Source organism: Hippopotamus amphibius, chromosome 3 (genome assembly GCF_030028045.1).
Source record: "Hippopotamus amphibius kiboko isolate mHipAmp2 chromosome 3, mHipAmp2.hap2, whole genome shotgun sequence".
In the NCBI taxonomy this organism is placed as follows: domain Eukaryota; kingdom Metazoa; phylum Chordata; class Mammalia; order Artiodactyla; family Hippopotamidae; genus Hippopotamus; species Hippopotamus amphibius.
This window is the reverse complement of record NC_080188.1, coordinates 108,940,743-109,010,717: the sequence shown is the minus strand read 5'-3', so window position 1 is coordinate 109,010,717 and position 69,975 is coordinate 108,940,743. Positions and strand designations below refer to the sequence as shown.

At 35.6% G+C, this 69,975-nt stretch overlaps 2 protein-coding genes and 4 pseudogenes across 2 annotated transcripts; all 6 read right to left on the bottom strand.

Annotated features, from left to right (window-relative positions):
• Positions 1-10,726: 10,726 nt before the first annotated feature.
• Positions 10,727-11,653, bottom strand: LOC130848604 (olfactory receptor 4C12-like). The gene has a single exon (XM_057727047.1). The coding sequence runs from the start codon at positions 11,651-11,653 to the stop codon at positions 10,727-10,729; it is 927 nt and encodes a 308-aa protein (XP_057583030.1).
• A 19,796-nt stretch (positions 11,654-31,449) lies between these two features.
• Positions 31,450-32,372, bottom strand: LOC130847977 (olfactory receptor 140-like; annotated as a pseudogene).
• Positions 32,373-38,322: 5,950 nt separating this feature from the next.
• On the bottom strand, positions 38,323-40,052 carry LOC130848603 (olfactory receptor 4C46-like; annotated as a pseudogene).
• Positions 40,053-51,920: 11,868 nt separating this feature from the next.
• Positions 51,921-52,874, bottom strand: LOC130848006 (putative olfactory receptor 4A4; annotated as a pseudogene).
• A 10,176-nt stretch (positions 52,875-63,050) lies between these two features.
• LOC130848602 (olfactory receptor 4C13-like) lies at positions 63,051-63,752 on the bottom strand. The gene has a single exon (XM_057727046.1). The coding sequence runs from the start codon at positions 63,750-63,752 to the stop codon at positions 63,051-63,053; it is 702 nt and encodes a 233-aa protein (XP_057583029.1).
• A 5,319-nt stretch (positions 63,753-69,071) lies between these two features.
• Positions 69,072-69,975, bottom strand: part of LOC130848601 (olfactory receptor 4A47-like) — a 4,478-nt pseudogene continuing 3,574 nt past the window's right edge.

The following is a 69,975-nucleotide window of genomic DNA, read 5'->3' as shown; positions in this document are numbered from 1 at the left end:
TCATCTGTCACCCATTGTAACTTATGCTCACATAAAAAATGTTTAATAATAAAACATTGTATACTCAGCTCCCATAACTCTCTGGCCCACTGTAGACATAGAGCAGTATTTTGGGGGTAAACTAAATAAGTCAAAATTTCCTAAATTGAATGTATTCTGGAGCCAATTTTTCCAGTAATAAATGTTAACACTAAAGGACAACAATGGGAAAAGTGCTATGGAAATAGCATCTATTTAGCTTTTCAAGGTGCTACCTCCAGCCCAAGCAGAGTATCAATTTCCTCAATAATTGAATTACTCTATTTTCCTCTAAATATCTCTTTCACCCAAGTGTTACTTCCTGTGAAATTTGACCATTTGAATTTCATTTCTTGAGCCTATTACATCCCGCTTTTCATAATGCTCATGAAGGGTACTATATCTGCAGAAAAGAGATCATTGTATGACAGTTCTTTGACACAAGAAGAATCAAGGGAGTGTAAGTAACCTGTGAAAGAGAGGACAACAAAGAGATGAAGGGAAGAAAATGCCCCCCCTAAAAAAAAAGTGGAGAACGCCTCAGTGACAACTTCACAATGTGGCCAATGATCAGATCTGTGTTTTGCTATTTTCACATCATGACAACAAGGAGTATTATGAAGTGGGAAAGAGTACAGAAAGTTGACGCTAAAAGACTTCCTGGTCTTGCTTAACTTTATTGTCTCATTTTATTTTTGTATAACATGGAGAAAAAAAAATGTATCTACTAATACTTGATCCTACAATAAGAGAGTTAAAGTATGTCAAGAATCCATCAAAATGTATGCCTCCTAGTTGGCTTCTACTATGGTGAGCTCACTTCCCTCAATTAATGCCTAATATTTTCAGCAAAGTAAAATTGGAGATTAAACTGAAGTATCCTCATACAACAGATCCAAACATTCTATCTCATTGATTTTTAGGAGAAATACACTTACTACAAATATATACATTTTAATCAATCAAATATAGGCACAATGCAGTTGGTCCTCAGGAGAGATTCTTGATGATGAGTGCAAAGGAGCATCTAGAGGAGCTTTAAACTTGCTCACAAACCAGCAAGACTCTATCCACTGAGGGTGCCATGCAGCCTATGCTTCCTCATTTAGTTCTCACACCTTCCAAGTTTTCTGTTGACAATTCCTAATTCGTGCCTCATTAGACTTCTCACCCCTCCACTGAACCCCTGGTACAGCCCCTAAGACACAATCACTGGCCTTAGATTCCCTCTTCAAATCCTCTCTTTGGTCTTCCAGTAGAAAACTCATTTACTCAAGACTTTACCCATCTGTACCCCTGGATTCCACTCATCTCCTCTCTAACAATCATGAGACAAAATGACCACATATCATTTAGTTTAGATTGTGTTGAAAGGTTTAATTCTCATCAACAATTTCAAATGACCATTTAAATAGAGTAAGTGCCAATTGTATAATCTTCTAGGCCTAGACTTTACACGTAAAAGTTCTGTTTTTAATTAATTAGAGACAGCCATGCACAACTTAGTAAACACAGTCATCCCAATACCATGCCCAGAAGTTACTGAATGTTCAAATTATGGACAAAATAGCTGCAGATGATCATGCAGTTTGAGAAAGTGACATCTGTGAAAAGTAATATATGCTTTGGAGTGCTGCAGTCAGGGAAGCTTAGACTTATGAAGAGTTATTAATAAAGTAGAATGACCTGGGATTTTTCATATGCATAGAGGAGCATTGCAAGTATCCCCCACTTTCTGAAAGTTTTCCTTAGCCACTCCTCTTTTATTACATTCAACATTAGTACTTGTTTTCACTAATGGGAAGAAATCCAAAGAGGATTTTTGTTTTCACAATAGAAAACAAACAAAAAACCTAAAAAACAAAAAGCAAAATCTATTATCATACAAATGTTAGTGAGTTTTAAAATATTTTTCCATTTTTTATTGATATACAGTTAATTCACAATACTGTGTTAGTTTCAAGTGTACAGCAAAGAGATTTAGTTACCCATATATATGTATACATATACATATATATGCTCCTTTCAGATTCTTTTCCATTATTGGTTACCTTTACCATACTCATGTAGCTCTTTTGTAAAAGTTAAGAGGCATAACTTGAACTTTCAAACAAGGAACAAACTTGTACCTCTGAATCCTATCGTGCTACATGTGAGGCAAGTCTAAAAATATTTGACATCATCTTCTTGAAGGAAAAATGAAATCATGAAGAATGCAGATAATTTTCTTATCTATAGACCTGAACATACCACAGGCAACCATGTCTCATTTGAAAGGAAGTAATACTGCATGTTCAAGGCCTGGATTGGACGTTTCTAGGTGAAACTTTTGAAAGGAAGTTGCATTCCAGTGGAATAGTTCCCAATGCACTTTATGGGGTAAACAAGTATGATGTGAGTTCAGAAAATTAGTAAACCTCATTTGGCTTCAAATTGCTTCTCTGGAAATTAGGATACTAATAATACAAATACCAGTTTAGTATGTGGAAAAATGAACTGAAGTGAATATGCCTGATAGAGAATAAAGTGTTACTTTAATGTAAATATATGTGTCACACCTACAGAGGGATAGCGTTGGAACCTAACCATTGGCCTTTTTTGCTGAGATTTCTAAAGGATGCTTACCCTTGTTTCAAATGGTTCCTCAAGTCTTGGTTTAAAAAATGAAAACATTTCTGATTATTCAACAAAAAATGTGAGCCATAGGAATATTTAAGAAAATAGAGCAAATTAAAAGTAATTTCAAAATTTCTCCTTTATTTTTTGTTTCACGGAAATAATTAGACATAAATTGGGAATTAATCTACCCTCCTTTTTGTGAGTGTCACTGGTTTTGCTTTTGGCAAAGTCATTGTGCAGAAAAAAAAATCAGCTGTTATTCCTTCACTCAACTGTCCTTCCCCAACTTATCTACCTAAGCATTTCTATCCCTTATTTGTTTTACCACAGGCTAAACAAAATTAGAACAATTTCTAAGATCAAGGTCCAGTGGAAAAGCCAGTTTCATCCAACACAGGACACCACCAGCAGCATAACACACACCCTTTGTCTCATGATAACCAAATAATGCAAGGGTTTACCAACAGAAGGGCAATCTCTGATTCACCAAAAGTTCCCTGTAAAGAGCAGGTCATGCAAAATTCACAAGATATGATATTTTGCCCAAAGATCAAGTCTGAAATCAATCTGGGGAAAACAGAAGAGGAGTAAATTAGATTATTAGCTAACAAGAAAAAAAAGTATATTGGCAAGTTCAAGGGCTTACAGTTATACTCATGACAATGAGCATGTTGCCCACTAGGGTGAAAATATTGAAAAGCAAGAACACAACAAAAATAATTTTCTGCCCCTTTGGATTCTGTGTGAGGCACAAGAGGATGAATTATGTTACATTTTTCCTTGGCTCCATCTAGCTGGACAGGAGCTGAGTTGACATTAGAAGCAGTTTACCTACAAAATGATGGGGGGAAATTTTAAATGCATTATGAGTAAATCTTTTTCTTTATTCATTCAATTGAAACAATGTGTATGGGATATCAGTTTGTGTCCAATAAGGCACAGACACAAACTATGAACAGACGGTCACTGGCATGGATTGTCTCAGAACTCAGTGAGACTTCTTTCTGAGGGTCTTTATTTGGATGCTCTCCTTTCCTGGCCTGAAAATTCTGACATCATTCAATGCTGTGTCTTCAGACCTGAACTCTACTCTTATTTTCTAATTCTTGTATGTAGTCTCTCCAGTTTTGGACATCTGCAGTTGGATATCAATTTAGTATATAAAACACAACATTTATAATTTTCCACAAAACAAAAGGTGTTCCCCATCTTATTAAATGATACCACCTTCAACGTCATTGCTCATACAATAACTCTCACAGTGTTCTTCACAGCCTTACTGATCTCTTATGACTTGTACATACCTTTAGCAAATCCTGTTGTCTCTATTTTCAAAACACATCACAAATTTGATCCTTCTATACCCTATTTTCTTCCTGGCCACTGCAGCAGCCCCCTGCTGTGTATGCCACTTCTATTCTGGCCTTTAATAGCCAGTTCTCCTGAAGCGGCCCAAGTGTTTCTCTTTCAATCTTGTTCTGATTATATCTGTCTACTGCTGAAAACTCCCACAGTGGATTTCAGTCATGCATTCACAGTTTAATGAATCAATTTTAACAATTACAGTTACAAGAATGGAAATCCCCATTTTTTATTTGAAAGAACTAAAGCTCAGAACATCTCATTAGCTTACCTAAGGTCACACATTTTTAAATGATAAAGCTAGAATTGGAGTCTAAGTTTGACTTCTTTTAAAATAATTTATTTGGAAGTCCATGCCACAGCAATCAACGAAAAAAAAGAAATGAAAGGATTCCAAATTGGAAAAGAAGTAAAATTGTCACTGTTTGCAGATGACATGACACTATACGTAGAAAATCCTAAAGATGCCACCAGAAAACTACTTGAGCTAATCAATGAATTTGGTAAAGTTTCAGGATACAAAATTAACACACAAAAATCTCTTGCATTTCTCTATATGCTAACAATGAAAGATCAGAGAGAGAAATTAAGGAAACAATCCCATTTACCACTGCAACAAAAAGAATAAAATACCTAGGAATAAACCTAACTAAGGAGGTAAAAGACCTGTACTCAGAAAACTATAAGACACTAAGGAAATAAATCAAAGATGATACATACAGATGGAGAGATATATCATGTTCTTGGATTGAAAGATCAACATTGTGAAAATGACTATACTACCCAAAGCTGAGTAATATTCCATTGTATATATGTACCCCATCTTCTTCATGCATTCATCTGTCGATGGGCATTTAGGCTGCTTCCATGACCTGGCTATTGTAAATAGTGCTGCAATGAACAGTGGGGTGCATGTGTCTTTTTGAATTATAGTTTTCTCTGAGTATATGCCCAGTAGCAGGATTGCTGGGTCATGTATTAATTTCATTTTTAGTTTTTCAAGGAACTTCCATACTGTTTTCCATAGTGGCTGTATCAATTTACATTCCCACCAACAATGCAAGGGGGTTCCCTTTTCTCCACACCCTCTCCAGCATTTACTGTTTGTGGATTTTTTGATGATGCCCATTCTAACTGGTATGAGGTGATACCTCGTTGTAGTTTTGATTGGCTTTTCTCTAATAATTAGCGATTTTGAGCAGCTTTTCATGTACCTCTTGGCCATCTCTATGTCTTCTTCGGAGAAATGCCTATTTAGGTCTTCTGCCCATTTTTGGATTGGGTTGTTTGTTTGTTTGTTTGTTTGTTTTTTAATTTTGACCTGCATGAGCTGTTTATATACTCTGGAGATTAATCCTTTGTCTGCTGATTCTTTTGCAAATATTTTCTCCCATTATGGGGGTTGTCTTTTCAACTTGCTTATAGTTTCCTTTGCTGTCCAAAAGCATTTCAGTTTCATTAGGTCCCATTTGTTTATTTTTGTTTTTATTTCCATTACTCTAGGAGGTGAGTCAAAAAAGATCCTGCTATGGGAAAAGCTTTCAACCTTTCAATGTTGAGTATGATGTGATCTGTGGGTCTGTCATCTATGGCCTTAACTATGTTGAGGTAAGTTACTTCTTCTGCCAATTTGATGAGAGTTTATTTTTTATTGTTATTTTTTACCATTAATGGATGTTGAATTTCTACTCTATGAATGAACAGCACAAAGATGAAATTAAGAAAGCAATTTCATTTACAACAGCATTGATAAGAATAAAATGCTTGAGTAAATTTAAGCAAGGATGCAAAAGGCTTGTGCACTGAATACTCCAAAATGTAGAAAGATATTAGAGAAGACACACAAGCAGGACATTCATGAGCTAAAATATTTCATATTATGCAGATGTCAAGGCTACCTAAAGTGATCTACAGATTCAATACAATCTCAATGAAAATTCCAAAAAAAATTTTTTTTCAGAGATAGAAAAATCCATCCAAAAATTCATATGAAATTTCAAGTGATTCCAAACAGCAAAAACAATCACTCTTCTTGATTCTAAAACATACTATTAAGTTATGGTAATCCAAAGCATGTGGTATTCGTATAAAGACAAACACACATGGTGAAGTGGCCATGATTGTGGAGTAGAAAGTCCCTGAAGTGTCCTCCCATGGAAACACTAAAATTAAGACTCTTTGTGAAGCCACTGTTGATGAGAACAACCTGAAAACTAGCAGATTCTCTATTAGTAAAAACATATTGCAGGAAACACACAAAGATAGATAGGAATGGGGTATACAATGTAGAGTTAAGTCTCATATGTCACATTGGCAGCACACCTGGGGGAGGGTAATCCAGTTGCAGAGATTCTCCCAAAGGAGAATGTGGGTCTGAGCCCTGCATAGTGCTCCTCAGCTCAGAGTTTCTATATTTGTAAAGTAAACCCTCCTAAATTATAGAACTTTGAAATACAATGGGGATTCTTTCTTAGTGAGCCAAGGGGCTGTGGAAAATAGAGACTCCTTATAGTTCACACATAAAATCACACACAAAGAAGAAATAGAAATCTGAAAGGAGCCTGAGTCAGACAAGTTAATGATACTGTACAGAGCCTCCAGAGAGGTAGGAGTAAACTGGGACTCCCTTGGGGACATAGATACTTGTAGTAAACATTTTGGTTACCCATCCCATGACAAGGACATGGTCCTGGCAAGCACCGTACTGGAATCCTCTCTCTAGCATTTCAGTGGTGGGACTCAGCCCCACTCACCAGCTAGATGGCACCAATCTTGAGAAATCCCAGGCCCAGCAGCTAGCTGAGCAAGGACATACCCCACCCACAGGACATCAGCCTGGCTACCTTTGGACACCTTGAGCCCATAACAGACCTTGGATCCACCCACCAGATGGCTAGCACTAGCCCCGAACTAACCTCCTTTCCAGTTTTTCAGGGGTGACTTATTTTGCCCCTAATCTTGTGCTATTTACATATTTCAAGGTGATTATTACCACTGTGTCACATCTAGCCTCAGGAAAATTGACATTTTAAAGGATTTTAAAATGTTCCTCAGCCAAAAACTTAAGAACTAGATTATTTCTCACTGAATAACAATTAGTATTCCCCAAAGAGTTGTTTTCAGTTTAGAAATATTTGAAGATATAACCGTCACTGTTTTTCTACTCTGGAAAGTTTACTGATAATGAAGAGCCTCTCAAACTTACTGAATATGGTCCTCACAGGTGATGGTCCTACCTCTGTGTTTAGATGACCTTTACTAACATTCTAAAGTTACTCCATGGTCTTACCTAATGGTTTAGACATAAGTTAGGACAGTATTCCTCAATCTTTTATTTCATTATGGCCCCTTAAAGATTCTTTCTTAGACATTCTGTCCCTTAGTCACCTTCCCCTCTAAAATGGTAATACAACAAATATACTACCTATTTGTGTGCTTTATGTATATCTGTGCATTATATATATTAAAAAATAAGAAATGTTCATTCCCTAAGAAATTACTTTTACTTAGTGGTAAGAGATATTGCCCCCTTTCCATATACACATTTTTAAATAAACTAATTTTATATTAAAAAAGGGGGGGGGCATAATGTGGTTGTTTAAACTCAGACCAAACTGAAAGTCTAGCTGTGCTGCAGACAACTACACAAATCTGTATCCAATTCTTCTTACCTGTATCACACTCTTAAAAAATGATTTTCATCTTACCCATTACTAACAATATTATTTTTTTCATTTATTTCTTTACATGCTTACGATCCATACATTCCCCACTGGAATCTTAGTTCCACATAAAAACAACCCCTTTTTTTCTTTACTATTCCACTTTGTATCCCCAGCTCCTATAACTCCCTGGCTCACTGCAGACACAGAATAGTAATTTGGGGATGTTAGTCAAAATTTCCTAAAGCAAATTGATCATGGAGCCATTTTTTTCCAATATAAATGTTAGCACTATGGCACCACAATGTGAAAAGCCCTTTGGACATAGTAACCTATTAACTCTTCAAGGAGCTATGCTCATGAGTAGAGGAATCCGACTCCAAAAGACTCCATGTTCTTGCTCAACTTTATCGAGTTTCATTTTCCTCTTTAGTAAATGAAGAAAAAATTTATTTACTAATACATCAGCCTAACATAAGAGAGTATAAGTATGTAAAGAATCTGTTAAACTGTATCATTCATAGTTGGCCTTCAACAATAGTGAGCTCAATTCCCTCACTTAATGCCTAATATTTTAACTGAATTAAAAGTTTCAATTAAACCTAAATATCCTTATACAACAAATCCAAACATTATATCTCATTGATTGTTAGGAGATACATACTTATGCCCTATATGTTTTTTGGTTTGTTTTGTTTGTTTGTTTTTGCTTTGTTTGTTTATTTTGTTTTGCATTTTATGAATCAAAATAGTCATATGGCAGTTGGTTCTCAGGAGAGATTCTTGATGGTGACTGCAAAGGAGAATCTAAAGGAGCTTTAAACATGCAATCTATCAAAACTTTATCGACTGAGAATGTCATACAGCCTACCCTTACATCTTCAATTCTAACACTTTCCAAGCTTCCTGTTGACAGCTTATAATTTGTGTCTCATTAATATTCTCACCCCTCCACTGAGCCCCTGGTATAGCACCTAAATCACAGCCGTTGGCCTAAGTTTCCCTCTTCAAATCCTAGGCTTGGTCTTAGAGTAGAAACCACATTTACTTAAGACTTTTCCCATCCCTACCCCTGGATTACACTCATCTCCTCTCTAACAGATTTCGTTGAAAGGTTTAATTCCTTCCAGCAGTTTCAAACTTCACCGTTTAAATAGATTAAGTGCTGATTATATCATCTTCAAGGCTTAGAATTTGTGTTAAAATGTTCTGTTTCCAATGAACTGAGATAGCCATGCACAACTTAGTAAACATAGTCTCCCCAGCACCATCTTCAGACATTACAGTAGGTTCAAATTATGGAAGAAAGAGCTCCAGTTCATCATTGAGTTTGAGAAAGTGACATTTGTGAGAAATAACATGAATTGGAGAGTTGTACTCAGAGAAGCTTATATTTAGGAAAAGTTATTAATAATGTAGGATGATGTGGTATTTTTCACATGCATAGAGGAGCATTGGAGGTATCCCCTACTTTCTGAAAGTTCACCTTGGCCACTTGGCTTTTTGAAGACCAACATTAGTACTTGTTTTCACTAATGAAAAAAAAATCCAAAATGAATATTTATTTTAATAGAAAAAATCCATTATCATACTAATATTAGTGAGTTTTATTTAATTTTTTAATTGAAGTACAGTTAATTTACAATGCTGTGTTAGTTTCAAGTATACAGCAAATTGTTTCAGTTATACATATATATGTGTGTATATATATGTATATGTATATTCTATTTGAAATTCTTTTCCATTATAGGTTACCATTACAATACTACTGCTGTTCTTCTGTAAAAGTGAAGTGGCATAACCTGAATGTTCAAAAAATTCATAAACTTGTGCTGCTGAAATATAATGCTACATGTGAGACAAAGCTACAACAAGTTTGACACCATCTACTCCAAGGACAAAGTGAATCATTAAGACTACAGATAATTTTATTATCTATGCACCGAAACATGCCACAGACAGTCATGTTTCATTTGAAAGAAAGAGTGAAGTTTAATGACCTAGGTTAGAGGTTTGTAGCTAAAACTTTTGAAAGGGAGCTGCATTCCAGTGTAATAATTCCTGCCACATTTATGGGGGAAGCATGTGTGATGTGAGTCAAGTAAATTAGTAAACCTCTCTTGGCTTCGATTTGCTTCTCTGTAAAATGTGGATAAAGATAATGGAACCACTAGTTTAGTACATGGATAAGTCAACTGAGGTGAATATGCCTGATAGGTAATGAACTATTAATTTGATGTAAATACATGTAGTAGACCTCCAGAGCAATAGATTTGGAACCTAACCATATGCTTCCTGTTGAGATTTGCAAAAGATGCTTACACTAGTTTCAAATTGTTCCTTAAGACTTGGCATGGAAAACAAAAAGATTTCCTTTACATTTAAGAAAAAATGTAAGCCTTAGAGATAATTAAGACAAAAGAGCTAATTAAGATTAATTTCAAAATTTCTGCTTTATTTTTCTCTGTTAGGAATAGAATTAGAGATAGATTGTGAAATATGTTTTCCTCCTTTTGTGGGTGTCCCTCATTTTGCTTTTCATAAATTTATAGTCCAAAAAAAATTCAGCTGTTATTCCCTCACTCAACTGTCCCTTCCCCATGCATCTACCTAAGGATTTCTATCCCTCATTTGCTTTAACACAGGCTAAGCAAAAAAAAAAAAAAAAAAAGCCTGAGATCAAGGTCCTATAGTAAAGCCAATTTCTTCCAAGTAACATATATGAAGAATTTGGTAAAGTAGAAGTAAGACTATGGAGAAAAATTTGTTCTACAATTATCAAACTGGGATTAATACATGTTCTTTCCATTGCTTATTCTGAATCTATGAACATGAACATTGAAACCTTGGCAAAGTACATTATACTTATCAAAATGCCTAAAAAAGTGCCTAGCCAAGATAAAATAACCAACACATATTAGTTTGTGGGTTTTCTTTTTGTTTGTTTTTTTGTTTTTGTTTTTCATCAATGCTGTACAAAATTTCCTAGGTTTCTTTTTCTCTTTACAACAATTATAATCCTCCCTATGTATATAAATAATCACTGTCTTGGCACAGTGAACAGCCTAAGTTAGTCTCTTCTTCAGTAAACTCCTCATGGCTTTTTTCACCTCTGTGTTTCTCACTGTGTAAATGATAGGATTTAACATGGGAGTGAGGACTGTAAAGACCACAGCCACTAAACTATCCATGGGGTAAATGATCACAGGACGTGTGTAGCTGAATATACAGGGACCAAAAAACAGTACCACTACTATAAAGTGGGAGCCACATGTAGGGAGGGCTTTGCATTGTCCTTCAGAACCATGGGATTTCAGGGAGCTCAGGATGACTATGTAGGAGATGAGAAGCATGAAAAAAATGAGCAAGCACATGCCCCCACTGTTAGCTGCCACCACCATTGCAAGCCTGTAGGTGTCGCTGCAGACAAGTTGCAACAATGAGAAGAAATCACACATGAAGTGGTCAATGACATTGGGACCACAGAAGGTCAAGTCCATCATGAAAAGAATCTGTATAGTGCCATGTAGGATTCCCCCAATCCAGGCCGCCACCACCAGGAGCTGGCAGAGCCCCTGTCGCATGATGGTTGTGTAGTGCAGAGGCTTGCAGATGGCCACATAGCAGTCATAGGCCATGACAGTGAGGAGGATGATCTCAGATCCTCCCAGGAAGTGCTCCAAAAAGAGCTGAGCCAGACAGTCACCCCAGGAGATGGTCCTCTTGTTGTACAGCAGGTCAATGTTCAATTTGGAGGTGGTGATAGAGCTCAAGGAGGCATCTATTAAGGACAACTGAGTGAGAAAGAAGTACATGGGAGCAGAAAGTGTGGGGCTGAGGGAGATGGTAATGACAATGAGCAGATTGGCCAGCATGGTAAATAAGTAAATGAACAAAAAGACAACAAAAAGTATTTTCTGCAAGTGTGGGTTCTGTGTGAGTCCCAAGAGAACAAATTCAGTCACATTGTTGGAATATTTGAGGAGCTCCATTTAGGAACTTACACCTTCCTGAGGCCTCAATTATGTACAAATATTTAAAGAATGATACCAATTAATCACGAAAGGATGGCAGTCTAAATTTCTTAGAAAATAATAGTTCAGTCACTGTAATTGTGGAGCATGTCCTTGGCATTTTTGCCACAGTATTTGTTTCCATTCTTTCTTATTTTCTCCATGATGTTTTTCATCTCTTCAAACACCTAGTACCTGTAACACGTAAAACATCTATAGGGCTATATTTGATGTGTAACTTACTGAGAAAACACTGGGCTGTGTACTTCAGGTTTGGATTCTCATTTTGGCTCCAATTCCATGTTACTCTTCAAAGTCATCTCTGCGTCCGATGCCTCAGAGCCCTCCTCTTTGTATGTGAGGTTACAAATTATAATTCTGAGATGTATCTTGTAAGTTTAGACTTGCCTCAAAGAGGTCAGAATTATTCCCTCTTCCATGAAAGTTTAGATTTTAACTGTCAGCTCTAACTGTGGAAAGAAAGACATCATCAACACGCATGTATCACAAGCAGAGAGTTTAAGGGAATGTATGTTTCACTGATGACACACTCTACCTGGCTCCAACCAGAACACATAAGCTATTCAGCTGTGTCCTCACTTACCATGGAACCTGGCCTGGTGTCTGCAGTGTCTGTAATCTCTTAGGTAATGAGTAAATGCTTTGTGAATTGCCATTTGCCATAGGGAAGAATGTGTCTGCTTCCCCAGACCATAAACCTAGGAGGGATCCAAGTGCTCTTTTTCTCCTGCTGTGTTTATCATTATTCTCTACTCCATGAAAAACATAAATAAATATTTGGAAGGAAGCTGCACTCCACTTTAATAGTTTTTGACACACTATATGAGGTAAGTATGAATATATTTAATTGCCTCTAGGAAATAGTATGTTCTGGGTCATTTTATTTTCAAGATAATTAGTGTGTTCATTATTTGATTTCTTTTTAATTTTTTTCAAAATTCTGTTCCACATACAATTTAACATAATCATATTCAGTAAATTTATAGCATCTGTAGATAGAAAAGCTCTTGCATGTGTGTTCAGTACACAAGCATTGTTCAAGCAAAGGAAATCCTTATTTTCAAAGTTCAAAAAATAAAAGTTTTATTAGTAGAAAAGAAAGAAAAAGATTGCTAGGTAAAATAGAGAGATAACGTATTGCACATATATACATGTATACAAAAACACCAACACATAAACTATTTTACTTATGGTAAGTACCTACTACATGTTCACTCATTCTGTAAACATTTACTAGACACTTACTGTGTACATTAATATATATATTTTTCACACAATGTCATGAAGAGTTTCCCTGTTACACACACTTAATGCATGAAATTTCATTACCAAAGAGCAGCAGGGCATCCATCCATAATAGGAATGACCTTCCCACTCCTTGTGTTTCTGAAACATGCATTCTTATGGCTTCTTCTCCCATCTTCCCACAGCAGCCATCATCCATCATTCCTGGTTATAGGATACCACATTAGTAATAGAATGAGAAATTTGGCAAACATAAATTTCCCAAAGAAAAGACAAGAGAAAACATAAATATAATAAAATGTATTGTACAAATGTCTTTTCAATGATAAATGGGTAAAGAGTTTTATTTTTTTAATTAACCAAGATTAAAATGTTTTACTTGTGGAAACAAAGTGCTGCAGCTGCATTTCATTTCCTTATTCTGCAGTGGGATCCCCCAGCAGATCAGAAAAGGGTGTAGTGTACATGAAGTAAGAGTTAGATGTCATTAATAAGTGTTTTAGAAGTAACTGTGAAGAAATAGAAATTACTTTTTCATTTTTCTTTGACTTAACAATACTCTTTCCAGGAATATACACAATTGGAAAATATTTTTAAAGAAGAAAAAATAATATTCACAATTATCTTTTGTACAATTATTAAGAGCTGTGGATAATTTAGAAATGACATGGAATGTTCAACAGTGGAGAAATGGATAATTAAAATATAGTGCATCTCTTCGATTAATGTGTATTTTTTACAGACATATTTTTTAAAAATTATGTAATATCATTTGAACATTCTTAAGTTGTAATATAAAGTGCAGAAAATTTTGGATGCAAATTTGAACTGTATAATTATTCTAATTTAATTATAATTTATTATCACTCTAATTTAAATATACATCAATAAGAAAGATCCAAAATATTTTTACTTCTATATTAATACTATTGTATTTGAGTTATCTTTCTTGATGTTTTGTATGCTGAAAAAGGAATTTTTAAATGTCAGATAGGTGTTGATGAGGGGTGAGTATATGATTTGTAATATCCATTTAAACCTGAGTGTCTCAGATTATGTGATTTCCTTGGGAAATAAAAAATAAAAAACTTACCTATGAACTTGACAGAAATCCATGGTCAGGCTACAGGCAGGAGTTAGTTCACCAAGAAAGAAGTATAGTTGTAAGATTGGAAAATGCCAACTAGCTCAGCCACAAAAAGTGTCTTTATTGATTTATAAACAGTACCTTTTTATAAATGGTACCTTTGGACAAGCTGTAAAAGTACTACCACATGCCCTGTTTGCAGACGAATTTTGTAAACTTTCTTAGCTGAGGCTAATACAACCTCAGGGGTATTTCAGCATCATTAGCAGACCTTGCCAACAATCCAATTAGTTCACGTAAGTTAACTGAAAAATCGAGGAGATTTTTTAATAGTATTCATCTTTAATTTTAAACTCTTCTTTGAGTCTACATAAAGACAAAAATTATGAGAAGAAGAAAAAATCTGGTTGCTTATGAATTTAGGTATTTGATAGCATTTGAATTTATTATGAAGTCAATATTTACTCTTAACACTAATTTTAATTATGAAATCTTAACTGTGTAAACATTTTGGTGAGCAAATATCTGATTTTAAAATTTTTGTTATAATACTTTGTCATTTTAATTGACCTAACATTTACACAAGTCATAACTTTTAAATATTGTCTTCAAATAGTTTAATTGATAATTATGTAGCCTATTATAGTATTGGCACTTTAGACCAGGTAACGTCTATATTGCTTATTAAAAATAGTTTTTTTCTTGTGTGAATTCTGGAATTAGATTAACATGATAATAATGAAAATAATTTTATTACTCAATTATACTTAAAGATGGTAAAATGCACTTATTTCATTCATTTAAACTTAAATGTACAATATCCATAGAGAATAGAAAAAAATAGTCAATGATAGTCAAAATTTATAACAGGGAAATATAAGACAGGGAATTAAAACAGCATTTGCCAAGGGAAAATAAGAAACCAAACCACTAAATCCTAGACCAGGATACTTAAATTATTGTTTTACAACTAAAGTGTCATGACATGTTTTTGCTGCCACCAACTGTAAAGACCATTACACTTATATATGAAAAGAAATAAATACCAGTATTTGAAATTATTTTGTAAATAAATTTAAATCAATTCAACTCAGAAATATTCCTATATAGATCAACACTCACTCAACATGTTCAAATATGCTTGCCTTAATAAGAAGAAAAATAAATTGTATGTAACTCTTGATTAGCTCCAGAGAATGTGGTCACTGTGAGGAGCATGTTTCATGAAGGAAAAGAGTTTAAGAAAACTGAAAACACATGACCAAAACTACTTTGACTGGACACTCCAATATTATAGTGCAGTAATGATATGTGTGATGGCAGATGCCAAAGATGTCTGACTGAGGATTTGAAACTATCTAAAGAACTGTAAGGGATATGGATTTTCCTGAAGTGTTAACATGAAAATATCTTGAACTTGCCTTTCAACTTTAGAATGAAAGGCAGATTCAGATCAGAGAATTAGCACATACTGACAAAGTCATCATTCCCAGCATCATAAAAGATTGAAATCCACTCAGAATAAACCATTAAGTGGCCACCCAGCCTCTACTTAAATAGCTACAATTATGGGTAGAGAGATTGCTTTAGAACTCCTACACCTGTCTAGTCAAATTCCAAAGCTCTAGAGAAGCATAAAAGGGAAAGGGAGTGGAGTTAGGTCTAAATCAGTGAAGGCTTCTGTGAAAATAATTTTTCAAAGAGGAGTTCTTGAAACTATACCAGGAAAGTCTGTTTCTAGAATACAAATCTAAGGACAGAGTTGTTTAAAACCTTAGAGAGATAGCCACACAGGTTCTCAAACTTGAAGGTAAAGCAGAATGAAAACAGGAAAAATTATATAAACATCATATCATAGTTGATCAGTAACTTGTTGAAGGATAATTTGAACTTTGATAGATTCAGGGACTAATTCCATGAAACCATATACCTGCCAAAATGTTCTTATGGGCAGCTCCATGCATTTCAATAGGTAGAGAACCATGTTCTCAGAATAACAAAGCACTCAAGAGCAGAGCTCATATTGTCTTAGTCCAATCCAAGGAATCTTTCATCCTAGAAAGACATCTCCCAAGTTGTTTACCAGGAATGGAAAAATTTGGGGAGGTGGGCTGTCACCTCATAATTCCTCTGATTTTATTCCTAATCAAAGTAGAAGCAAACACAACAATATTTATCACAATAAACATATTGGCTTGGGTAGAATCACATGACTTGGAAACACCTTCCAGTTTACTTAAGTAAAGTACTTGTAGCTATAGGAAAGCCCTGTTTAAGGTTATAGAAGAAGATGATGTCATAGTGTGAAATAATATTTGGCTCCTGATCCTGAAGCTAGTGTTGTTTTCCATCATATTTTCATAACAATATGTTTGCTAAATATTTCTACATCAGAGTCCATTAATTTCTCCAATAAAACATATGTTAGCCATGAAGTGGGAGGCTGGAACTTTCTATCAAAATAGGAAATTATAAACACATCTATGACATATATACACACTTGTATTTTGGTAGCAGACTTCATTTATAAAAAGAGCCAAAATTAATTCACAATAAAGTCTCATAAGTTAGGCATTTGTTTAGCTGAGAAATACTTTCTTTGCTTAACTGTGGATAATGATCCCGATTATGTGTATGTATATATATATATATATATATATATATATATATATATATATATATCTATCTATGTGTGTGTGTGTGTGTATTATATATATATATATATATATATATATGTATATATATATATATGTATGTGTGTGTGTGTGTATGTGTGTGTGTGTGTGTATATATATATCCACATATATCCATATAAATAATCCCCTAAAGCATTTCTCAAAGAGGGTCCCAGATTCAAGAAACTAAGTGTAAAGCCACCTTTCTAACAGTGAAATTGTTTAATGAATTTATTTTACTGTGTACTTTTGAAAAACAACTGAATTTAATTGCTATTAATAACTATTATCCTGATAAAGTATATGGCATATAATCAAAAAACATTTTCATACACCAAACCATAATGAAATACTAGTCCCAAGGAATTCTGGATAATGTAAAAATCACAGTATGTGGAGTAAAAGTATCTGGGCACAAAGCTGACTTAAGGTGTTCTGTAATCTAATTATTTAATCTTTCAGATGCTTCATTTACTCTGTAAAATAGGAATACCAAATTTTAATTTTATAATGTTATTTTGAGCATGTGAGAACACTTTAAAATTTTCACATCAGGTTAAATACAGTACAATTATTTTTTTCTAATCTCGGCAATGTTTACCTGATATATCAAGAAATACAATATAATTTTAAATATTAGGTATATCAGATGTGTGCCAAGAGCATACTGGTAAACATCTCCTTTCTATATTATATGCCACACCATCCTAGATACCAGGAGGGCATACAGTTTTCTGAGAACCAACTGCTTATGTACACATACACATTATACAAGTGTGTACTTAGAAAGGAAAATTTAAAATTAGTACAATAAAAGAGAGGTTCTGATGAAATGTCTTTTCTCTGATATCCTTTCAAATAGTTGGGTGAGCATCAAACTGGGATTTAGAAGAATGCAGATCTGAATACTAGCTCTGTCTCTGATATTGGGCAGATTGTTGAACTTCTTTGAACTTCATTTTTCTTCATCTGTGAAACCCATTTCATAATACCTACCTTGAAGAGGTGCTGTTAGTGTCAACTGAGAGGTATGGGAAGGGCTTTACAGTAATAAAATATGAAAATGTAAAGATCTTGATAGAAATAAAAACTTTATATTGTGTGATTTTTTTTTATCTGCAACAACATTCCTGCTTAATGACATTCTAATGGCATTTTTGCCCTCTGTGTTCCTTACTGTGTAGGTACAACAGGGTTTAACATGGGAGTGACAAGAGTATGATGCCAAAATCTTAGCTCCTTATGCACTGATGCTGAATAGAAACACAGAGATGAGTTTTGGAGGAAAAAGAAATAGAAGAGCTTTATTCTTTGCCAGGCAAAGAGGGAACACAGCTGGCTAGCACCTCAAGAACTGTGCCCCCTGCCCCGGTGAAGGAGAACTGGTCTTACAGGTGGAGTTTCCAGTCTGGGGAAGGTGATAAGGATCAAAGTAGTGAAGGCCTTGCATTTTTTTTTCTTTTGATTTATTGCAAAATAGCCACAGCTGGCATCAAGCAGCCTGGTAATCAAGCCCAATTATTGTGTCAGTTCCTCTCTGGGTTTTTGGACCACAACCTTCTTTCTGAAAAGCAGAACACTATAATGGGTGACTTGCTACAAAGGAGTACAGGGAGTGTAAACACCAGGTGCAGGATGCAATTCACATAGTGTCAGAGAGTGTTAGAGTTTGGCTTTGTGAAGGACTAATCTACAGACTATAGATTAGTGACAGTTTAAAGTAAAACTAGGATTGATTAACTCTAAGGCCAGTTTATGTTTCTACTCTGGCCTGTTCACTGTTCCCTTTAGTTTCCTTGTTATCAAGGAAGAAAAAAAAAAAAAACAACTAATTTCTATTTTTGTTGCAAGAAATATAGAATATTACTATGGCTTTGTCCATGGGAACAGTAGCTCCTGGTCTCAGATACATGACAATACAGGGAACTAAGAACAAGACAACACCTGTGATGGGGGAGCTACAGGTAGGCAGGGCTTTCATCCTCCCTACAGAGCTGTGAGTCCTCTAGGAGCCCAGGGGGACCACACAGGCTACAACATTACAAAAGTGATCACAGGGATTCCCCCACCATCAGCAGCAACTAAGAGACCAGCAAGGAAAGTGTCAGTGCAGGCAAGTTGTATCAGAGGGACAATGTCACACATGAAGTGATCCATGATGTTGGGACTATGGAACTGGAACCAGAAAGTGACTAGAATCTGTTTAATCAAGTGGAGAAAACTCACTGCCTCACACACCCCCACTGGGAGGGTCCGGAAGCCGGAGCTAGGGAACTGGAGAGCTGGTTCAGGGTGAGAAACATTGTTGCCATTAAGGTGACGGACCGAGAGGAGTGGAGGGAAGAGGTCTGCGGTCAGGAGTGCCCGTCCCTGAGAGCTGCCTGGCCATGATGGCGGCTGGAGGCTGCAGGCTCACGGGCGGTGGGGAGGAGCCGCACGCATAGCCTCTCTCTCTCTTTCTGAGCCTCTGCAAAAGGCAGTGGAGAGAGGTCTATGGGCCACCTAAGGCACTCAGGGATAACAAGCACCCTCAGGCACTTGGGCAGGGCTAGATTAAAATCCCTTGGAAGGCCGGCAGCAGGGAGGCTGCTGAGAAAAAACGGCAACAACAACAACAACAACAAAAAACCTGAGAGAGAGGCCCAACTCTAAGACTTTCTGTTTATGCCTGAGCCACCAGCGTCCCTCTGCAACAGGCACCTCCAAGCCCAACTGAAACAACAGTGTGCCACTGCTCACTCACTCCCAGGAGAAGGAGCCACTATTGTACCCTCTCCCTCCCCACACACCGATGCTTACAGATGAACAATAAAGGAACCTCTGCTGCTCAAAGAATAATGCAAAAAAACCCAAGGTGAGGAGATGGACACTTACAGATGAGATGCTAATGAAACAGAAATATTAGTATCGATTCCTATTGAACTGGTCCATTCTGGGATCAGTTCTGGATTTTTTTTCTTTTTTTTTTTCTTTTTCTCTCTCTCTTTTTTTTTTTATTAAATACAATCTTAGCCCCAAGGGATCTACAAGTTTTATAACATAATTTTTTAATGATATTTTTTCTTTTTCTTTTTATTTTTTTTTTGCCTTTTTATATACTTCTATATCTAGCTAAGTTTTTGGTAGTACGGACAATATATCTCTCATACATTCCTTTCATCCCTATCTTTTATACATTTCTATTCCTTTCTTTTTATTTCCATATTTCCAACTGCATTAGGCTCTTCTGTTCCCCTTTCTACCAGCCATTATAAGTTTATTTTATCTTAACATACTTATAAGCAACACTATCGATCTGCTCAGACTCTCTGCTCTATTCTCCAGGTGACACACCACCTTCGTATTTAATATAAGGTTTTTGTCTTTATCTTAGTTCTTAGTACAGTTGTCTAATTACATTCTGAGAATCTCCATTCTCTCTGGTGCTACTCTAGCTCTTTTCTATATTTGATCCTAGCTTACAAAATCTCCCTGGATTAATGTTTGTATGTGTAAAGTGTTATTTGTTTGTTTGTTTGCTTTTGCTTTTGTCTCTGATTTGTTCTGTTTCACTTGTCAATTTCTGTTGGGTTTCTCTTTGAATATCTGATAGCACACTGGGGTTCTGTCAGGTCTTTCTAGAGCCTTTATGTCCTAATGGATTCAGTAATTGTGTGTCTTATACATGTATGTGTTTCCTAGACTTAATATTCGTTTAATCCAATACCTGGACATTAGTCTGAGGTTTGGACAGTCTTCTATAAACACCTCTATCACCAGGACAAGCAACCCCAAAAGTTTGGACAACCATGAGGAAACAAAGAAACACCATGCAGGTAAAGGAGCAGGAAAAAAACCCACAAGACCAAATAAACGAGGAGGAAATAGGAAAAATGCCTGAAAAAGAATTCAGAGTAACGATAGTAAAAATGATACAAAATCTCGATAACAAAATAGAGAAAGTACAAGAAACAGTTCATAAGAACTCAGAAAAACAAACAGCAATGGATAACAAAATAACTGAAATTAAAAATACTCTAGATGCTATAACCAGCAGAATGACTGAGACAGAAGAACAAATAAGTGAGTTGGAAGATAGAATGGGGGAAATAACTGCCACAGAGTAGGAAAAAGAAAAAAAGAATAAAAAGAATAAAAGACAGTATCAGGGACCTCAGTGATAACATAAAGCATACCAACATTCGAATAATAGGCATCCCAGAAGAAGAAGAAAACAAAAAAGGGTCTGAGAAAATATTTGAAAAGGTTCTAGTGGAAAACTTCCCCAACATGGGAAAGGAAATAATTCACCAAGTCCAAGAAGCACACAGAGTCCCATACAGAATAAACCCAAGAAGAAATACACAAAGACACATATTAATCAAACTAACGACAATTAAACACAAAGAAAAAAATATTAAAAGCAGCAAGAGAAAAGCAACAAACAACATATAAGGGAAAACCCATCAGGATAACAGCTGACCTTTCTACAGAAACTCTGCAGGCCAGAAGGGAATGACAGGATATACTGAAAGTCCTGAAAGAGAGAAACCTACAGCCAAGAATACTCTACCCAGCAAGAATCTCATTCAGATTTGAGGGAGAAATCAAAAGCTTTCCAGACAAGCAAAAGTTAAGAGAATTCAGCGCCACCAAACCAGCCTTACAACATGTGCTAAAGGAACTGCTCTAAATAGGAAACACAAGAAAAGGAAAACACCTACAAATACAAACCCAAAACAATTAAGAAAATGGTAATTGGAACACATATGTCAATAATCACCTTAAATGTAAATGGATTAAATGCCCCAACCAAAAGACACAGACTGGCTGAATGCATACAAAAACAAGACCCTTCTATATGCTGCCTACAAGAAACCCACTTCAGACCAAGGGATACATATAGACTGAAAGGAAAGGGATGGAAAAAGAGATTCCATGCAAATGGAAGTCAAAAGAAAGCTGGAGTAGCAATACTCATATCAGACAAATTAGACTTGAAAGTAAAGACTATTAAAAGAGACAAGGAAGTACATTCCATAATGATCAAGGGATCCATTCAAGAGGAACATATCACAATGGTAAATATCTATAGCCCCAATAGGAGCACCTCAATACATAAGGCAAAAGCTAACAGCCATAAAAGGGGACATCGACAGTAACACAGTAATAGTGGGATACTTGAACACCCCACTTACATCAAACGACAGATCATCCAAACAGCAAATAAATAAAGACTCCTGCTTTAAATGACACATTAGACCATCTCGACTTAATTGATATTTATAGGAAATTCCATCCAAAAACGACAGACTAGGCTTTCTTCTCAAGTGCACATGGAACAATTTCCAGGATAGATCACATCTTGGGTCACAAATCAAACCTCAGCAAATTCAAGAAAATTGAAATCATATCAAGCAACTTCTCAGACCACAACACCATGAGACTAGATATCAATTACAGGAGAAAAACTGCAAAAAATACTAACACATGAAGGCTAAACAATTCACTCCTAAACAACCAAGGAATCACTAAAGAAATCAAAGAGGAAATCAAAAAATATCTAGAAACAAATGACAATGAAAACACAACAACTCAAAACCTATGGAACACCACAAAAGCAGTTCTAAGAGGGAAGTTTATAGCAATACAGTCCTACCTTAAGAAACAAGAAAATTATCGAATAAACAACCTAACCTTGCATCTAAAACAGCTAGAGAAAGAAGAACAAAGAAACCCCAAAGTGAGCAGAAGGAAAGAAATCAAAAACATCAGAGCAGAAATAAATGAAAAAGAAAGGAAGGAAGCCACAGCAAAAATTAATAAAACTAAAAGCTTGTTCTTTCAGAAGATTAACAAAATTGATAAACCATTAGCCAGACTCATCAAGAAAAAAAGGGAGAGGATGCAAATCAACAGAATTAGTAATGAAAAAGGAGAAGTAACAACAGACATCTCAGAAATACAAAAGATCATGAAAGACTACTACAAGCAACTATATGCCAATCAATTGGATAACCTGGAAGAAATGGATACATTCTTAGAAAAATACCATCTTCCAAGACTGAACCAGGAGGAAATAGAAACCATGAACAGACCAATCACAAGTACGGAAATTGAGGCAGTGATTAAAAATCTCCCAACACACAAAAGCCCTGGACCAGATAGGTTCACGGGCGAATTCTGTCAAACATTTCGAGAAGAGTTAACACCTACCCTTCTCAAACTCTTCCAAAATATTGCAGAAGGGGGAACACTCCCAAACTCATTCTACGAGGCTACCATCACTCTGATACCAAAACCAGGCAAAGATGTCACAAAAAAAAGAAAACTACAGACCAATATCACTGATGAATATAGATGCAAAAATCCTCAACAAAATACTAGCTAACAGACTCCAACAGCACATTAAAAAAACCATACACCATGATCAAATGGGGTTTATCCATAGGATGCAAGGATTCTTCAATATATGCAAATCAATCAAGGTGATACATCATATCAACAACTTGAAGGATAAAAACCATATGTTCAACTCAATAGATGCAGAAAAAGCTTTTGACAAAGTTCAACATCCATTTATGATAAAAGCTCTCCAGAAAATGGGCATAGAAGGAAATTACCTCAACATAATAAAAGCCATATATAATAAACCAAAAGCCAACATCGTTCTCAATGGGGAAAAACTGGAAGAATTCCCTCTAAGAACAGGAACAAGACAAGGGTGTCCACTCTCACCACTGTTATTCAACATAGTTTTGGAAGTGTTAGCCACAGCAATCAGAGAAGAAAAAGAAATAAAAGGAATCTAAATTGGAAAGGAGGAGTAAAATTGTCACTCTTTGCAGATGACATGATATTGTATATAGAAAACCCGAAAGACTCTACCAGAAAACTGCTAGCACTAATTGATGAGTTTAGTAAAGTAGCAGGATACAACAGTAATGCACAGTAATCTCTTACATTCCTATACCCTAACAACAGAAGAGCAGAAAGAGAAATTAAGGAAACTCTCCCATTCACCATTGCAACCAAAAGAATAAAATACCTAGGAATAAACCTGCCTAAGGAGACAAAAGATCTGTATGCAGAAAACTTTAAGACATTGATGAAAGAAATCAAAGACAACACAAACAGATGGAGGGACATACCATGTTCCTGGATTGGAAGAATCAATGTCGTGAAAATGTCTGTACTACCCAAAGCAATTTACAGATTCAATGCAATCCCGATCAAATTACCAATGGCATTTTTCACAGAACTAGAGCAAGAAATCTTATGATTTGTATGGAAACACAAAAGACCCCAAATAGCCAAAGCAATCTTGAGAAGGAAAAATGGAGTTGGAGGAATTAGGCTTCCTGACTTCAAACTATACTACAAGGCCATAGTGATCAACAAAGTATGGTACTGGCACAAAAACAAAAAGGAAGACCAATGGAATAGAATAGAAAATTCTGAAGTAAGCCCAAACACATATGGGCACCTTATCTTTGACAAAGGAGGCACAAATATACAATGGAAAAAAGACAGCCTCTTCAATAAGTGGTGCTGGGAATATTGGACAGCAATATATAAAAGAATGGAATTAGAACACTTCCTAAAACCATACACAAAAATAAACTCCAAATTGATTAAAGACCTACATGTAAGGCCAGACACGATAAAACTCCTAGAGGAAAACATAGGCAGAACACTCTATGACATACATCAAAGCAACATCCTTTTTGACCCACCTCCTAGAATTATGAAAATAAAATCAAGAATAAAGAAATGGGATCTCATGAAACTTAAAAGCTTTTGCACAGTGAAAGAAACCATAAACACGACTAAAATACAACCCTCAGAATGGGAAAAAATAATTGCCTATGAAAAAACGGACAAAGGATTAACCTCCAAATATACAAGTAGCTCATGAAGCTTAATACCAAAAAAGCAAATAACCCAATCCACAAGTGGGCAGAAGACCTAAACAGACATTTCTCCAAAGAAGACATACAGATGGCCAACAAACACATGAAAAGATGCTCAGCATCACTCATCATCAGAGAAATGCAAGTCAAAGCCACAATGAGGTATCACCTCGCACCGATCAGAATGGCCATCATCACAAAATCTGGAAACAACAAATGTTGGAGAGGGTGTGGAGAAAAGGGAACTCTCCTGCACTGTTGGTGGGCATGTATGTTGGTACAGCCACTATGCAAAAGAATTCGGAGGTTCCTTAATAAAACTACAAATAGAACTACCATATGATCCAGTAATCCCACTCCTGGGCATATACCCAAAGAAAACCATAATCCCAAAAGAAACTTGTACCATAATGTTTATTGCAGCACTATTTACAATAGCCAGGACATGGAAGCAACCTAAATGCCCATCAACAAATGAATGGATAAAGAAGATGTGTCATATATATACAATGGAATATTACTCAGCTATAAAAAGGGATGAGATGGAGCTATATGTAATGAGGTGGATAGAACTACAGTCTGTCGTACAGAGTGAAGTAAGTCAGAAAGAGAAAGACAAATATTGTATGCTAACTCACATATATGGAATCTAAAAATTGTACTGATGAACTCAGTGGCAAGAACAAGGATGCAGATACAGAGAATGGACTGGAGAACTCGAGGTTTGGGAGGTGGTGGGCGGTGAAGGGGAAACTGAGCAGAAGCAAGAGAGTAGCACAGACATATTTATAGTACCAACTGTAAAATAGATAGTCAGTAGGAAGTTGTTGTATAACAAAGGGAGTTCAACTCGAGGATGGAAGATGCCTTAGAGGACTTGGGCGGGGAGGGTGGGGGTCACTTGAGAGGGGGGGAGTCAAGGAAGGAAGGGGATACGGGGATATGTGTATAAAAACAGATTGTTAAACTTGGTGTACCCCCCAAAAGAATAATAAATAAATAAATTAAAAAAATTATCATCAGTTCAGACCTAATTAGAAAATGTTTATCCAATCCTTACGTTGGATTTAGTGTACCTATTTTAATATATACACTATGCTATGGGTAAGGGCACAGCAATAAAATGGGGGAAATCATATGAAAATTTTTTTCTTGCCTAGATTTTATATTCTTACAATAGATTTGACAATAAAGAAGGAGATAATAATGTAGTTGTAGACTTATTCAGCGCTTCTAAGACAACACATAGGGTACTGTGAGAGAAATAAGAGGGAGAATTCTATCATGAATAAGGTAACTATAGGTGACCTTTCATAAAAGTTGATGTTTAATCTGAGATCTAAAGGATCAAAAGGGACTATCATCAGAAGCACTGTTACAGGTAGTAAATTTAAGTAAACATTAATTAAGTAAAATTATCTTATTTCAAAAATGGACTGGTCTATATGTAGAAAACACTAAAAACATAACAAGAATTTCTATTGCAATGCTGTGTTACAAAGTATTAGTCAGAGTGTGTACTCTTATCTTGTTCCTGATTTTAATGAAAAAGCTTTCAAATTTACAGTGTTGATTATGATGTGAGCTGTGGGTCTGCCATCTATGGCCTTAATTATGTTGCGGTACATTCCTTCTCTTCTCAATTTGATGAGGGTTTTATTTATTTATTTATTTTTTAACCACTAAGGGATGTTGAATTTCTATACTGACAATGAAAACATAGAGAAAATTAAGAAAATAATTCCATTGACAACAGCATTGATAAGAATAAAATACTTGAGTAACCTTAAGCAAAGACAACAAAGTCTTGTGCACTGAAAACTCCAAAATATTGCTGAAAGATATTAGAGAAGACACATAGACTGAAAGACATTCACAAGCTGGAATATTTTGTATTATGAAGATGTCAAGACTACCTAAAGTGATACAAAAATTGAACACAACCTTTATAAAATCCCCCAATTTTTTTTTGCAAAAATAGAAAAATCCATCCTAAAATTCATATTAAATCTCAAGGGATTCCAAATAGCAAAAATAATCACTCTTCTTGATTCTAAAACATACTATAAATTTGTGGTAATCCAAAGCATGTGGTATTGGCATAAAGACAGACACACATGGTGAAGTAGCCATGATAATGGAGTAGAAAAACCCTGAACTCATGTTCTCCCATGGAAATGCTAAAATTATGATTATTTTTATGAATGTACAATTGATGGTGATCCTTTGTTACTAAAAACATATAAGCAGGAAGCACACAAAGACAGATAGGAGTGGGGTATGCAGGGTAGATTCAAGTCCCTTATGCCATGTAGGCAACACACCTGGGGGGGCATAATCCAGTTGCAGAGGTTCTCCCCAAGTTGCATACGGGTCTGAGCCCCACATGGTGCTCTTCAGCTCAGAGTTCCTACACTTGAAGGCAAACTCCCTCCTAAATTATAGAATTTTGAAATACAATGGTGATTCTTTTTTACAGAGCCAGGGGCCTGTGGAAAATAGAGACTCTGTATAGGTCACACACAAAATCACGCATGGTCTAAGAAGAAAGAGAAATTTGAAAGGAGCCTGAGTCAGACAAGTTGCTGATATTGGACAGAGCCTCCAGAGTGGAAGGAGAAAATTGGGACTATCTTGGAACACAGATGCTGCTAGCAAACATTTTGGTTATCTATCCTATGACAAGGACATGGTGCCAGCAAGCACTATATTGGAATCCTCACTCTAGTGTTTCAGTGGGGACCCAGCCCCACTCACTAACCAGGTGGCACCAATCTTGAGAAGCCCCAGGCCCAGCAGCTAGCTGAGCAAGGACACACTCCACCCACAGGATATCATCCCAGCTACCTTTGGACACCTTGAGCCCATATCTGACCTTGGACCCACCCACCAGATGGCCAGCCCCAGCCCTGGACTAGCCTCCTTTCCAATTTTTCAGGGCTGAATTTTTCTGTCACCTAATTGGGTGCTACTTACATCTATCAAGATGATTATTACCACTGTGTCACATCTAACTTCAGGAGAGCTGACATTTTAAAGGATTTTAAAATGTTTCTCAGCCAAAAAAATGAGAACTAAATTCTATATCACTGAATAACAATTAGTATTCCCCAAATACATATTTTTCGTTTAGAAATACTTGGGGTTATAAACTTAATTCTTTTTCTACCTTTAATAGTTAAAAAAAATCAATATCCTACAGTTACAACACACTTCACAGAGTAAAACTAGTTCCTTAATGTAGTTGACTACATGCTCTGGGAAGTCTCCTGAGAAGGAGGAGTCTCGGTTTTACTGAATATGACCTTACTTGCGATACGCAACTTCTGTGTTTGGACGATCTTTACTAACATTTTAAAGTTACTCCATGGTCTTACCTAATGGTTTAGACATATTCCTCAATCTTTTTTCCACTATGGCCACTTAAAGGCTCTTTCTTAGACATTCTGTACCTTTAATCATCTCCCCCTTTAAAATAGTAATACCACAAATATACTACCTATTTATGTGCTTTATGTATATCTGTGCATTATATATAAAAACAGTAAGAAACATTCATCCCCTAAAAAATTACTTTTACTTAGTGGTAAGAGATATTGCCCCCATTCAAAGTATACATTTTTAAATAAACTGATTTTATAAAAAAAGAAATGGGCATAACACTGTTATTTGAACTCACACCAAACTGAAAGTCTAGCTGGGCTGCAAACAACTACACAAATCTGTATCCAATTCCTCTTACCTGTATCAAGCTCTTAAAAATGATTTTCATCTTACCCAGTATTAACAATATTATTTTTTTTATTTATTTCTTTACATGCTTACTATCCATCTGTTCCCCACTGAAATCTTAGTTCCATCTAAAAACAACCACCACCACCCCCCTTCTTTTCTATTATTCAACTTTGTATAAACAGCTCCCATAACTCTCTGGCCTACTTTAGACACAGAACAGTAATTTGGGGATAAATTAAGTCAAAATTTCCTAAAGTGAATTGATCATGGAGTCATTTTTTTTCTTTCTTTTTTTTTACAGTATAAACGTTAACACTGTAGCATCACAATGTGAAAAGCCCTATGGACATAGTACTGATTAACTCTTCAAGGTGCTATGCTCATGAGTAGAGGAATCTGACTCTAAAATACTTCATATTCTTGCTTAACTTTACAGAGTTTCATTTTCCTCTTTAGAAAATGGAGAAAAATTATTTACTAATACTTCATCCTGCATTAAGAGAGCAAAAGTATGTAAAGAACCTATCAAAATGTATCCCTCATAGTTGGCCTTCAACGATAGTGAGCTCACTTCCCTCGCTTAATGTCTAATATTTTCACTGAATTAAAAGTCCAAATTAAACCAAAATATCCTTATACAACAGATCCAAACATTATATTTCATTGATTTTTAGGAGAAACATACTTATGCCCTATATGTGTTTTTGTTTGTTTCATTTTCATTTGTTTATTTTGTTTTGCTTTTAATGAATTAAAAAAAAAAAAACACACATGAGAGTTGGTCCTCAGGAGAGATTCTTGATGATAGCAAAAGAACACCTAAAGGAGCTTTAAATTTACAGTCTAGCAAAACTTCATTAACCGAGAATGTCATGCAGCCTATCCTTCCATCTTCAATTCTGATACCTTCCAAGTTTCCTGTTGACAATTCATAATTCATGCCTCATTAATCTTCTCACCCCTTCACCAAGCCCTTGGTATAGCCCCTAAGACACAATCATTGGCCTTAGATTCCCTCTTCAAATCCTAGGTTTGGTCTTAGAGTACAAACCATGTTTACTTAAGACTTTCTCCATCCTTAACCTTAGATTATTCTCATCTTCTATCTAACAGTCACAATACGAAATGAACCACATAGCATTTAGTCTTGGTTTTTCTGAAAGGTTTAATTCTCACCAGCAATTTCAAACTTGACCATTTAAATAGATTAAGCGCTGATAATATCATCTTCAAGGCCTAGAATTTGTGTTAAAATGTTCTGTTTCTAATGAATTAAGAAAGCCATGAATGACTTAGTAAACATAGTCACCCCAGTACCATGGTGAGACATTACTGCATGTTCCAATTACGGAAGAAAGAGCAGCAGTTTATCACTGAGTTTGAGAAAGTGACATTTGTGAGAAGTAACAAACATGTGCTGGAGGGTTGTACTCAGAGAAGCTTATATTTATAAAGAGTTATTAGTAATGTAGGATGACCTGGTATTTTTCACATGCATAGAGGAGCACTGCAGGTATCCCCCCCTTTCTGAATGGTCACCTTAGCCACTTGGCCTTTTTGAAGACCAACATTAGTACTTGCTTTCACTAATGGAAAAAATCCAAAGGGAATTTTTGTTTTAACAATAACAACAGCAAAAAAATCTATTATCATTCTAATGTTAATGAGTTTTTAGAATATTTTTATCTTTTATTGAAGTACAGTTAATTTACAATGCTCTGTTAGTTTCAAGTAATAGCAAAAGTGTTTCAGAGATATATATATATATATATATATATATATATATGTATATTCCATACATATATATTCTATTTGAGATTCTTTTCCACTATAGGTAACCATTACCATACTACTTACTGTCGTTCTTCTGTAAAAGTGACATGGCATAAGCTGAACTTTCAAAAAAGGAATAAACTTGTGCTGCTGAAATACAGTGCTACATGTGAGACAAGACTACAACAAATTTGACACCATCTACTCTGAGGACAAAGTGAATTATTAAGACTGCAGATAATTTTATTATCTATATAGCTAAATGTGCCACAGAGAATCATGTTTCATTGGAAAGAAAATAAGACTAAAATTTAATGACCTGGGTTGGAAGCCTGTACCTAAAACTTTTGAAAGGGAGCTGCATTCCAGTGTAATAGTTCCTGCCACACTTTATGGGGGAAGCATGTATGATGGGAGTTCAATAAATTAGTAAAACTCTCTCGGTTTCAATTTGCTTCTCTGCAAAATGGGGATAATGACAATGGAACCACCAGTTTAGTACAGGGATAAATCAACAGAGGTGAATATGCCTGATAGATAATGAACAGTTAATTTAATCTAAATGTATTTAGCAGACCTACAGAGCAATAGCTTTGGAATCTAATCATATGCTTTGTTGTTGAAATTTGCAAAAAATGCTTACCCTTGTATCAAATGGTTCCTCAGTTTTATATTTCAGAAAAACTGTAAGCCATAGGGATATTTAATAAAATAGAGCTAATTTAGAATAATTTCAAAATTCCTGCTTTATTATTTTCTGTGAAGAAGAGAGTTAGAGATAGATTGTGAAATATTCTTTCCTTCTTTTGTGGGTGTCACTTATTTTGCTTTTGGTAAATTTATAGTCCCCCCAAAAAAATCAGCTGCTATTCCCTCACGCAACTGTCCCTTCCCCATGCATCTACCTAAGAATTTCTATCCCTCATTTGCTTTAATACAGGCTAAGCAAAAAGTAAAAAACAAACAAACAAACAAACAAAACTCTGATATCAAGGTACTGTGGAAAAGCCAATTTCATCCAAGTAACATGTATGAAGAATTTGGAAAGTAGCAGTAAGATTATGGAGAAAAAATTACTCTATTATCATCAGACAGAGGGTTAATACATGTACTTTCCATTGCCTATTCTGAATACACATGAACCTTTCAACCTTGACAGAGTACACTGAAGTTATCAAAATGCCTAAAAAAATGCCTAGCCAAGATAAATAACCAACAAATGTTAGTTATTGGGCTATTTTTTTTTTTTTTGGTCAATGATGTGCAAAACTTCATAGTTTTCTTTCACCATTTACAACAGGCATAATCCTCCTTGTAAATAATCACTGTCTTGGCACCGTGAACAGCCTAAGTTACTCTCATCTTCAGTAAACTCCTAATGGCTTTTTTCACCTCTGCATTTCTCACTGTGTAAATGATAGGATTTAACATGGGAGTGAGGATTGTAAAGACCACGGCCACCAACTTATCCACAGGGTAAGTGGTCACAGGACGTGTGTAGCTGAATATACAGGGACCAAAAAACAGTACCACTACTATAAAGTGGGAGCCACATGTAGAGAGGGCTTTGCGTTGTCCTTCAGAACCATGGGATTTCAGGGAGCTCAGGATGACTATGTAGGAGATGAGTAGCATGGGAAAAATGAGCAAGCACATGCCCCCACTGTTAGCTGCCACCACCATTCCAAGCTTGTAGGTGTCGCTGCAGGCAAGTTGCAACAATGAGAAGAAATCACACATGAAGTGGTCAATAACTTTGGGACCACAGAAGGTCAAGTCCAATGTGAACAGAATCTGTATAGTGCCATGTAGGATTCCCCCGATCCAGGCCACCACCACCAGGAGCTGGCAGAGCCCCTGTCGCATGATGGTGGTGTAGTGCAGAGGCTTGCAGATGGCCACATAGCGGTCATAGGCCATGGCAATGAGAATGATGATCTCAGATCCTCCCAGGAAGTGCTCCAAAAAGAGCTGAGTCAGGCAGCCATCCCAGGAGATGGTTCTCCTGTTGTACAGCAGATCAATGTTCAATTTGGAGGTGGTGACAGAGCTCAAGGAAGCATCTATTAAGGACAACTGAGTGAGAAGTACATGGGAGCAGAAAGTGTGGGGCTGAGGGAGATGGTAATGACAATGAGCAGATTGGCCAGCACAGTAAATAAATAAATGAACAGAAACACAACAAAGAGTATTTTCTGCAAGTGTGGATTCTGTGTGAGTCCCAGGAGAACAAATTCAGTCACATTATTGGGAGATGTGAGGACATCCATTTAGGAAGTAACACCTTCCTGGGGCCTGAATTACCTACAAAGGATTAAAGAATGAGACCTATTAACCATGAAAGGATCATGGTCTGAATTTCTTAGAAAAAAAATAGTACAGTCACTATAAGTGTCGTGCATGCTCTTGGCACTTTTGTCCCACTACTTGTTTCAAGTCTTTCTTATTTTCTCCATGATGCTTTCCATCTCTTGAGACACCTAGTACCTGTCACCTGTGACACATCTGTAGGGCTACATTTGATGTGTGATTTACTGACAAAACACTGGGCTATCTGCATGAGGTTTGGATTCTTATTTTGGTTCCAACTCCATGTGACTCTGCTAAGTCATCTCAGTGCTCCATGCTTTTGAGGCCTCCGCTTTGTATGTAAGGTTATAAATTATAATTCTCTGATGTATCTTGTAAGTTTAGACCTACCTCAAAGAGATAAGAATTATTCCATCTTCCATGAGAGTTTACATTTTAACCATCAGCTCTAACTGTGGAAAGAAAGACACTGTCAACACATATCTATCACAAGCAGGGGGTTTAAGGAAATGTATATTTCATTGATGACACACTCTGCCAGTTCTAACCAGAACACATAAGCTATTCAGCCTTGTTTCCTCAAATACGATACTTCCTGGCATGATGTCTGCAGTGTCTGAAACCTATTAGGTGGTGAGTAAATGCTTTGTGAATTGCCATTTGCCATAGGAAAGACTATGTCCACTTCCCCAGACCATAAACCTAGGAGGGATTCAAGTGCTCTTTTCTCCTGCTGTGTTTATCAATACTCTCTACTTTATGAGAAACATAAATAAATATTGGAAAAGAAGCTGCACTCCAGTTTAATAGTTTCTGACACACTATATGAGGTAAGTTTGAAAATATTTAATTGCCTCTAGGAAATAGTATGTTCTGGGTCATTTTATTTTCAAGATAATTGGTGTGTTCATGATTTGATTTTTTTAATTTTATTTTTCAAAGTTCCATTTTATATACAATTTAGAACAGTAATATTCAGTCATATTCAGTAAATTTATAGCTTCGGTAGACTCATAAAAACTCTTGCGTGGGTGTTCAGTATACAAGCATCTTGCAACTTTCAAGCAAAGGAAATCCTTATTTTCAAAGTTCTAAAAATAAAAATTTAAATAGTAGAAGACAAAGAAATAGATTGCTAGGTAAAATAGAGAGATTACATACTACACATATATACATGTATACACAGACTAACACCCACACATATAAAATATTTTACTTATGATAAATATATATTACATGTTCACTCATCAATAAATATTTATTGGACACTTACTGTGTATATTAATATTTATTTTTTCACACACTGTCATGAAGATTTTCCCTGTTACACACACTCAATGCCTTAAAAATACATTACCAAAGAGCAGCAGCTCACACATCCATGATAGGAATGACCTTCCTACTCCTTATGTTTCTGCTACTTGCATTCTCATGGTTTCTTCTCCCATCTTCACATAGCAGCCATTATCCATCATTTCTGATTATGGGATACTGCATTACTAATAGAATGAGAAATTTGGCAAACATAAATTTCCCAAAAAATAGACTAGAGAAAAAAAATATAATGTAATGTGTTTTGCAAAAAAAAAGTATTTTGTTTCAAATATAATTGGCTAAAGAGCTTTATTTTTTAATTATCCAAGCTTAAAATTTTATAGTTGTGTGGAAACAAAGTTCAGCAGCCACATTTCATTTCCTTTTTCTGTGACGGGATCCCCCAACAGATCAGAAAATGGCGTAGTGTACCTGAAGTAAGAGTTAGATGCTATTAGTGTGTTTTAGAAATAACTATGAAGGAATAGAAATTACTTTTACATTTTTTTTTGACTTAACAATACTCTTTCTAGGAATACACCCAAATGGAGAATATTTTTAAAGGAGAGAAAATAGATTTACAATTACATTCTATACAAACATTAAGAGTTGTGGAAAATTTAGCAAGAACATAGAATGTTTACCAGTGGAGAAATGAATAAGTAAAATATAGTACATCACTTTGATTAATGTGTAATTCTTTACAGAGATATTTCTAAAAATTGTGCAATATTTCAGCATTCTTAAGTTGTAATACAAAGTGCAGAGAATTTTGGATGTAAATTTGAATTGTATAATTTTTCTGACTAATTTAATTCTAATTTATCATTATTCTAATTTAAATATACATCAATAAGAAGTTAAAATCCAAAACATTTTTACTTCTCACTTGATAGCATTGTATTTGAGTCCATCTTTCTTGAGGTTTTGTATGCTGAAAAAGGGATTTAAATGTCAGATAGCTGTGGATGAGGGGGGATTATGATTTGCAAAATCCATTTAAACCTGAGAGTCTCAGATCATGCAATTTCCTGGGGAAAAATAAAACAGGAAAAATATTTACATATGAACTTGTCTGACATAAGTCCATGGCAAGGCCACAGGAAGGTGTTAGTTCACCAAGGAAGAAGTAAAGTTTTAAGATGTGAAAATGCCAACTAGCTCAGCCACAATAAGTGTCTTTGTTGATTTATAAATGGTACCTTTTTATAAACAGTACCTTTGAATAAGACGTAAAAGTACTACCGCGTGTCCTATTTGCAGATAAATTCTTTAAACTTTCTTAGCTGAGGTTAATAGAACCTCAGGGGTATTTCAGCATCATTAGCAGGCATTGCCAGCAACCCAATTATTTCATGTAAGTTAACTAAAAAATAGAGGAGAATTTTTATAGCATTCACCTTTAATTTTGAACTCCTCCTTGAGTCTACATAAAGGCAAAAACTATGACGAAGAAAAAAAGTCGATCACCTATAAATTTAGGTATTTGACAACATTTGAATTTATTATGAAGTCAATATTTATTATTGTGTAAATTAAACATTTTGGTGGGCAATTATCTGATTTTAAAAATTTTATTATAATAATTTATTGTTTTAATTGATCTACCATTTATACAAGTCATAATTTTTACATATTGATTTCAGACATACATTAACTGATAATTATGAATCCTATCTTAGTACTGGCCCTACACACCAGGCAAAGTCCACATTGCTTCTTCAAAGTAGCTGTTTCTTGTGCCAATTCTGGAATTTGATTAATGTGATAATAACAAAAATAATTCTATTACTCAGTTACACTTAGAGATGGTAAATGCATTTCTTTCATTCCTTTAAATTTAATTGTACAATATCCATATGGAATAGAAAAAAAGGCAATAATATTCACAGTTTATAACAAGAAAATATGAGACAAGGAATAAGGATGCCATTTGCCAAAGGGAAATAAGAAGCTAGGGCACTAGACCCTGCACAAGGATACTTATTTTAAATTACTGTTTTACAACTAAAGTGACATGACATGTTTATGCTGCCACAAACTGTAAGGCCCATTACAGTTTTCTACCAAAAGAATTAAATACCGGTGTTTGAAATTATTTTGTAAATAAATTTAAATCAACTCAGAAATATTCCTATATAGATCAACACTCACTCAACATGTTCAAATATGCTTGCCTTAACAAGAAGAAAAATAAATTGCACAGAACACTCACTGGCTTCAGAGAATGTGGTCACTGTGAGCACCAGATATCATGAAGGAAAAGAGGTTAAGAAAACTGAAAACACATGACTAAAACTACTTTGACTGGACACTCCAATATTATGGTGCAGTGATAATATGTGCGAAAGCAGATGCCAAAGACAGTCTGAATGAGGATTTGAAACTACCTACAGAACTATAAGGGATATGGATTTTACTGAAGTGTTATCATGAAAATGTCTTGAACTTGTCTTTCAACTCTAGAATGAAAACCAGAATCAGATCAGAGAATTAGCCTTTACTGACAAAGTCACCATTTACAACCTCATAAAAGATTGAAATCTATTCAGAATGAAATATTAAGTGGTCATCCAGCCTCTACTTAAATAGCTACAGTGATGGGTAGAGAGAATACATTTTAGAACACCCACACCTGTCTAGTCCAACTTCCCAAGCTATAGAGAAGCATAAAAGGCAAAAAGAGTGGAGTTAGGCCTGTATCACTGAAGGTTTCCATGAAAATGATTTTTCAAAGAGGAGTTGGAACTATACCAGGAAGTCTGTTTCCAGAATACAAATTTAAGAACAGAATGGTTTAGAACCCTGGAATGACAGCAACACAAATTCTCAAACTTGAAGAATAAACCTGAATGAAAGCAGGAGGAATTATATAAGGATCATATTACATTTGATCAGTAACTAATTGAAGGATGGTTTGAAATTGGATAGATTCAAGAGCCAATTCCATAAAACCAGATACCTGCCAATGTGTTCTTATGGCAGCTTCATGCATTTCAATAGGTAGAGAAACATGTTCTCAAAGTAACAAAGCATTCAAAAGCAGAGCTCATATTGTCTTAGAATGATCCAAGGAATCTTTCATCCCAAAAGCATATCTCCTAAGTTATTTACCAGGAATGGAAAAGTTTTTGGGAGGTAGGCTGTTATAACTCCTCCAATTTTACTTCTAATTGAAGTAGAAGCAAATACAACAATATTTATGGCAATAAATATTTTGCCCTGGGCAGAATTACAGAACTTTTAAACCTTCCAATTTACCTAGGTAAAGCACTTGTAGCTATAGAGAAGCTGTTTAAGGTTATAGAAGGAGATGATGGCATAGTGAGAAAGAAAACTCATGTCTCCTAATCCTGATGCTAGTGTTCTTACTTTCCATCATATTTTCATAACAATAATGTGTTTGCTAAATATTTCCACATCATAGAGTCCATTGATTTATTCAATAAAACATATGGTACCTGTGAAGTGGGAGGCTGGAACTTTCTGTCAAAAGAGGAAACTATAAACACATCAATGACATATACACACATTTGTATTTTGGTAGCAGAACTCATTTATGAAAAGAGCCAAAATTAATCCACAACAAAGTTTCAAAGTTAGTCATTTGTTTAACTGAGAAATAGTTACTTTGCTCAACTGTGGAGTAATGATTCCTGGTATGTGTGTATACACACACACACACACACACACACACACACATAAATAATCTCCTAAAGCAGGTTTCAAAGAAGATTCCAGATTCAAGGAACTAAGTGTAAATCCAACTTTCTAATACTGAAAATTTTTGATGAATTTATTCACTGTGTGCTTTTGAAAAACACCTGAATTTAATTGCTAATAAGTATCACCTCCTATGGCATATAATCAAGAAACATTTTCATATACCAAACCATAATGAAAGACTAGCCCCAAGGAATTCTGGATAATGCAAAATCATAGAATGTGGAGAAAGAGTATTTGAGCTCAAAGCTGACTTACATTTTCTATGATCTAATTATTAATCTTTCAGATCCTTCACTTATTTGGTAAAATAAGAATACCAAATTTTAATTTTATAATGTTGTTGTGATCATGTGAGAACACTTTAAAATTTTCACATCAGTTTAAATACAGTGCAATTAATTTTCTAATCACTGACAATTTTTACCCAATGGATCAAGAAATACAATATAATTTTAAATATTCAGTATATCAGATGTATACCAAGAGAGTATTGGTAAGCATCTCCTTTCTATATTATATGCCAAACCATCCTAGATACCAGTAGGGCACACAGTTTTCTTAGAACCAACTGCTTATATATACACACACACATTATACAAGTGTGTACTTACAAAGGCAAATTTAAAATTGCTACAACACAAGAGAGATTCTGATGAAATGTCTTTTCTCTGATATCCTTTCAAATGGTAGAATCGGTATCAAATTTGGATTGAGAAGAGCTTAGATCTGAATACTAGCTCTCTCTCTGATACTGAACAGATCATTGAACTTATTTGAACTTCATTTTTCTTCATCTGTGAAACCCATTTCATATTCAGACCTACCTTGCAGAAGTGTTGTTAGTGTCAGGTGAGAGGTATGGCAAGGGCTTTATAGTATTAAAATATGATAATGTATAGATCTTGATGGAAGTGAAAACTTTATATTGTGTCCTTTCTTATCTGAAGTGGCATTCCTGCTTAATAACATTCTAATTGCATTTTTGCCCTCTGTATTCCTTACTGTGTAGATACAACAGTGTTTAACATGGGAATGACAAGAGTATGATGCCAAAATCTTGGCTCCTTGTGAATTAATGCTGAATAGAAATATGAAGACAGAGCTCTGGAGGAAAAGGAAATAGAAGGGCTTTATTCTTTGTCAGGCAAAGAGGGAACACAGCTGGCTAGCACCTCAAGAACTGTGCCCCTGCCCTGGTGAACCAGAACAGGTCTTACAGGTGGAGCTTCTGGTCTGGGTGAGGTGATAAGGATCAAAGTAGTGGAAGTCTTGCACTTTTCTTTTTTTGTATCATTTCAAAATAGCCACAGCTGGCATCAGGCAGCCTGGTAATTGGGTCCAGCAGTCCAGTAATTTTGTCAGTTTGTCTCTCTGTTATGGGCCCACAACCTTCTTTCTGAAATGCAGAACCACTATAAGGGGTGACTTGCTACAAAGGAGTACAGGGAGTGTAAACACCAGGTGCAGGATATAATTCACATAGTGTCAGAGAAGGTTAGAGGTTAGCTTTGTGAAGAACAAATCTATGAGGGTGACTCAAAAATTATCCACACACCAGTTATATTAAAACTTTTGTAAATTCTACAGTCAGAGTGCTCAGAATTTTTGACTTACCCTCATAGTTACAGACACTACAGAATTAGTAACAGTTAAATTAAACTAGGATTGATTAACTCTTTCAGGTCACCTTATGTTTCTACTCTAGCTTGTTCACTGTTCCCTTTAGTTTCCTTGTTATCAAAAGAGAAAAAAAACCATTTTTATTTGTGTTGCAAGAAATATAGAATACTTCTGTGGGTTTGCCCATGGAAAAAAGTAGCTCCTGGTCTCAGATACATGACAATACAGGGCACAAAGCACAAGACAACTGTGATGGAGAGCTACAGGTAGACAGGGCTTTCTTCCTCTTGGCAGAGGTGTGAGTCCTCAAGGAGCACAAGATGACCACATAGGATACCAACAACATTACAAAAGTGATCACAGGGATTCCCCCACTTTTGGCAGCAACCAAAAGACCAGCAAGGAAATTATCATTGCAGACATGTAGTATCAGGTGGAAAATGTCACACATGAAGTGATCCATGATGTTGGGACCATAGAAATGGAGCCAGAAAGTGACTAGAATTTTGCCCTATTGAGTGGAGAAAACTCACTGCCCAACACACTCCCACCAGAAGGCAGCATATACGGTGGTTCATGATGGTGACATAGTGCAGAGGTCTGCAGATGGACACATAGTGGTCACAGGCCATGACCACAAGGAGGACAATCTCTGAAGCCCCCAAGTAATGTTCAATAAAGAGCTGTGTCATGCATGCACCAAAGGAGACAGCTTTTGAATCAGAGAGCAAACCAGCTAGCATTTTAGGGATTATGGAAGAGGAAGAGCAGGCATCTATCAAGGACAAGAAGGCCAGGGAGAAATATGTCGGGGGGTCCAAAGTCTGGCTGCAGATTATAGTCACCACAATGAGCAGGCTGCCTGTGACAGTGACAGTGTAAGTGAAAAGTAACACCAAAATTAGAATTCTCTGCATCTGAGGATTCTGTGTAAGTCCCATTGGAATGAATTAAATCACCTTCATTCTATCTTCTTCCATTTTAATGCTGATGATAAATCCAGAAGTGAAGAATTAACCTGTAAACACATTATTTTTAATAAGAAGGTGATGAGATATTCGTATTTTGAGTTTTCAGGTAAGGCCAAAGCATCTCTATAGTAGATGCTACTTTTTCCATGGTGGGCAAAAAGAGAAGAAACACATTACATTTTCTATTTTATAGGAAGAGTTAACTTTTGAGGCTAATTCAGCTTATTACAAGGATGCTCAAATCCTTCTTCCACACCTCTTGACAAGTTATCCCTGGGTCTTTGGTGGAGGACATCCAAGCACAGGGAACTCATCATGTAATAAACCTGAATGCTTCTCAGCCAATAAGAAATATTAAGAACTCTTCCTTAAATATAAAAATAAATTGTACAACCATTGATTATGATTCTGCCCACTGTTTATACATAGGTTAAGTCTAATCCCCCCCTTTCATTTAAAAGCCACATTAATAAGTCTGAGACAATGGTCTGTATCTGTCTTCATTACATTATCACCCTAACTTGGGTCACTGTTTGACTCATACTGGGTTAAAGAAAATTAAGTGAATGAATAACTTGGAATATTCTTATTTCCCTTGTTTTCCTGTTTTCCCACTAACTCCAAAAACAGCATTTACTCTCTTTTCAAAATAAAAAAACTGGACTTCCCTGGTGGCACAGTGGTTAAGAATCCACCTGCCAATGCAGGGGACATGCATTGGAGCCCTGTTCCAGGAAGATTCCACATACCATGGAGCAGTTAGTCCTGTGCACCTCAACTACTGAGCCTGTGCTCTAGAGCCTGCAAACCACAACTACTGAGCCCAAGTGTCACAACTACTGAAACTCAGGCACCTAGAGCCCATATTCTGCAACAAGAGAAGCCACTGCAATGAGAAGCCCATGGACCACAATGAAGAGTAGCCCCTGCTCCCCACAACTAGAGAAAGCCCACACATAGCAACTAAGACCAAACACAGCCAATAAATTAATTAATTTATTAATTAATAAATAGGGACTTCCCTGGTGGCTCAGTGGTTAAGAATCCCCTTGCCAGTGCAGGGGAAATGGGTTCGAGCCCTGGTCAAGGAAGATCCAACATGCAGTGGAACAGCTAGGCCTGTGCACCTCAACTACTGAGCCTGCACTCTAGAGCCTGAAAGCCACAGCTACTGAGCCCATGCGCCACAGCTACTGAAGCCTGCATGCCTAGAGCCCGTGCTTTGCAGCAAGAGAAGCCATCAAAATGGGAAGCACTCACACCGCAATGAAGAGTAGCCCCCACTCGCTGCAACTGGAGAAAAAAGCCCATGTGCAGTAGTGAAGACCCAATGCAGCCAATAAATAAATAAATTCATAAAAAAATTAAAAAACCTAATAAGTGGTTGCAATGCTAATTAGGTATACCCCTTCCACCCACTGAGATCTCTCACTCTTTCCACCCTGAACAGCTGTCTTCCCTGGTCTGCTCCAAGCAGCTCCTTTACCTTCTGGCAAAGAGGTAGCACTAGCTGAATATTAGACAGCAGGTGAGAAGAAAAGAAGGAATATTAGGGTGTTTACTGCCCTGGTTCCCTGCTGTGGTTTGTCAATGGCTGGGTGCCTTGAACTGAAGCTGCACCCTTTTGGATGGACCTTCTGGGTTCCTGAGATCTCTCTTCTGCTCTCCCAGGTGCTGTTGTAGTGATGGCTTCCTAATGTTACCAGACCTAGGGGTGCAGTATCATCCCTTATTAGTTTCCCTCAAATTCATCCATACCTTGATAGGCAATGGATGAAGAAAGTTTTGTCTTTTTTATTTGTAAAAAAATTGACAAGAAATAATAAAATAATTTTCCCTTCAATAAATGTATTTTATTCATAAGGCATCTGTATTTCTTTTAAGTATAGCTGCAATGTACATTTAAATTTTCTCAGGAAAATGTATTACAAAAGACTGAAATGTAGCATAAACATTATTGGTTGTCTTCATGAAAATCTGTGTGTAATCTATAGCACTCTCATGAAGTTATATGATTCTATGGAATTTATGCCTTTTATTGCCTTTTAGATTTTTATAAATCTTTAATTTGTAGAAAACATTAAAATTCAAATAATTCTTATCCATTGAAATGCAACTATTTTTGGTGAAAGTCAGATTGCTTTCCCTGACCATTACAGGTAAAGATGATTTAGCTTTATTTGTAAATTCACTACACATCCCAGACTGAACAAAGGTAAATGTGGTACACTGGACTTTTCTTTTGACTAATTACAATATGTTACTAGTTCCCTCACTAAACAATTAACTAAATAAATACTTTGTCATGTGTTCATTTTATATTTCTATGAGAGTCATGATTTCACTTTTTAAAAAATATTTTTCCTCTACATATTAGAAAAAAGGCCATTGTAGAGAGATATGATAAAGGACTCATAAAAGTCTAGATATTTTTATCCTATGTGTTATTTCACCATGGATTTTCTGTTCTATTTGGGACTTGTTTTCTATTTAGTCAATTGTAAGAATCTACTTTAAAACTTGCTTTGAAGTCAAATGTTCCAATAGGTCTATCTCATCTCTGTTTCCATTTTTCATGATGTCTGAAAGATTACAACTTTGGTGACAGTTAAGGACTAAGGAAATTAAGCCTACTTTCCTCCTGAGAAATACTATTCGGTAAATTATAAAGATCTTTTAGAAGATCAGAGATTTTTATGATAAGTAATGATCAAAAACTAATACAGATTGCCTCATATATGTTAGGCATCGTGCAAAGAATTTTATATACATTATATAATTTAATATTTTTTTAAATGTGATATGAGGTTGGAAGATAGGAAAATAGAGATATGGAGAAGTTCAGCCTTGTACCCCAGAACATGCAGTTAGTGAGGAGCAGACCTGAAGTTACAATTCAAGACTGTCTGATCTCAAGTCTTGATCTTGATCTTGGCCCCACATTACCTCCCAAGTGAAAACTCAGCAGTTAGCAGGCTCCTTCCTTAACATACATCTGTCAACAAAAGCTTTCAAAAGATTGTTTCTCATCCTAATTTGTGGAGGCATTAAAAAATGGATTAAAAAAAAAAAACACTTGGGAATTTGAAAGATGTCAATTTCTTTCTTTGAGAATTTCCCATCTCTTTCTTCAGAATTTAAAATTATACAGATATTTTCCTTACTTTCTTTAGTCAGTTTATAATACATCACTAACCCTGTCTTTTTCTAATCAGCCCTAAATTTGCTGTTAAAAGGAAATATTATGCATTGAGCACTTATTATTTGCAATCCTCTTTCATATTCAATCTCAGAATAACTCTATGAGATGCATACATTATACTCAATTCATAGATAGGAAAACTGAGGCTAGAAAAGTTTATTATACATGTGTATGTTGGTGTAACCAGTAGAACTAAAAGCCTGTTTCTGTTGTTTTACTTCCAAGCTCTTAGCTGCCTAATTTAAGAGCTCTCCAAAATCAGAAATTTTGGAAAATATTGGACATGTTTCACCATAAGCAGAATAACTCTCCCAGACTTCTTTTATATTATAAATGAGCTTTCTGAGAATTCAAGGACATGGAGGCCAGAATTTGATCTACAAATAAGTAAACAAATAATAAAATCTTAGGCATTGAGAATGAATACTTTATTAGAGAGTATCTAATTCACTCATTTTATTGTACATATAAGGAATCTGAGACAAGGGAAGGAAAGGAACATTTCTAAAATTGCACATTCTGAGAATGGCAGATTAGAGATAAGAGTGTGTTTTCTGAATTCCAACCAGTTTTATCTTTTCTTTATACAGAGTAGCTGATATTCTCACTTGTTATAGAGTAATGCAAACGATAGATATTGTTTTGTTTGTCTAAATTATCTACGTAATTACTTCAAGGAGCCTCCTTGTTTTCCAGGAGAGACTTGCCTAGGGAAATGAAGATGTTAAGAGGCTATAGGCAAACACATCCTTTGTCTCAATCCATTAGGATTTCCTAAAATAAAGAAAAATCACACACAGTAAAGAATAATGATCCAGGATTTTTTTTTTTTTAAGCTTCCATTTCCCACACTGATTTAACCTGTCTGTCCATTTTGTTCCTAAACCAAAACAGTAAATTATGTGGGAATGGGATAAGACTTACTCTCTGTAACTGTCAAATCTCTTTGGTAGAACAAGAATATGGTGCTGCTTTTGGTTCACTATTTTGGAAAGGGAGATTTGCTCCAAATAATCCCACACAGTCCTTTACACTATGATGACTTTAATCAAGGATCAGGGACACAATATGGAAATGTATGCCCTCTACAGAACACACATCATCTACTAGATATGCAGAACTGGCTCGTTGTGAGAGTATTGGGTCAATATTCTCTCAACTTTTAAAAACTTAGTAACAGAAACTCAATGAAATGGAGCTGGGAGACCAGAAGGAGGAATTCTTATGCCTAGCAACAAAGCAGAGCCCAACAGAAGAATAAATACTCCTCTTCTTTCCTGGCAAGGGTTGAGTCAGTGAAAAGCCATGGCCCTTTATTTACTAGATACCTCCCACCCCCACTCCCTTCTTCCCTATATAAAAACACTCTCCTTCCCTTGCCTTGGGAGGAATTGTACATGGTTCACCATGGCTGAAGGCTCCAAATTGCAATTCTTACTGATCCTAAACAAACCCATCTTTGGGGAGAAATGTCTGGCAGTCTATTTGTTTCAGGTCTACAACCATCAGTGGCTTTGTGGCCATGGAGGACTGTGGCATCTGCCACCCAGAAGTGAGCTTTAGCTTAGAACCTACTTCAAGTAATCTCCAGAAAGATTTGAATATTTCCATTTGTTCAGAGCACAATTACCCTGGTAAATGGTCTCAGATCCCTTAAAGAAAGATTAAGTTGTAGTTCTACACCAATTTTTTTGATGACATTACACGATTCTTATTAGGAAGTACCTGATGCCTTTTTATTTAAAAATGTCTGGATTTGGAAATTAACCACATCTGATGATTGGATGAGAAACCATGATTTTTCTGAATTGTATCCTGATCATTCAATTCAGACCTCTGTACAGCACACCCAGGTCTTATTTTATCATCACCATCATCATCATCACCACCCTCATCATCATCATCTTCGTCAAATTAGTTGGCTTCTTTGCCATAACTAGATAAACAGACTGGGTAGCTTAAACAACAGACAGTTTATTATTTTCACAGTTCTGAAGGATGGAAGTCCAAGATAAATGTGACTTCAGGGTTGCTTTCTGATGGGGCCATCTCTTCCCAACTTGCAGATGGCCACCTTCTCAATCTCCAAACAGGGTCTTTCCTCTAAGCAAACATGAGAGAGTGGCTCTGGTGTACTTTACATTTCTTATGAGGACACAGGTTCTATTGGATTAGGGCTTTACACTTATCACCTCAAGGTGTGCCTGTTGTTAAGTCCTCATTGTTCAAGGCTTTCCAGACTGTATATGAGATATACGCATGAAGAAATTTGTTAGATGACTTCAGCCTCAACCAGTTTCTAATTGTAACCTCATAAGACATGTTGAACATGAAGTACTTAACTGAACTGATCAACTTTCAGACTATAATCATCTGAAATAATAAGTGAATGTTGATATTTTAAACCACTAAATTTGGGGGTGACTTTTGTATGTGGCAATGGTATTTGAAATACTGCCATCATTTAGACACTATAGTCTTGGCTCTTGGATAGATACACTAACTGATCAAAGTAGAAAACTAAGAAATAAAATAACAGGTCAATAGATTTTATACATGAAAGTAGTGGTATTGCAGGGTAGCAGAAAACAATGGTTGTTATGGAAACAGGTCAGTCTGCTCATACTTTGAAAAAATCAGTACTTGAAGAAGTTAGTAGAAAGGAAAAGTGCTTTTAATCAGAGTGTGTGATCAGTCAACCTTTCCATCCACTTTTGTGGTCACTGTGGCAGAGATGAATGCTCTACATAGGCGTAGGGACCAAAGAATTGCCTTTCACCAGTTCTATCCTGGCAACTATCACTGCTGGATGTCCAAAATTCCATTAGTAAGATCATCACTGACTCCCACATAGGGCACAATTCTCCCGGGAAATCAGCCAAAAACCTGTGGCGGCTTACTCCACTAAAAATCCTCAACCTGGAGGAGACAATAATTGTCAAATATGTATTCTGGATATATATCTGCCCCTTCTACCTGTGGTGCTTCAGCCTGCTTTAGTATTCATGGAGCAGAGTCCATGGTCCACTGCCATCTCTAACCAGGACACACATGTTACAGTAAATAAAGGAAAGCAAATCACATGCCATCATAGAATTCGCTGCTGTAACCACACTGCCCATCACCTAGATGCATTAACTGAATGGAATATTGGTGTGTCCTGCTGCAGGATGAGTTATGGTGCCACCTGGAAGACCCTACCCTGAAAGTTTGGAATATTCTCCTGCATGTTTACCATAGAGTATGTTCCCAGTAAGCTTTATTCATCTTACACTTTATGCCATGCGTATTCATGGGAGAATATCCCCATGCTAATTAACTTTCCCACATGAACCCTTATATTTGCCCGCCTCCACTCAAATATTCAAAAGATTCAATTCTACATATATTCCCAGACCTGCAGTTTTTGCTTGAATAAACTATTTCCTTCAAGAAGAACACTGTTTCCTCCTTGAACTCTACTGATACCTGAACCTGATTATTGATCCAGGAGCAATGAGATTCTGCTCTGGGAAAAGCACCTGTAATTTTTAATGAGGAGGCTTATACAAACCTTCAAAAAGTTAATCTTAAAGAGCTTGTCTACTAACATCTCTCCAAGAAACAGGAGGAAGAAATTCTTCTTTTCAAAATAGGAGCAGGGTAGTACATGTAGTACACACATCATGGTACATGAATCCATTCCTTACATGCATTGTGGGAATGGTTCCTCTGGGTTCCTGCTTCTGAGGGAAACTTAGAAGAGATGGTGAGAGGAGTGAACTGGACCCCTCGCCACTGCAGCTGGTCTTAGAGCTACAACTTCTATGTATCATCTTCTTCCTACACCATCAATTCTGTTCTTCTTGCTTCACTTTCCGCCAGCACCTTGACTAATCTCCATGACTTAGCTGGAGGTGTAGCCTAGAGCTTTAACTCCCAAAGGACCAATCACCTCTTCAATTTGCCCTTCTTGTGCCAGCGTTCCTGTACTTTCTCCTTTACTCTGACCATTGGAGAAGAGTAGCAAGAGGTAGCCAAGTGCATCACAATATTCTTCCTTGTTACCATTGTGTTATAGCGTCTCCATTTCCACCTAATATACAGGGTCACTTACCTCTGCCAGAGTCATAGAAAAAGCCAATTCTCTAAATTGTTGAAGATAGCAATTCTAGTGCTAGTAGAGCTGGATGCAAGAAAAATCCAACACTGTGACAGATGGGACAAGGGGAAGAAAGAAAAGATTCCTTTATTGCATAATCAGTTTTATCAACTAACTCTGAAGATTTAAATAATTTTGAAGTTTGCAGCTATGTTAGCCAATCAAAAAACACCCTTAAATTGAAAACAATTCCATTGATTTTTCTGACATTTACAACCAAAATAACCTAACTGAAATATCCTTATTTTAAACATATCTGTGAAATTGGGTTAATTTATGTCTTTTTAATCATTTGCATTATATCTATTTTTGAGCCATCATCACATGATTTTGATTGTACCATTATAATTTGTGTTATCATCTATAAGGACTCATTACTCTTTAAAAATTTAATTGTAATTTGCATATATTTATGCTTCCAGATGAACTTTTAGCATCAAAGAACTATCAGGCATAGTTTACTTTTAAGTGGAAAGGAATACAATATAGGTTTACCATTTTTTCCCCAAAGATATGTACTTAATATACTGTCATAAATTTTTTAAAGAAATTCAGATATGACCATACTCAAAGTAAGTTAATTCATTATATTTGTAACTTTATAATAGTTTCTATCTCAAAGAAAGAAGCTTGGGAGAACATACAATCTGTGGTAAATATAACTAATCAAGTATAACTGTTCAGTTTACACAAAATAAAGGGCTTGGACCATTTAGATAAGTTTCTGGGAATAACATGATCACTAGAGACATTCTGCAAACCTTATCAAATTCACCACTACTTTTTTTACATCCTAGTAAAAAGAAACAAGTGAAAATAGCTCTAGGAGATTCATAGTGGGAAATTATTTGTGTAATGTCATTGGAACTCCTTAATACTAATGCTCAGATGTTTTTGGAAGTGTCTGCTACATGAATACTTGCAGCTTGAGGACTTTGGCAGAAGCCTAACACTGCCTCCCTGTGGTGAACAGTGGGAATTGGGATGCAATAATTCCTTGCTACAGTGGTCACATTTAGCTCATTTGAAAGACAAATCCTAGAAGTCACTGGATTGTTGTAAACACAAGTTAAATTTAACACAAATGCCCTTTACATCATGGATGATGTCAGAGGGTAATTTCCAAAATGTTGGAGTAGCATTAACAAGGCTTCTTAATGAAATAGAGATAGCATGTACAGGAGATAGCTCAGGTGAAGTACATTATACACATAAACATAAATTTCAGAACAAAATGGTCTGACAGAGTTTGCCACTTTTGGGTGATATGAAAGCAATTATTCATTTCTTGTAAGGAAAAGGAAAACTTCTTTTTTTTTTTTTTTTTTTTTTTACCATTAGAAGTTATCAAACTGAAGGGTATGATTCACATGGAACTCTGCTGAAATTCCTCCGGAGATGTAAAACTTGGTCAAATAAGACAAAATCCCCCCAGTGGCCAGATGTATGAGCAGCATATCTACTGCAAGGAGCACTTGGTTCTCAGCTTCAGAGCAGTGTTTTGATATTTACAGACACAAGGGTTGTAGCTAACAGCCTCAGCATTTTGTTGGACAAATAAGCTCTTGATTATGAGATGATCATGATATCTAGTGAATCTAGTGTTAGAGAATGCTGCTATGAAAGCATTAGTGTATTCAGATGCAAGATTAAAGTGAGTCATGTGGATCCCCAAAGAATCCAGGTATTTACTCAAAATAAAGTAACATAATGCCTTTGACCTAGACTTTGGGGGTAGCAGCTTGGATACATGAAATGAATGACACCTAAAGATGGGCAGAACAGCAACATATTCCACGAAGTCACCCAAAGTCACCAATGTGATAGCGATTAGTCTGCTAATACAGTAATAGAACAGCTGTTTAGAATGGCTTTGGGGAGAATTTGTTAGGGCAAAGAACAATCACATAAATTCTAGGGAAGTTACAAAAGGCCATTATCCATTGCTCCTGGTTGGTTAAGATGGATTTACCTCGAAATAGACTTTTAATTCTACTTTGACTTCACTTAGCCTGTGATTTAAATCAAAACTGAAAACAGTGTCAAGGTATTGGTACAGTACATGGTGTACAGTGTGTTCCCTCAATTTACATCTTATTGAACCAAGGCACAAATATTCCCATGGCTAGTGGATACAAATAGGGTAAGAAGTACACCATGTGAACATTTTCTACCCTCTACAATCCACTTAGTAATGGCTTAATCAAAATCTAAGCTTGGGTTCATATGGGTAATAAATAGTTTAAAGGTGATATCATGGCAAAGAGGAAAGGGACACACACATGGATGATAAGTCTTAAAAAAGAACACTAGTATTCTTTTCCCATGAGATTATCTTGACTCTAAAGAATAAAACTCAACTATTTCTCTCATATGTGATGTTAAGTTAGTTGATGCTAGGGAAAGCCACTCCTTCTCTTTTTACTTGAGTGGGAGAATTTTACTGAAGCTTATTTAGTGCTCTGACTGAGGATTATATTATTTTAAGAAAGATACACAATGCTTCTGTTGACTCAGCTGAACAACAGCTTTTTGGAACTATATAAAATGGAAATAATAAAGGATAAAGAAGGAAAAGGAGCAGATAATTGGATAAAGGATTGTCTAAAACTCCTATATACAGTCCATGTTTCTGTAATAGAGAAATTAATCCTGAGGAATGGAACTTTCTGTGTTTCAATGGAAAATCTAATGTGTTTTATAGACCAATGAATATAGACAATTAACTAAGATTTTTATCTCATCACCTGAAATAACTACATAAAACTGAAAATTAACTAAATTTGTATCTTAGTCCATTTGGGCTGCTATTACATAATACCACAGACTAGATGGATTAAATAAAAAACCTTTATTTTTTACAGTTCTGGAGGCTCCAAAATCTAAGATTAAGCTTCCAATAGATCCGTATCTGGTGAGGTCCCCTCCCAAGTTCATAGACAACCATCTTTTTTCCTGTGTCCTCACATGGCAGAAGGGTCACATGAGCTCTCTGAGGTCTTTTCATAGGGCATTAATCCCATCCATCAGGGCATCATCTTCAAGACCTAATCATTTCTCTATGGGCCCCTCCAAATACCATCACATTAGCAAGGGTTTAACTTATGATTTTGGAGAGGGACACAGACTTTCAGTCTATAACAACATCCAAAAGTGGAAGGATAAATTACATAAGTTTGGATAAACCAAAATGCTTATTATTTGGTGAATAGCATACGGTTTGATAAGGCTTTGAGATAAAATAAGAAATCTCCTTGTAACAGGGATAAAAATCTGGATATGAGATTTCTTACACAGTGTGATTTACTAGTGAAAAGTACCCATCGCCCCATAGCCTTAGCCCCTCATGAATCCAGACTAAGTAAGGGAGGCAGCATAATGTTTCTTCAACCATTTACTTCTGACCACATTAGAGGCAGACAACATTTTGTTTCAGGCCTGATTCAGAGGAGGATTTTTGAATGACATCTCTGTCAAATGAAACAATATATTCTGGCCTCTTTATCACCTAGTAACCTATATTTCATTAATAAGAACAATAAGAATGGCACATCTTTCTTAACAATGACATCACCCAGAATATCTGGTGTCAAGTTCTCTAGTGCGTATATGAAGTTCGTGGATCATGGATTATCCTAAATTTACACATGATGGAGAGAGCCTGGGTCTCTATGGAAAGCTATGAAATACTGTAAGCAAAAAAGGAGACAGGGGTTTTGAAAAATAGCAGATGTTTTTCCAGTTTTTCTAAACTATCTGGGAAGATGAATGGACCAAATTTATGAAAATATAACTCCAAGTAAAGTTGGTAAACTTCAGGAGATTACATGATTGCCCAATTAGGAAAATAAATGATTTGGTTATTTATTTTTCTCCATATACAACTGGTTTATTCAGATTATTTTTATACATTTAGCCTCCTTATAATTAGTATTACAACTTCTAAACTTTCTTCTTCAACCTTAACATGCTAAGCAATAGAAACAAAATAATATATGTAAAGTATCTTACAGATACAAAAGTAAGTGGTATATGTCAAATATTAACATGGGATGTCTCTTGTGAAGAAGAGTGAACTGAATTTTTATGTCATGTTTCTTATACCCTTTTTCCAAAATCTCTAATGAACCCTATCAATTCTGAAAAAGATTATATTACTTAAGAAAGAAACATTAGAAAATCTTCCACTAATTAAATAAATTCACAGTATTAACTGTCGTTTTACTCATCATGTAGAACATAAATCTGTAGTATCAATAGAGACATTTTACACCCAAACCTATACATATTTTCCAAAAACAAATTATGGAAATCTTAAAAATGTATTTCAAACAAAATATGGACTTTGAACCAGGAAATCATGACAATGTTAAAAGCAAGTTTTGATCATTGGAAGTATTCACATAATAAGTCTTTTCATCATGTCCAAGTTATTCAACCTGAGGAGACATTTACTACAGTTAAGTAATCACACATGGCTTTCCTGGGAAGAGCAATTCTTCATCAAAAAGAGGTGATACATTTCCCTGCTGCCTCATTTTCTTTCTCTGGTCCAGAGCTTTTTCATGGCATTTTGCATCTCTCCATTTCTCACAATATAGATTAGAGGGTTCAGCATAGGGATGATAGACATATAAACAAAATCAAGGATTTAATCAATGGGTAAAGTAGAGGCAGGTCTCACATACATTAAAATACAAGGCACAAAGAAGAGGACCCCCACAGTGATATGGGAGCCACAGGTGGATAGACTCTGTGCCTCCCTTGCTAATGTTCTTCAGGGAGTGCAGAATGACCCCATAGGAGGTGAGTAAGAGCATGAAGATGACCACATCAGTGAAAACCACTGTGATGGCCATAATGTGGGTGTCAGTGCAGGCAAGTTTTAACAAAGCGTACGTCACAGATGAAGTGGTCAATGACATTGCGACCACAGAAGGGAAGGTTGTAAACAAAGAGAATATTAAATATAACTTGTAAAATCCCACCAGCCCAGGCCAACAGCAGCAGCAGCCCAGGCCAGCAGCAGCAGCAGAACACACACTCGCTGATTCATGATTGTCAAATAATGCAAGGGTTTGCAAATGGCCACACAGTAGTCATAGTCCATGACCACCAGGAGGAATATATCAGCACCACCAAATAAGTGCTCTGTAAACAGCTGGGTCATGCCAGCTTGGAATGAAATGGGTTCTCTTTTGTTTGTTTGTTTATTTGCTTTTGTTTTTTTCTCATAGAGTAAGTCTACAATCATATTGGGGGTAACTGTAATAGAATAGACAGCATCCATGAATCATAAGTAGCCAAGAAAGAAGTACATGGGGGCATGCAGGGTTGGGCTGAACACCACAGTCAGGACAATGAGTAGGTTGTCCACCATCATCACAATGTAGATGAGCAAGAACACGACAAATAATATTTTCTGACCCTGGAGGCTCTGAGTGAGCCCCAAGAGGACAAACTCAGTCACATTGTTCCTTTGTTCCATAGATCCTTCTCTATGTTTTATTTCAGAGTTCAGGACAAAATTACTTTTAAATATATATTGTTAATAGTGACTTTCTGAAATATTATGATAATTTTTTATTCAGCAAATAGGCAGTATGGTTTATTATGTTCTGGTACTTTCAGATATTATATTACAAAGCTGATTAAAATACCATCTCTAACCTCAATAATGTTATGGACCAAGGTAGAGGTAAGTGATTAGAGACAAATGTGGGAACAGGACACATTATTAAACAAATGAGGTGCCACAACTAACTTTCCATCTGGAAGCTAATAAATTGTACATATAGTTAATACCTTATACAAAAATAAATACTGAGTAAAGGTTTAATAAAAAGGTAAAGCAAAGTTTATCTTATGTTTCCTTTCCTTTTAATCAAGGAGGTGACTTTCTACATTCTAGAGGTGGAAGAATCTTCTTAACCAATCATTGAAATCCCAAATAGATATATTTGACAATTTCACATTTTTTTAAGGATTAGGAAACAATGCCACAACACCAATAGACAAAAGTAGTTTGGAGAAAAATTTACATGTTAGAGGATACACACAGACGTAATATCTAAAATAGACAAAGATCTCTAAGCAATTAACCAATAAAAGATAAAAATAAAAACATGAAATAAATAAAAATATCAACAAACTATTAAAGGAAGAATACCTCTAAATGGCCAACAAACATATGATAGGATGCTGAAGCTCACCTGTGAGCAGAAAGGTAGGAAGTGACATAGCTTGCTTAATACAATAATACCTTGGGCTCTTAAAAGTCATGAATCAAGGTGTACAGATGCTACCTCATCTTTTAATTTTTAACATATTAACAGGCTATGTTTAGACAACATATTAATTGAAACTATTATCAGATTTACAAATACCTGCCCATGAAAATATCTGCAAATAATTACACTTCAAATTAATTTCTAAGAATGTCTGTGAAAAGTTAAATTTATTCCAGATCTTTAGAATATGAAAATATCCAAAAAGAGTATTATAAAATAGAATCACTCTTCATGTATTTTAGTAATCACAAAGGATTCCTAACATGGCTGCATCTGAAAATCACAAAGGAAAACTCTTAAAAGACTGAATTCTCACACCACCAATGTACGCTTGCAAAACGTAAAGCCTAGTTTAGAATTTTGTGTCTAAATAATGTACATCCTAGGTTACCTGCATAAGGAGACAGCCATTCAATCCATGCTCTGGGCTCTGGTACCTTCTCCTTTGTCCTTCATGCACTGATGCCATCTCTTGAAACACATAGGGTAAGATACATGCAGCATCACTGGACCTTGAACTGATTCCATGTGACCAACTCTTTCCAAGCTTACAGGAAATCTATTGCATCTCAGTCATTCAGAAAAAAATATTACTTTTCAAATTGTTAGGGTTTTGAAAATGAAAATTCCAAATTGTGTAAGAATTGTTTACAATAAAATATTGCTCTTTGTTTTTATACCAATGAAAGTGAAATAGCCTTTGCAACATTTTGATTCTCAATTATTTATACTGCCCTGTCTTCTTACAGCATTCTTGAACTTTGGGTTCTGAAGAATGGATAATACTTTCACATATACACTTTATTATGTTTTGAGTCCATCATTTTAGTTCAAAAAGAAGCCTGTTAAGTGGTTACTGGTACAGATAAATTCTCTCAGAGGTAAGGGCAAAGGGCCATAGTTTGTGTACAAGTAACTACATCACATATTATTAAGTCATTTAACTCGTGCATCTCCAAGGGTGATTTTTGTCTAATTAAATTCATTGGGGCTTTAACCATAATTTTGAGGGTAGACTCTTTATCTCGAGAGATGACACCAGGATAATCCTGTGTAGAACATGACTTATAGAACCCTGTCCTGCAGGGGAAAATCATAAGAAACAATTTGAGATCATATCACCAAAAGAGAAAAGTCCAACTTGGGCACAAGTAAAATATAAAAAACCTTTCTTCTTTAAATCATGACCTTCAAAATAAGCATATCTTTTCAAGTTTAAGCTTTGTCTTTGAAGATGATACCTGAGCTGATTTCCAAATATTATAAATGCTAATTTCAAAACAAGCCATTTAAAGTTTATTTCAAATGCAGATAAAGTTTGTCACATAATTTGTCCCATAATTTTAGACAGACAAGTTGATAGAAGCAGTGTTAGTATCAAAGTAAGGAAAAACATTTGTGAGAGCATTGTATTCATCTGAAAGTGCTCACAAGGCACTCACCAAAGTAAAATCTACCCTAGGGCATGACACAAGTTCCAATACATTTTGAGGGACTTATAATATATATATATATATATATATATATATATATATATATATATATATAAACACACACATACACACACACACACACAATGTTATTCAATTAGAAATTGATAACAGAAATATACCATTTCTCAATTATTTACAAATTAAGGAACAAAAGCCTAAATTATTCATGAACAATTTCAAAGATATTTTCAACAGAAAGATAATGATACACATGTATATAAAAGATATATGGGGACTTACCTGTGGGACAGTGGTTGAGAATCTTCCTGTCAGTGCAGGAGACACAGGTTTGATCCCTGGGCAGGGAGGATCCCACATGCCATGGAGAAGCTAAGCCCGTGTGCCACAGCTACTGAGCCTGTGCTCTGGAGCCAGTGAGCCACAACTGCTAGGCCCATGTGCTGCAACTACTGGGGCCCACACACCTAGAACCCATGCTCCACAAGAGAAGACACTACACTGAGAAGCCAGTGCACCACAATGAAGAGTGGCCCCTGCTTGCTGCAACTAGAGAGAAAAGCCTGCATGCCAAAATGAAGACGCAGTGCAGCCAAAAAATAATAATAATTTAAAATAATAATAAATAATACTTTAAAAAAGATATATGGAAATTATCTGTGAAATATATATGTTAGGCTATACATAATATAGTACAATATAATATATATAAACTGGATGCAGCTAAAGGAGTACTTAGAATGAAATTTATAGATTTAAATTCCCATATTAGAAAACAATAAATATTTTAAGGAATGTTAGTAAGCTTTTGTCTTCAGATGCTAGAAAAGTAAAATTAAAATAAACCCAGAGAATACTGTAGTATGAAAATAGTAAGGAGAAGACAGACATCATTGAAATAATAATTGATTGAAAATAGAGCAAATATTTAAAACCCAGAACTGATTCTTTGAATGTTAAATAAAATTGATGTTTCTAGCAAAATGAACTGTGAAAAAATAAGAAAAAAACCCACAAATGATCAGAATCAAGATTGAAGACAGGTTCATCACTGAAGATTTTACACATCTTAAAAAAATAGTACAATGAGGGCTTCCTAGATGGCACAGTGGTTAAGAATCCACCTGCCAATTCAGGGGACACAGGTTTGATCCCTGCTCCAGGACGATCCCACATGCCGTGGCGCAATAAGCTCATGCATCACAACCATTGAGCCTGCACTCTAGAGCCCGTGAGCCACAGCTATTGATCCCATGTGCTGCAACTACTGAAGCCCATGCACCTAGAGCCCGTGCTCCACAACAAGAGAAGCCATGGCAATGAGGAGCCTGTACACCACAATGAAGTGTAGCCCCCACTCACCGCAACTAAAGAAAGCCTGTACACAGCAAGAAGACCCAACACAGCCAATAAAACAAATAAATAAATTAATTTTTAAAAAATTACAATGATTTGACAAATTAATTAATGCAGTATACTTGCCAACTAAAATAAAATATACCACTGTTATGAAAACACAACTTTCGAAACACATACAGAAAAATAATTAAAAACTGGAATAATGTAATATCTAAATACATTAATTGTTTAGAATCCTACCATCCCCCCAAAAAAATCCCATTTAGTTTTAATCAATCAACTCTATATAGCAACTAATCCAGGAATAGTATCATTCTCACAGAAAGACTTTCACAGAAGGGAGGAAATTAATATACTTCCTAATGCATTTTATGCACCCAGCATGACCCTTATACAAGAATGAAACAGGGCACCTAAAGGAAAATAATAAAATTAATAGCTCACATTAACAAAGATACAAAATTCTGAATAGCATACTTAGTTTGATTCTTTTGGATCATGTCTTTTTGAACAACAACAAAAAATTCTTGTCGATAGGGTTTTTGAGTCAGGTCTTGAGAAATGTTCAGTCTAGGGCTAATCATGTCACACTACTGAATCAAAATCTTTCTAAGTATTCAAGCAACAGCATTGTCCCTGTGAACTATGAGATTTTCTGACTGGCAAGGATAACCACTCTTCATGGTCCAGTATGAGGAACAATCTCTCTTCTCTCTCATCCACCTGGGTAAATCTTTCCCTAGCCACAGGTATTTTTCTCAAATGCATGCACAGGTGAGTACTCTGATGAACAGTTGAGAGGAATCCTCTTTAGTTCTCCAGAATTCCATCTCTCAATCTCTTTCTATCCCTCTCTCTTTCTCTGGCTCACCCACACACATCCCACCCAGGTCTGTATGTCTGTCCCGTGTAGCGTTCTACTCTCAGAATGTTAGCTGCCTTGATGTCCTCAGACCCCAAAACTTCACCTCCTCAAATAAGATAATTTAGCAGGAAATTTTGAGGTATCCCACGCTGTACCACAATATGGAAAGTTTTTAAAGGTAATAAACCAGAAAAATCTAAGAACTCAATTTGTTTCCTATCGCACAGTGATCATCATCACTTATTTCTGGCACCTAGTTCTTGAAAATAATTGTTTCATACATTTTTTTCTGGTTTGTTTGCTTGTTTGACAAAAACTCTACTTGAACATTTGGAGCAGCTTTAATCAAAATTCCTAGTAGCTTAACACAGATCACCTATCTCTTAATTGAGAAAAAGAGAAAGGAACCATGATGCATCCATAAAAAGGAACACTACTCAGAAGTAAAATGAATAAACTACAGACTAACACACTGATATGCATAAACCTCATATGTATGATTCTAAGAGCAAGAAGCCATATTTAGGAGCATGGAGTAGACATAATCTTACATATAGAAAATGTAAATGATTGCACCAAAACTGTTAGAACTACAAAACAAATCCAGCAATGATCCAGGATACAATATCAACATGCAAAAATGAGTTGCATTTACATATGATAACAACAAACAATCTAAAAATGTTAAGCAAATAATCTCATTTACAGTAGCGTCAAAAATAATAAAAAACAGAGGAATAAAGTTAACCAAGAAGGTTAAAGATGTGTACGCTGAAAAATATATAATGAAATAAATTAAACATAAATAAAGATATCCACTGCTCATGAATTGGAAGAAGAAATATTATTAAAATGGCCACACCATCCAAGTCAGTGTGGAAGAAATCAGCAATCAGAGCAGACATGTAGAATTCATTCATAAGCAATTCATGGAAAAGAAATACAAATCATTTGAAACATGTGAATAGATGCCCAAGTGGATGGCATTCTGGCAATAATTGTAAACATCAGTATTTTAAATAGAAAAATCAATTGACTCAGCAATTCTACTTCTAGGAACTCATATATGCAAAATTTGAAAACTTTATGGGAAATATGAAGAAGACCAGATGAATGAATTTTAGTGTAGCTTTATAAAAGAGTTAAGAAGCAGGAGGAATTCAGAATGAGTGAGATCTGTAAAAACCAGTGTATGAAGATCATCAGGAGGCTGAGCAGCAAAATGCAAAATCTATACACTGAACATAAACACAAATGCATATGTGAAAGTATGCATGTACTTGCAGATTATTACTTGAAGAATCTTAGCAACAGAGTATAGTGACTGCATCTGGAAGGACAGGGAGAATAGTTTGGGATGGGGAGGAAGTTTATTCTATATTATATCATTTTACATGGATTCTATTTTTAGTATTTATTACTAATCATCATACTTTCAATTTGTCTTTAAAATTAAAGTATTACATTAAATTTCAATGTTAGACAAGTAAAATTGAATAAAAATATATTCTACACATCATTAAATACTTTAACATGGACAATAAATAGAATGAAGATAAAAGATGAGTATCTTACTAAAAATAAAAGAAAGATACTAATAAAAGTCAATGATAAAATTAGTAAGTTTATAAAAATTTCATTGATGAATTTATTACATATTATTTAATGACTATACACTGTAAAAGCACCCTACATTTCTAGGTGCAGTGATAAACCAGACATTTTAGAGTTTACATTCTAGCAGGGAATATTTATAAAGAGAATGAACATATAGTTCATTCTTTGATTATGATTATCACTATTCCTTTAAAGAAATGGAAAGTTTGCATCAAGTTTATGAAGACTTTTACATTCCAAGGCGATTGGCCCTAATGCAAATTACTAACTTCAAGATGGATAATGCACTGAAATTTGACTTGACCTGCCATTTTTACATTCAGAGCTTCTTCACAGCATTAGTCATCTAAGAATTTATTAGACTGTAGATTAATGGGTTCAGTATTGGGGTTAGGACTGTATAAAATATGTATAAAATACACTCAGTGATTTGTCAATAGGGGAGAACTTACAGGTCTCACATACATGAAAATACAGGAAACAAAGAAGCAGACAACCACAGTGATATGGCAACCAGAGGTCTGGAGTGCCTTCCACCTCCCTTCCTGACTCAGGTTCTTTAAAGAGTGTAGGATGACTCCATAGGAGATGAGTAAGAGCAGAACCACAATAGTGCAGGTCAGTCCTCCACTGGCTACCACTAAGATGCCAATGATATAGGTGTCAGTACACATGAGTTTCAATAATAATAAATTGGGACTCACCTTGGGACATAGATGTCGGTAGCAAATATCTTGGCCAGCTACCGCATGACAAGGACATGGTACTGGCAAGACACTATATTGGAATCCTCCCTCCAGTGTGTCAATGGTGGCACCCATACCCACTCACCAGCCAGGTGGCACCAATCTTGAGAAGCCCCAGGCCAAGTAGCTGGCTGGGCAAGGACACATCCCACCCACCCACCATTAGGCTGGCTAACTTTGGACACCTTGAGCCCATAACTGGCCTGGAACCCACCCACCAGATGGCCAGCACCAGTCCCGGACTAGCCTACTTCCCAACTTTCCAGGGCTGAATTTTTCAGTCACTGAATTGTGTACTATTTACATCTTTCAAGATGGTTATTACCACTGTGTCACATCTAACTTCAAGAGAGTTGACATTTTCAAGGATTTTAAAATATTTCTCAGCCAAAGAACTAAGAACTAAATTCTGTCTCAATGAATGATACTAGTCTTCCTAAAAGACATGTTTTCATTTTAGAAACATTTGGGGTTATAACCTTCATTCTTTTTCTACCTTTAATAGTAAAAAACAAAAACCAAAAAACAAAGCAAAGCAAAAACCCACAATATCCTTCCATTACTACACACTTCACATATTAAAATTGGTTCCTTAATGTAGTTGACCACACACTCTGGGAAGACTACTGAGAAGGTAAAGCCTCTCAATTTTGCTGAATATGATCCTCCTAGGTGATGGGCCAACCTCTGTGCTTGGATGACCTTTACTAACATTCTAAAGTTACTCCAGCGTCTTACCTAATGGTTGAGACCCTAGTTATAGTAATACCACAAATATACTACCTATTTCTGTGCTTTATGTATATCTGTTCATTATATATAAAAGCAGTAAGAAATCTGCATCCCCTAAACAATTACTTTTACATTAGGTAAGAGATATTGCCACCATTTCAAATACACATTTTTAAATAACTTACTTTTTTGAAAAAAAGAAAGGGACATAGTGTGGTTATTTAAACTCAGACTAAATTGAAACTCTAGCTGTGCTGCAAACAAATACACAAATCTATATCTAATTCTTACTTCTACTTCTTAGAGTAGAAACCTCATTTACTCAAGACTTTCCCCATCTCTACCCCTGGATTACACTCATCTCTTCTCTAACAGTCACAAAACAAAATAAACCACACATTATCTAGTCTGGATTTTGTTGAAAGGTTTAACTCTCACCTTGAACTTCAAAATTGACTATTTTAATAATTTAACTGCTGATTATATCCTATTCCAGGCCTAGAATTTGTGGGAAAAAGTTTTGTTTGTAATGAATTGGAGACAGCCATGCACAACTTAGTAAACAGAGTCACCCCAGTACCATGTCCAGATATTACTACATGTTCAAATTATGAAAGAAATAGCTCCAGTTCAACACTGAGTTTGCAAAAGTGACATTTGTGAGAAGTAACACATGTTGGAGTGTTGTAGTCAGAGAAGACAATTTATAAAGATTTATTAATAATGTATGATGACCTGGTATTGTTCACTTGCATAGAGGAGCATTGCAGGTATCCCCTACTTTCTGAAAGTTCACCTTAGCCACTTGGCTTTTATGAAGACCAATATTAGTTCTTGTTTTCACTCATGGAAAAAAAATCCAAAGGGAATTTTTGTTTTTTAAAGAAAAAAAACCATCATAATACTAATGTTGGTGAGTTTTATTTTTTTAATTTTTTTTATTGAAGTACTGTTAATTTACAATGCTTTGTTAGTTCCAAGTATACAGCAAAGAAATTCATATATATATGTATACATATGAATCTCAAATATATATATTCTATTTGAAATTCTTTCAATTATACATTACATTACCATACTAATGTTGGTATTTTGTAAAAGTGAAGTCGAATAAACTGAATTTTGAAAAAAAGAATAAATTTGTTCTGCTGAAATATATTTCTGCATGTGAGACAAGGCTACAACAAATTTGCCATCATCTACTCCAAGGACAAAGTAAATCATTGACTGCAGGTGATTTTCTTATTTATACACCTAAACATGCCACAAACAATCGTGTTTCATTTGAAAGAGAGTAACATCGAAGTTTAACGACCTGGGTTGGAAGTTAGCAGCTGAAATTTTTGAAAGGCAGCTGCATTCCAGTGCAATAGTTCCTGGCACACTGTATAAGGGAAGCAGGTATGATGTGAGTCAAGTAAATTAGTAAACCTCTCTTGGCTTCAATTTGCTTTTCTGTAAAATGGGGATAATGATAATGGAACTACCAGTTTAGTATGTGGATAGATCAACTTAGGTGAATATCATGAACAGATAATGTGTTAATTTAATGTAAATCTATGTAGTGAACCCACAGAGCAATAGCTTTAGAACCTAACTATATGCTTTTTTGTTTAGATCTGTGAAGCATGCATGCCCTTGTTTCAAATGGTTCCTCAAGTCTTGATATGAAAAATAAAGACATTTCATTCATATTCAAGAAAAACTGTGAGCTACAGGGATGTTAAAAAAAAATAGACCGAATTAAGAGTAATTCCAAAATTTCTGACTTTTTTCTGTTAAGAATAGAATTAGAGATAGGTTGTGAAAAAGTCTTTGCTCCTTTAGTGGGTGTACCCTTTTGGTTTTAGTAAATTCATAGCACAAAAAAAAAAAAAAAAAAAAAAAAGAATTAGCTACTATTCCTTTAGTCAACTGTCCTTTTCCCATGTATTTACCTAAGAATTTCTCTCCCTTGTTTGCTTTACCACAGGGTAAGCAAATATAGAATAATTTCATTTTTTGAACTTTGAGATCAAGGTCCTATGGAAATCCCAATTTCATTCAAGTAACATATAGGAGAGTTTGGGAAAGTCACAGTAAGACTGGAAAAAATGTACTCTATAATCAACAAAATGTGGATTTACAGTTATTCTTCCCATTGCCTATTCTGAATCTATGAACATAAACATTAAAACCTTGGCAAAATACATTAAAGTTATTAAAATGCCTAAAAAATACCTAGCCAAGATTAAACAGCTAACAAATGTTAGTTTCTGGGCCTTATTTTTAATATTCTGTTGATGATGGGCAAAATTTCCTTGTTTCCTTTCACACTTTACAACAGGCATAATCCTCCCTATGTATACAAATAATCACTGTCTTGGCAACATGAACAGCCTAAGTAACTCTCCTCTTCAACAAACTCCTCATGGCATTTTTCACCTCTGTGTTTCTCATTGTGTAAATGATAGGATTTAACATGTGAGTGAGGATTGTATAGAACAAAGCCAACAACTTGTCCACAGGGTAAGTGATCATAGGATGCATGTATGTGAATATACAGGGACCAAAAAAGAGCACCACTATTGTAACGTGGGAGCCACATGTAGAGAGGGCTTTGTGTCATCCTTCAGAGCCATGGGATTTCAGGGAGCTCAGGATGGCTATGTAGGAAATAAGTAGCATGAAAAAAATGAGTAAGCACATGACCCCAGCGTTAGCTGCCACCACCATTCCAAGCATGTAAGTGTCGTAGCAGGCAAATTTCAACAGTGAGAAGAAATCACACATGAAATGGTCAATGACATTGGGACCACAGAAGGTTAAGTCAACCAAAAAAAGTATCTGCACAGTGGCATGTAGGATTCCCCCGATCCAGGCCACCAGAACCAGGAGCTGGCAGAGCCCCTGTCGCATGATGGTCGTGTAGTGTAGAGGCTTGCAGATGGCCACATAGCAGTCATAGACCATGACAATGAGGACGATGGCCGCTGATCCTCCCAGCAAGTGCTCCAGAGAGGTCTGAGTTAGGCAGCCACCCCAAGAGATAGTTTTCCTGTGGTGCAGCAGGTCAGTGATTAATTTATGGGTGGTGACAGAGGTCAAGGATGCATCTATGATGGACAAGGGAGTGAGAAAGAAGTACATGGGAGCTGAAAGTGTGGGGCTGAGGGAGATGGTAATGACAATGAGCAGATTGGCCAGCATGGTAAATAAGAAGATGAACAAAAAGACAATGAAGAGTATTTCCTGCAAGTGTGGATTCTGCATGAGTCCCAAGAGAACAAATTCAGTTACTTTATTGGGAGGCGTGAGGACATTCATTTAGGAAGTAATACCTTCCTGGGGCCTATATTACCTACAAAGGAATAAAGAATGATACCAATTAATCATGAAAGGCTTGTGGTCTGAATTTTTGAGAAAAAAAATATTGTTCAGTCACTGTAACTGTGGAGAAAGTCCTTGGCACTTTTGCCCTAGTACTTGTTTCCGTTCTTTCTTTTCTTCTCCATGATGCTTTTCATCTCTTCAGACACCTAGTACATGTCACCTGTAAAACATCTACAGGACAACTTTTGATGTGTAATTTTCTGAGAAAACACTGGGCTACCTACATCAGATCTGGATTCTTATTCTGGTTTGGACTCCATTTGACTCTCCAAAGTCATTTCAGTGCCCCACACATCTGAGCCCTCCTCTGTGTCTGTGAGGATATAAAGTATAATTCTTAGATGTAACTTGTAAGTTTACAGTTACTTCAAAGAGGTAAGAATTATTCCCTCTTCCATTAGAGTTTACATATTAACCATCAGCTCTAACTGTGGAAAGAAAAACACCAGAAAGGCACCATCAACTAACATCTATCACAAGCAGGGTGTTTAGGGAAATATATATTTCATTGATGACACACTCCATCCGGTACCAACCAGAACACATAAGCTATTCAGCTTTGTTTCCTCACTTACCATACTGCTTGGCATGATGTCTGCAGTGTCAGATCTATTAGGTGATATGTAAATGCTTTGTGAATTGCCATTTGCTATGGGTAAGAATATGTCAGCTTTCCTAGACCATAAACCTAGGAGGAATTCAGATGCTCTTCTTCTCCTGCTGTGCTTATCATTACTCTCCACTTCATTAGAAACATAAATAAATATTTGAATGAAGCTGAACTTCAGTTTAATAATTTCTGACACACTGTATGAGGAAAGTATGAAAATATTTAATTGCCTCTAGGAAATAGTATATTTTGAGTCATTTTAATTTTAGGATAATTAGTGTGTTCATTATTTGATTTTTTTTTTCAAAATTCTGGTCCACATACAATTTAACATAGTCATAGCCAGTAAATTTACATTTTCTGTAGATTCAGATAAAAATTCTTGCATGGATGTTCAGTGCACAACATCTTTTAAGCAAAGGAAATCCTTATTTTCAAATTTCTAAAAATAAAAATTTAATGAGTAGAAGAGAAAGAAATAGATTGTTAGGCAAAATAGAGAGATAATGTACTACACATATATACATGTATACACAGACTAACATCAACACATATAAAAGAGTTTACTTATGATAAGGACTTTTTACAAGTTAACTCATTCAAGAAATATTTATTGGACACTGTGTATATTAATTTATATGAGTTCACATAAAATCATAAAACCTGTTCCTGTTAAATGCTCTCAACTGCCTAAAATTTTATTACCAAACAGCAGCAGCTCATCCATCCATGATAGAATGGCCATCCCCCTCCTTATGCTTCTGCTACATACATTCTCATGGCTTCTTTTCCCATTTTCCCATAGCATCCATCATCCATCATTCCTGGTAACAGGATACTATATTATGAATAGAGTGAGAAATTTGGTGAACATAAATTTCCCAAAGAAAAGACAACAGAAAACATAAATATAACAAAATATATTCTGCAAAAAAAAGTGTTTCTTTTCAAAGGTAAATGGATAAAGAGCTTTATTTTTTAATTATCCAATATTAAAATGTTATACTTCTGTGAAAACAAAGTGCGGTAGCTTCATTGCATTCCCTTATTCTGTGATGCGAGCCCCCAACAGATTAGAAAAGGGTGTAGTGTACATGAAGGAAGAGTCAGGTATCATTAACTGTGAAGAAATGGAAATTACTTTTTCACTTTTTTGACTCAGCAACACGTGTCCTAGGAATATACCCTAATGAAAAAAAAAATTAATGGAGAAAATGTATTATTTACAATTTTGTTCTACACAATCATTAACAACTGTGGAAAATTTAGAAACAACAAGGAATGTTCAACAATGGAGAAGTGTATAATTAAAATATAGTGCATTTCTTTGATTAATGTGTAGTTTTTTACAGCCATGTTTTTTAAAAATGTTCAATATCATTGGAACATTCTTAAGTTGTAGTATAAAGTCCAGAAAATTTTGGATGCAAATTTGAATTGTATAATTATTGTGCCTAATTTGATTCTAACTAATTTATTATTATCATAACTTTTAAATATCTATCAATAAGAAATAAAAACCCAAAACATTTTTACTTCTAAATTGATAGTAATGAATTTGAGTCTATCTTTCGTGATGTTTGGATGCTGACATAAATGTTAGATGGTTGTGGTTGAGTGGTGATTATATGATTTGTAAGATCAATTTAAAACTGAGAGTCTCTGATTATGTGATTTCCTAGGGAAAAAAAAAAAAAAAAAACTTACCTGTGAACTTTTCTGACATAGGGCTATGACCAGATGACTAACTCCCAGGCAACTGTTATTTCACCAAGAGAGAAGTAAAGTTGTAAGATTTCAACATGCCAATTAGCTCAGCTACAATAAGTATCCTTGTTGATTTATAAACGGTACATTTGGATAAGACTTAAAAGTACCACCACAAATCCTGTTTGCAGTCAAATTCTGTAAAGTTTCTTAGCTAAGGCTCATAGGACCTCAGGGGTATTTCACCATCATTAGCAAACCTTGCCAGCAACATGATTATTTCATATAAGTTAACTGAACAATAGGGGAGAATTTTACAGCACTCATCTTTCATTTTTAACTCCTCCTTGAGTCTACATGAAGACAAAAACTATGACAAGAGAAAAAAAAAGTTGATCACTTATGAAATTAGGTATTTAATAATATTTGAGTTTATTTTTGAAGTCTTAATATGTAGAATTGTGTAAACCAAATATTTAGATAGGTAACTATCTGATATTTAAGTTTTTATTATAAGAATTTGATGTTTTAATTGCCCTATCATTTACACAAATCATAATTTTTAAATATTGTTTTCAGATGTACAGTAATTGATAATTATGAATCCTTTTACAGCACTGGCACTTCACACCAAGTGGAGTCTACAGTACTTCTTCAAAGTAGTTGTTTCTTGAGCCAATTCTGGAATTAGATTAACATGATAATGATGAAAGTAATTCCATTATTCAATTACACTCAGAGATGGGAAGTGCATTTATTTCAGTCTTTTAAATTTAATTGTACATTATCCATATGGGATGGGAAAAATAGGCAGTAATATTCACAATTTATAACAATGAAATATAAGACAGGGAATAATAACACCATTTGCCAAGGGGAAATAAGAAACCAGGCCACGAAATCCTGGACCAAGATTCGTATCTTAAACTACTGTTTTACAGCAAAAGTGGCCTGAAATGTTTATGTTGCCAGCAACTGTAAGGCCCATTACAATTATCTATGAAAAGAAATAAATATTGATATTTGAAATTATTTTGTAAATCAATTTAAATTAATTCAACTCAGAATATTCTTATACAGATCAACACTCACTCACCATGTTCCAATATGCTTGTGTTAGTAAGAAGAAAAGTGAATTGTGCATAACTCCGGGTTGGCTCCAGAGAATGTGGTCACTGTGAGCAACATGTGTCATGAAGGAAAAGACTTTAAGAAAACTGAAAACACATGAATAAACCTGGTTTGAATGGACACTCCAATTTTAGAGGGCAGTAAAAATACGTGCAATGGCAGATGCAAGAGACAGTCTGAGTGAAAGTCTGAATTCTTGTATTTGATCTCCCAGCATCAGAATGTGACACTTTAGAAATGTCCCTTCCCTCCCTAGGCCTCAGATTCTTTGTGTGCACAGTAAAAAGAGCGACTTAGGTACTCTCCAATAAAACATTAATTTCCAATGTCTAAGACTTTATTATCCGTCTATGTGTAGATCAAATGTGGCAGGATTCCTCTATTTTCTCCTTTACTCTAACCATTGGAGAAGAATAGCAAGAAAGAGCCAAGGGCATCACCTGAGAGACAAAATATTCTTCCTTGCCTATCCTGTGCTATAACATCTTCATGTCTACCTAATTATTTAGTGTCAATTACCTTTGCCAGAGTCATATACCAAAGTCACAAGATAAAATTCCAGAGTTAACCTGACCCCCCACAGCAACCTAATTCCAGAGTTAACTCGACCCCCATAACAACTTTGGATTCATGACTTGGGATAGCAGATGACCTGACCACATATTAGGGAAGGTATTCACCCTATGGGACTCTAGCCTATCACCTAAGGACATCTTTCTCATTATGGTATGCTGACCAATCAATTAATGCCATTCTCTCAGCAGGAATTTTCTTTGTCTTGGAGTTATAAAACCTGGCTGGGAACCCAGGAGAGGTTCCACTCTCCTTGGCTACCAGGAAGTAGGCCTGCTGTCTTTACAGTGTCCTTTCTCTCTAATAAACTCTATCATCCTTGGCTTCTGCCTTGTGTCTGGAAATTAATTTCCAACCCACACTCAGACCTGACAGTTATCTCTGCCAGAGTCATAGAAAGAGACTTTTTTCTGAACTGTCAGAGACAGCAGTGCTTCTAGTGTTAGGAAAGCCAGGATCATCAGGAGGCTGAGCAATAAAGTGCAAAATTGTTACACTTAAACAGAAACACAAATACACTGATAAAAATATGTTTGTATTTGCTGACTATTACTTGAAGAATCTTAGCAACAGAGTATAGTATATGCATCTGGAAGGACTTGGAGAATCTGACTTGGAATGGGGAGGAAGTTTATTATATAACATTTAATTCTATTTTTAGTATTTATTATTAACCATCATACTTTTGATTTGTATTTAAAAATTAAAGTATTACACTAAATTTTATGTGTTAGACAAGTGAAATTGAATAAAAAGGATATTCTACACATCATTAAATATTTTAACTAGGACAATAAATAGAACGAAGATAAAAGATGAGTATCTGACTAAAAATAAAAGAAAGAATGAGAAGGTAATAAAAGTAAATGCAGAAATAAATATAAAAGTAGTAACTTTATATACATTTCATTGACTAATTTATTACATATTATTTAATAGCTACGTACTGTAAATGCATCCTACCTTTCCAGGTGCAGTGATAAACCAGACATTATACACTTTACATTCTAGCAGGGAATATTTATTAAGAGAATGAATATATAGTTCATTCTTTAATTATAATTATCACTATTCCTTTAAAGAAATGGAAAGTTTGAATCAAATTTATGAAGACTTTTACATTCCAAGCAATTGGCCCTAATGCAAATTACTAACTTCATAATGGATAATGCACTAAAATTTGACTTGACCTCTCTTTTTCTTCCCCAGGACTTCTCCATAGCATTAGTCATCTAAGAATTTATTAGACTGCAGATTAATGGGTTCAGCATGGGGGTTAGGTCCGTATAACATTTTTTCAATGATTTGTCAATCAGAAAGGTCCTAGCAGGTCTTACATACATGGAAACACAGGGAACAAAGAGGCAGACAACAACCATGATGTGGGAATCACAGGTCTGGAGGGCTTTCCGCCTCCCTTCCTGACTCAGGTTCTTTAGAGAATGCAAGATGTCTCCAGAGGAGTTGAGTAACAGCAGAAACAAATAGTGCACATCAGTCCTCCACTGGCCACTGCTAAGATGCCAATGAGATAGGTGTCAGTACAGACCATTTTCAATAAGGGATACATGTCACACATAAAGTGATCAATGACATTGGAGCCACAGAATGGGAGCCCATAACGAGTGCTAAGTTGAATTACTGAGTGCAGAAAACCTCCAACACAGGACACCACCAGCAGCACAACACACACCCACTGCCTCATGATAACCAAATAATGCAAAGGCTTACAGATGGCCACATAGCAGTCATAGGCCATCACCAACAGAAGGGCGATCTTTGATCCACCAAAAAAAGTGTTCTGTACAAGGCTGGGTCATGCAAGATTCCAAGGATATGGTATTTCTCTCAAAGATTAAGTCTGAAATCAATCTGGGGGAAACAGAAGAGGAATAAATTAAATCTAAAAATGATAAGCTAGCAAGGAAAAAGTAAATTGGTTAGTTCAGCGTCTTACTGACAGTTATAGTCATCACAGTGAGCAGATTGCCCACCACTATCAGAATATAGAAGAGAAAGAATCTAACAAAAAGGACTTTCTGCTCCTTTGGATTCTGTGTGAGACCCAACAGGACAAAGTAAGTTACATTGTTCCTTGGTTCCATCCAGTCTATACAGAAGCTGAGTTCACATATT

Bases quoted from the DNA above. Each gene is read 5' to 3' on its own strand.
- LOC130848604 (XM_057727047.1), bottom strand. From the start codon at position 11,653: ATGGAGCTCCTCAAATATTCCAACAATGTGACTGAATTTGTTCTCTTG.
- LOC130848602 (XM_057727046.1), bottom strand. From the start codon at position 63,752: ATGAATGTCCTCACGCCTCCCAATAAAGTAACTGAATTTGTTCTCTTG.